Source organism: Thamnophis elegans, chromosome 15, assembly GCF_009769535.1.
Source record: "Thamnophis elegans isolate rThaEle1 chromosome 15, rThaEle1.pri, whole genome shotgun sequence".
NCBI lineage: Eukaryota > Metazoa > Chordata > Lepidosauria > Squamata > Colubridae > Thamnophis > Thamnophis elegans.
The window spans coordinates 26,924,533-26,996,621 of NC_045555.1; positions in this window are offsets into that span (position 1 = coordinate 26,924,533).

Here is a 72,089-nt window from a genome sequence, read left to right on the forward strand (position 1 = left end):
AATTATTTTTCCTTGCTATGACTTGTAAACATGATCAGATCATTTGATTGAAAGTATCAGATGGCAGCTGAAGCTTTTGGATGGTGATAGTGGAACTGCTTTGCCATTAGAGCTTCCATGCCCAACCTTTGGGAAGAGCCATGGTTTAATTGTGTGACCTTTTTCCTGACCCACATAGACACAAAGGCTGCTGTCCATCAAGGGATACACAGTAGAATTGGACTCACTTTGATCTGGTCCCACTTCCAATTGTATTTGGGTCACCAAGCAGATGTTTGCAATGTCTACCAGTCTGGAGCTCCCATTGTCCTTTTAGATACAGTAATTAAGCCTCATGTTGCAGACACAAACAATGCAAATCTGGGATGAAATGGGTCTGTTTATTCTTGAAAGATAGCTTATCCTGTGTGGTTTTATAAGCAGTTTAATGGATTAGATTTAGAAGTCCCTTATTTATTTCTTCACTAAGCTTCATAGCTGTATTTTAATAGAAACCCATGAGGGAAGATGAATCTTATTAACAAAATGCGTCCATGGTGAAGCAACTAAATTTTCATTTTATCTCTGTGGCTATTGATAAATATTCATAACTCTGTTGGTTTGGGAATATTGGAGCTCTCATAATTCACATTTTTAATCTCATCTTCAGACATCCCATTATGAATCTGCGCTTCATCAGAGCTTCAACTTTTCCAAGCACCATTATTATTATTATTATTATTGTACAATTGTATCACAGCGGCCAGTTGTTTCGCCGGATTTGGCATTGGTTACTAGTCGGGCCCCACCCAGGGGCCTAGGACGTCATAACGTATTTTCGTAATATGCGTGCAGATCCAAGCAGTGCGCATACCTGCACGCATATTACGAAAATTATTATTATTATTATTATTATTATTATTATTATTATTATTATTGTACAATTGTATCACAGCGGCCAGTTGTTTCGCCGGATTTGGCATTGGTTACTAGTCGGGCCCCACCCAGGGGCCTAGGACGTCATAACGTATTTTCGTAATATGCGTGCAGATCCAAGCAGTGCGGCTTTTTGCATTTGACTGATGGTGATTTTGTCAATTTTTAACTGTTTTAAATGTAATTCCAGTGCTTTTGGAATAGCACCCAGTGTGCCAATTACCACTGGAATTACCACTGCTGGTTTGTGCCATAGTCGTTGAATTTCGATTTTTAAGTCCTGGTATCTTGCGATTTTTTCATGTTCCTTCTCGGCGACCCTGCTATCACCTGGTATTGCGATGTCTATGATTGTGACCTTATTTTTCTCAACCAGTGTGATGTCTGGTGTATTATGCGCCAGTATTTTGTCGGTTTGTATACGGAAATCCCACAAGATCTTGACCATCTGATTTTCGGTGACTTTTTCAGGCTGATGTTCCCACCAGTTTGTTGCTGTTTTAATATTATAATTTTTGCACAAATTCCAATGGATCATTTGTGCTACTGAATTGTGCCGCAATTTATAATCAGTCTGCACGATTTTTTTACAGCAGCTGAGTATGTGATCAACAGTTTCGTCAGCTTCTTTGCAAAGTCTGCATTTGGCATCATCAGAGGATTTTTCGATTTTGGCCTTAATGGCATTTGTGCGGATAGCTTGTTCTTGCGCAGCCAGGATTAGTGACTCTGTTTCTTTCTTTAATGTACCTGTTTTTAACCATAACCAAGTTTGTTCCCTGTCCACTTTATCTTTTATTTTTTCCAGAAATTGACCATGCAGTGCTTTGTTCTGCCAAATCTCCATTCTTGATTTTATCACATCTTTTCTATATTCTTGTTTTGTCTGTTGGGCCTTCAGTAGATTTTTGTTCTTTACTTCGATTAATAGATGTTCTTGACTTTCTTTTAAATAATCAGCCAGTGCATGTTTTTCTTCTTCAACTGTTTGCTTCACTTGTAATAATCCTCTGCCACCTGATTTTCGGGGCAGGTAGAGTCTATCAGTATCACCACGTGGATGTAAACTGTAGTGCATTGTCATTAGTTTCCTGGTTTTTCGGTCCAAAAGGTCCAAATCAGCTTGTGTCCAGTTAACTATGCCAGCTGTGTATCTTATAACTGGTATTGCCCAGGTATTTATGGCCTTGATTGTATTTCCACCATTCAATTTAGATTTCAAAATTTTCCTAACTCTGTTGGTGTACTCTCGTCTGACAATAGTTTTTACTTCTCCATGCTTGATGTTATCCAACTGCAGAATGCCTAAGTATTTGTAGGCTTCATTTTCTTTGCATTTAATTAGTTGGCCATTGGGCATTTCAATTCCCTCAGATGCAGTGATTTTGCCCCTTTTTATGGATACAGTGGCGCATTTTTCCATGCCAAACTGCATTGAAATATCGGTGCTGAATACTCGGACTGTATTTGTCAATGATTGGATTTCTATTTCTGACTTTCCATAGAGTTTCAAATCATCCATATATAGTAAATGCGAAATTTTTTCAGCTTTTTTGGCTGTTTGGTAGCCTAATTTCATTTTTTTTAAGATTACTGATAGTGGGATCATTGCGATGATGAAGAGAAGAGGTGAAAGTGAATCACCCTGGAAAATTCCTCGCTTGATATTAACCATTCCGTAGCTCTCATTCCCTACTGCCAACTCAGTTCTCCATTGTTTCATTGCCTTTTCAGTAAAGGATGTAATATTTTTGCTAATGCCAGTTGTTTCTAAGGATTTTATGATCCAACTATGTGGCAGTGAGTCAAATGCCTTTTTGTAATCAATCCAGACCATATTCAAGTTCGTTTTTCTGTTCTTACAATTTTCTAATATCATTTTATCAATTAGAAGCTGATCTTTTGTGCCCCTGCTCCTTCTTTTGTTGCCTTTTTGCTCTACTGGCAAGATGTTGTTTGTTTCCAAATAATCCATCATGTTATCTGCAATAATGCCTGTGAGTAATTTGAAGGTTGTTGGCAAGCATGTTATTGGTCTATAGTTTTCAGGTGTTGTTCCTTTAGTTGGATCTTTCTGAATCAAGTATGTTTTTCCAGTTGTCAACCATTCATCAATTTGGCCCTTTTGTAAAATTTCATTCAGTTGCCTGGCCAATATTGCATGTAAACTGGTCAGATATTTGAGCCAGAAACCATGTAATTGGTCCTTTCCAGGTGATGTCCAATTCTTTACCTTTTTAACTCGATTTTTGACCATCTCAGTTGTTATTTCTAATACTTGCATTTGTTTGTTGCCAATGCTTTTCTCAAAGTCATGTATCCACTTTGCTTCCTTGTTGTAGTCCTTTGCATTTTCCCACAATTCTTTCCAGAATTCAACTGTGGCCTGTTTTTCTGGTTTTTCACTTTTGGTGTCACCATTCACATTAAGACTTTGATAAAAACGCCGTTGGTCTGATAGAAATTGCTGATTTTGTTTATATTGGATGATTCGTGCCTCATATCTTTCAATTTTTCTAGCTGTTGCTGTTATCTGCTGTTTTACAATCTCTACAGCTTCATTGATGTTTCTTGTATCCAATCTATATCTCCTGATTAGCAGATCTATGATTTTGTTGTTTTTAAGCCGTTGCTCATGCATGTTCTTTAAGTTACTAGCATCTGCCCTTAATTTTTTTATTTTTTGTTCTAACGGATTTTTCCACTTTGGCTTTGATGCTTTTTCTGTTGTATGACTAGGTACTTTAATTTTAATGCCTAGTTCATTAGTGACTATTACAGCTGCGCTGTACATTAACTGGTTTGTTTCCAAGATGGATCCCGGTTCAATTGTTGAAAACACTGCATTAACCATTTTCATGATAGGGGCCAAAATTTTCTTAGGCACAGTTTTTAGTGATGGTAAACGTTGCCTTTCCTCATTAAGCAGAAAATGCTCCATGATCTTATCCTTCAATTCTTTTTGTTTTTGAGTTAGTTCATCAGTTGGTTCAGTGATAACTGGTTCTAGTGGTGGTGATGTTATTTCCTCCCCGAGAGCTTCTTCTGGGAGTTCTACTATAATGTCTTTAGTTGTGTCTTGAATATCAGTTATATTATAACTATAATTATTATTATTATTATTATTATTATTATTATTATTATTATTATTATTATTATTATTGTACAATTGTATCACAGCGGCCAGTTGTTTCGCCGGATTTGGCATTGGTTACTAGTCGGGCCCCACCCAGGGGCCTAGGACGTCGTAACGTATTTTCGTAATATGCGTGCAGATCCAAGCAGTGCGGCTTTTTGCATTTGACTGATGGTGATTTTGTCAATTTTTAACTGTTTTAAATGTAATTCCAGTGCTTTTGGAATAGCACCCAGTGTGCCAATTACCACTGGAATTACCACTGCTGGTTTGTGCCATAGTCATTGAATTTCGATTTTTAAGTCCTGGTATCTTGCGATTTTTTCATGTTCCTTCTCGGCGACCCTGCTATCACCTGGTATTGTGATGTCTATGATTGTGACCTTATTTTTCTCAACCAGTGTGATGTCTGGTGTATTATGCGCCAGTATTTTGTCGGTTTGTATACGGAAATCCCACAAGATCTTGACCATCTGATTTTCGGTGACTTTTTCAGGCTGATGTTCCCACCAGTTTGTTGCTGTTTTAATATTATAATTTTTGCACAAATTCCAATGGATCATTTGTGCTACTGAATTGTGCCGCAATTTATAATCAGTCTGCGCGATTTTTTTTACAGCAGCTGAGTATGTGATCAACAGTTTCATCAGCTTCTTTGCAAAGTCTGCATTTGGCATCATCAGAGGATTTTTTCGATTTGGCCTTAATGGCATTTGTGCGGATAGCTTGTTCTTGCGCAGCCAGGATTAGTGACTCTGTTTCTTTCTTTAATGTACCTGTTGTTAGCCATAACCAAGTTTGTTCACTGTCCACTTTATCTTTTATTTTTTCCAGAAATTGGCCATGCAGTGCTTTGTTCTGCCAACTCTCCATTCTTGATTTATCACATCTTTTCTGTATTCTTGTTTCGTCTGTTGGGCCTTCAGTAGATTTTTGTTCTTTACTTCGATTAATAGATGTTCTTGACTTTCTTTTAAATAATCAGCCAGTGCATGTTTTTCTTCTTCAACTGTTTGCTTCACTTGTAATAATCCTCTGCCACCTGATTTTCGGGGCAGGTAGAGTCTATCAGTATCACCACGTGGATGTAAACTGTAGTGCATTGTCATTAGTTTCCTGGTTTTTCGGTCCAAAAGGTCTAAATCAGCTTGTGTCCAGTTAACTATGCCAGCTGTGTATCTTATAACTGGTATTGCCCAGGTATTTATGGCCTTGATTGTATTTCCACCATTCAATTTAGATTTCAAAATTTTCCTAACTCTGTTGGTGTACTCTCGTCTGACAATAGTTTTTACTTCTCCATGCTTGATGTTATCCAACTGCAGAATGCCTAAGTATTTGTAGGCTTCATTTTCTTTGCATTTAATTAGTTGGCCATTGGGCATTTCAATTCCCTCAGATGCAGTGATTTTGCCCCTTTTTATGGATACAGTGGCGCATTTTTCCATGCCAAACTGCATTGAAATATCGGTGTTGAATACTCGGACTGTATTTGTCAATGATTGGATTTCTATTTCTGACTTTCCATAGAGTTTCAAATCATCCATATATAGTAAATGCGAAATTTTTTCAGCTTTTTGGCTGTTTGGTAGCCTAATTTCATTTTTTTTAAGATTACTGATAGTGGGATCATTGCGATGATGAAGAGAAGAGGTGAAAGTGAATCACCCTGGAAAATTCCTCGCTTGATATTAACCATTCCGTAGATCTCATTCCCTACTGCCAACTCAGTTCTCCATTGTTTCATCGCCTTTTCAGTAAAGGATGTAATATTTTTGCTAATGCCAGTTGTTTCTAAGCATTTTATGATCCAACTATGTGGCAGTGAGTCAAATGCCTTTTTGTAATCAATCCAGACCATATTCAAGTTCGTTTTTCTGTTCTTACAATTTTCTAATATCATTTATCAATTAGAAGCTGATCTTTTGTGCCCCTGCTCCTTCTTTTGTTGCCTTTTTGCTCTACTGGCAAGATGTTGTTTGTTTCCAAATAATCCATCATGTTATCTGCAATAATGCCTGTGAGTAATTTGAAGGTTGTTGGCAAGCATGTTATTGGTCTATAGTTTTCAGGTGTTGTTCCTTTAGTTGGATCTTTCTGAATCAAGTATGTTTTTCCAGTTGTCAACCATTCATCAATTTGGCCCTTTTGTAAAATTTCATTCAGTTGCCTGGCCAATATTGCATGTAAACTGGTCAGATATTTGAGCCAGAAACCATGTAATTGGTCCTTTCCAGGTGATGTCCAATTCTTTACCTTTTTAACTCGATTTTTGACCATCTCAGTTGTTATTTCTAATACTTGCATTTGTTTGTTGCCAATGCTTTTCTCAAAGTCATGTATCCAGTTTGTTTCCTTGTTGTAGTCCTTTGCATTTTCCCACAATTCTTTCCAGAATTCAACTGTGGCCTGTTTTTCTGGTTTTTTCACTTTTGGTGTCACCATTCACATTAAGACTTTGATAAAAACGCCGTTGGTCTGATCGAAATTGCTGATTTTGTTTATATTGGATGATTCGTGCCTCATATCTTTCAATTTTTCTAGCTGTTGCTGTTATCTGCTGTTTTACAATCTCTACAGCTTCATTGATGTTTCTTGTATCCAATCTATATCTTCTGATTAGCCGATTTATGATTTTGTTGTTTTTAAGCCGTTGCTCATTCATGCTCTTTAAGTTACTAGCATCTGCTCTTAATTTTTTGATTTTTTTGTTCTAAACAGATTTTCCCCTTTGGCTTTGATGCTTTTTCTGTTGTGTGACTAGGTACTTTAATTTTAATGCCTAGTTCATTAGTGACTATTACAGCTGCGCTGTACATTAACTGATTTGTTTCCAAGATGGATTCCGGTTCAATTGTTGAAAACACTGCATTAACCATTTTCATGATAGGGGCCAAAATTTTCTTAGGCACAGTTTTTAGTGATGGTAAACGTTGCCTTTCCTCATTAAGCAGAAAATGCTCCATGATCTTATCCTTCAATTCTTTTTGTTTTTGAGTTAGTTCATCAGTTGGTTCAGTGATAACTGGTTCTTGTGGTGGTGGTGTTATTTCCTCCCCGAGAGCTTCTTCTGGGAGTTCTACTATAATGTCTTTAGTTGTGTCTTGAATATCAGTTATATTATAACTATAATAATAATAATTATTATTATTATTATTATTATTATTATTATTATTATTATTATTATTGTACAATTGTATCACAGCGGCCAGTTGTTTCGCCGGATTTGGCATTGGTTACTAGTCGGGCCCCACCCAGGGGCCTAGGACGTCGTAACGTATTTTCGTAATATGCGTGCAGATCCAAGCAGTGCGGCTTTTTGCATTTGACTGATGGTGATTTTGTCAATTTTTAACTGTTTTAAATGTAATTCCAGTGCTTTTGGAATAGCACCCAGTGTGCCAATTACCACTGGAATTACCACTGCTGGTTTGTGCCATAGTCATTGAATTTCGATTTTTAAGTCCTGGTATCTTGCGATTTTTTCATGTTCCTTCTCGGCGACCCTGCTATCACCTGGTATTGTGATGTCTATGATTGTGACCTTATTTTTCTCAACCAGTGTGATGTCTGGTGTATTATGCGCCAGTATTTTGTCGGTTTGTATACGGAAATCCCACAAGATCTTGACCATCTGATTTTCGGTGACTTTTTCAGGCTGATGTTCCCACCAGTTTGTTGCTGTTTTAATATTATAATTTTTGCACAAATTCCAATGGATCATTTGTGCTACTGAATTGTGCCGCAATTTATAATCAGTCTGCGCGATTTTTTTACAGCAGCTGAGTATGTGATCAACAGTTTCATCAGCTTCTTTGCAAAGTCTGCATTTGGCATCATCAGAGGATTTTTCGATTTTGGCCTTAATGGCATTTGTGCGGATAGCTTGTTCTTGCGCAGCCAGGATTAGTGACTCTGTTTCTTTCTTTAATGTACCTGTTGTTAGCCATAACCAAGTTTGTTCACTGTCCACTTTATCTTTTATTTTTTCCAGAAATTGGCCATGCAGTGCTTTGTTCTGCCAACTCTCCATTCTTGATTTTATCACATCTTTTCTGTATTCTTGTTTCGTCTGTTGGGCCTTCAGTAGATTTTTGTTCTTTACTTCGATTAATAGATGTTCTTGACTTTCTTTTAAATAATCAGCCAGTGCATGTTTTTCTTCTTCAACTGTTTGCTTCACTTGTAATAATCCTCTGCCACCTGATTTTCGGGGCAGGTAGAGTCTATCAGTATCACCACGTGGATGTAAACTGTAGTGCATTGTCATTAGTTTCCTGGTTTTTTCGGTCCAAAAGGTCTAAATCAGCTTGTGTCCAGTTAACTATGCCAGCTGTGTATCTTATAACTGGTATTGCCCAGGTATTTATGGCCTTGATTGTATTTCCACCATTCAATTTAGATTTCAAAATTTTCCTAACTCTGTTGGTGTACTCTCGTCTGACAATAGTTTTTACTTCTCCATGCTTGATGTTATCCAACTGCAGAATGCCTAAGTATTTGTAGGCTTCATTTTCTTTGCATTTAATTAGTTGGCCATTGGGCATTTCAATTCCCTCAGATGCAGTGATTTTGCCCCTTTTTATGGATACAGTGGCGCATTTTTCCATGCCAAACTGCATTGAAATATCGGTGTTGAATACTCGGACTGTATTTGTCAATGATTGGATTTCTATTTCTGACTTTCCATAGAGTTTCAAATCATCCATATATAGTAAATGCGAAATTTTTTCAGCTTTTTTGGCTGTTTGGTAGCCTAATTTCATTTTTTTTAAGATTACTGATAGTGGGATCATTGCGATGATGAAGAGAAGAGGTGAAAGTGAATCACCCTGGAAAATTCCTCGCTTGATATTAACCATTCCGTAGATCTCATTCCATACTGCCAACTCAGTTCTCCATTGTTTCATCGCCTTTTCAGTAAAGGATGTAATATTTTTGCTAATGCCAGTTGTTTCTAAGCATTTTATGATCCAACTATGTGGCAGTGAGTCAAATGCCTTTTTGTAATCAATCCAGACCATATTCAAGTTCGTTTTTCTGTTCTTACAATTTTCTAATATCATTTTATCAATTAGAAGCTGATCTTTTGTGCCCCTGCTCCTTCTTTTGTTGCCTTTTTGCTCTACTGGCAAGATGTTGTTTGTTTCCAAATAATCCATCATGTTATCTGCAATAATGCCTGTGAGTAATTTGAAGGTTGTTGGCAAGCATGTTATTGGTCTATAGTTTTCAGGTGTTGTTCCTTTAGTTGGATCTTTCTGAATCAAGTATGTTTTTCCAGTTGTCAACCATTCATCAATTTGGCCCTTTTGTAAAATTTCATTCAGTTGCCTGGCCAATATTGCATGTAAACTGGTCAGATATTTGAGCCAGAAACCATGTAATTGGTCCTTTCCAGGTGATGTCCAATTCTTTACCTTTTTAACTCGATTTTTGACCATCTCAGTTGTTATTTCTAATACTTGCATTTGTTTGTTGCCAATGCTTTTCTCAAAGTCATGTATCCACTTTGCTTCCTTGTTGTAGTCCTTTGCATTTTCCCACAATTCTTTCCAGAATTCAACTGTGGCCTGTTTTTCTGGTTTTTCACTTTTGGTGTCACCATTCACATTAAGACTTTGATAAAAACGCCGTTGGTCTGATCGAAATTGCTGATTTTGTTTATATTGGATGATTCGTGCCTCATATCTTTCAATTTTTCTAGCTGTTGCTGTTATCTGCTGTTTTACAATCTCTACAGCTTCATTGATGTTTCTTGTATCCAATCTATATCTTCTGATTAGCCGATTTATGATTTTGTTGTTTTTAAGCCGTTGCTCATTCATGCTCTTTAAGTTACTAGCATCTGCTCTTAATTTTTTGATTTTTTGTTCTAAACAGATTTTCCCCTTTGGCTTTGATGCTTTTTCTGTTGTGTGACTAGGTACTTTAATTTTAATGCCTAGTTCATTAGTGACTATTACAGCTGCGCTGTACATTAACTGATTTGTTTCCAAGATGGATTCCGGTTCAATTGTTGAAAACACTGCATTAACCATTTTCATGATAGGGGCCAAAATTTTCTTAGGCACAGTTTTTAGTGATGGTAAACGTTGCCTTTCCTCATTAAGCAGAAAATGCTCCATGATCTTATCCTTCAATTCTTTTTGTTTTTGAGTTAGTTCATCAGTTGGTTCAGTGATAACTGGTTCTTGTGGTGGTGGTGTTATTTCCTCCCCGAGAGCTTCTTCTGGGAGTTCTACTATAATGTCTTTAGTTGTGTCTTGAATATCAGTTATATTATAACTATAATAATAATAATAATAATAATTATTATTATTATTATTATTATTATTATTATTATTATTATTATTATTGTACAATTGTATCACAGCGGCCAGTTGTTTCGCCGGATTTGGCATTGGTTACTAGTCGGGCCCCACCCAGGGGCCTAGGACGTCGTAACGTATTTTCGTAATATGCGTGCAGATCCAAGCAGTGCGGCTTTTTGCATTTGACTGATGGTGATTTTGTCAATTTTTAACTGTTTTAAATGTAATTCCAGTGCTTTTGGAATAGCACCCAGTGTGCCAATTACCACTGGAATTACCACTGCTGGTTTGTGCCATAGTCATTGAATTTCGATTTTTAAGTCCTGGTATCTTGCGATTTTTTCATGTTCCTTCTCGGTGACCCTGCTATCACCTGGTATTGTGATGTCTATGATTGTGACCTTATTTTTCTCAACCAGTGTGATGTCTGGTGTATTATGCGCCAGTATTTTGTCGGTTTGTATACGGAAATCCCACAAGATCTTGACCATCTGATTTTCGGTGACTTTTTCAGGCTGATGTTCCCACCAGTTTGTTGCTGTTTTAATATTATAATTTTTGCACAAATTCCAATGGATCATTTGTGCTACTGAATTGTGCCGCAATTTATAATCAGTCTGCGCGATTTTTTTTACAGCAGCTGAGTATGTGATCAACAGTTTCATCAGCTTCTTTGCAAAGTCTGCATTTGGCATCATCAGAGGATTTTTCGATTTTGGCCTTAATGGCATTTGTGCGGATAGCTTGTTCTTGCGCAGCCAGGATTAGTGACTCTGTTTCTTTCTTTAATGTACCTGTTGTTAGCCATAACCAAGTTTGTTCACTGTCCACTTTATCTTTTATTTTTTCCAGAAATTGGCCATGCAGTGCTTTGTTCTGCCAACTCTCCATTCTTGATTTTATCACATCTTTTCTGTATTCTTGTTTCGTCTGTTGGGCCTTCAGTAGATTTTTGTTCTTTACTTCGATTAATAGATGTTCTTGACTTTCTTTTAAATAATCAGCCAGTGCATGTTTTTCTTCTTCAACTGTTTGCTTCACTTGTAATAATCCTCTGCCACCTGATTTTCGGGGCAGGTAGAGTCTATCAGTATCACCACGTGGATGTAAACTGTAGTGCATTGTCATTAGTTTCCTGGTTTTTCGGTCCAAAAGGTCTAAATCAGCTTGTGTCCAGTTAACTATGCCAGCTGTGTATCTTATAACTGGTATTGCCCAGGTATTTATGGCCTTGATTGTATTTCCACCATTCAATTTAGATTTCAAAATTTTCCTAACTCTGTTGGTGTACTCTCGTCTGACAATAGTTTTTACTTCTCCATGCTTGATGTTATCCAACTGCAGAATGCCTAAGTATTTGTAGGCTTCATTTTCTTTGCATTTAATTAGTTGGCCATTGGGCATTTCAATTCCCTCAGATGCAGTGATTTTGCCCCTTTTTATGGATACAGTGGCGCATTTTTCCATGCCAAACTGCATTGAAATATCGGTGTTGAATACTCGGACTGTATTTGTCAATGATTGGATTTCTATTTCTGACTTTCCATAGAGTTTCAAATCATCCATATATAGTAAATGCGAAATTTTTTCAGCTTTTTTGGCTGTTTGGTAGCCTAATTTCATTTTTTTTAAGATTACTGATAGTGGGATCATTGCGATGATGAAGAGAAGAGGTGAAAGTGAATCACCCTGGAAAATTCCTCGCTTGATATTAACCATTCCGTAGATCTCATTCCCTACTGCCAACTCAGTTCTCCATTGTTTCATCGCCTTTTCAGTAAAGGATGTAATATTTTTGCTAATGCCAGTTGTTTCTAAGCATTTTATGATCCAACTATGTGGCAGTGAGTCAAATGCCTTTTTGTAATCAATCCAGACCATATTCAAGTTCGTTTTTCTGTTCTTACAATTTTCTAATATCATTTTATCAATTAGAAGCTGATCTTTTGTGCCCCTGCTCCTTCTTTTGTTGCCTTTTTGCTCTACTGGCAAGATGTTGTTTGTTTCCAAATAATCCATCATGTTATCTGCAATAATGCCTGTGAGTAATTTGAAGGTTGTTGGCAAGCATGTTATTGGTCTATAGTTTTCAGGTGTTGTTCCTTTAGTTGGATCTTTCTGAATCAAGTATGTTTTTCCAGTTGTCAACCATTCATCAATTTGGCCCTTTTGTAAAATTTCATTCAGTTGCCTGGCCAATATTGCATGTAAACTGGTCAGATATTTGAGCCAGAAACCATGTAATTGGTCCTTTCCAGGTGATGTCCAATTCTTTACCTTTTTAACTCGATTTTTGACCATCTCAGTTGTTATTTCTAATACTTGCATTTGTTTGTTGCCAATGCTTTTCTCAAAGTCATGTATCCACTTTGCTTCCTTGTTGTAGTCCTTTGCATTTTCCCACAATTCTTTCCAGAATTCAACTGTGGCCTGTTTTTCTGGTTTTTCACTTTTGGTGTCACCATTCACACTAAGACTTTGATAAAAACGCCGTTGGTCTGATCGAAATTGCTGATTTTGTTTATATTGGATGATTCGTGCCTCATATCTTTCAATTTTTCTAGCTGTTGCTGTTATCTGCTGTTTTACAATCTCTACAGCTTCATTGATGTTTCTTGTATCCAATCTATATCTTCTGATTAGCCGATTTATGATTTTGTTGTTTTTAAGCCGTTGCTCATTCATGCTCTTTAAGTTACTAGCATCTGCTCTTAATTTTTTGATTTTTTGTTCTAAACAGATTTTCCCCTTTGGCTTTGATGCTTTTTCTGTTGTGTGACTAGGTACTTTAATTTTAATGCCTAGTTCATTAGTGACTATTACAGCTGCGCTGTACATTAACTGATTTGTTTCCAAGATGGATTCCGGTTCAATTGTTGAAAACACTGCATTAACCATTTTCATGATAGGGGCCAAAATTTTCTTAGGCACAGTTTTTAGTGATGGTAAACGTTGCCTTTCCTCATTAAGCAGAAAATGCTCCATGATCTTATCCTTCAATTCTTTTTGTTTTTGAGTTAGTTCATCAGTTGGTTCAGTGATAACTGGTTCTTGTGGTGGTGGTGTTATTTCCTCCCCGAGAGCTTCTTCTGGGAGTTCTACTATAATGTCTTTAGTTGTGTCTTGAATATCAGTTATATTATAACTATAATAATAATAATTATTATTATTATTATTATTATTATTATTATTATTATTATTATTATTATTATTATTATTATTGTACAATTGTATCACAGCGGCCAGTTGTTTCGCCGGATTTGGCATTGGTTACTAGTCGGGCCCCACCCAGGGGCCTAGGACGTCGTAACGTATTTTCGTAATATGCGTGCAGATCCAAGCAGTGCGGCTTTTTGCATTTGACTGATGGTGATTTTGTCAATTTTTAACTGTTTTAAATGTAATTCCAGTGCTTTTGGAATAGCACCCAGTGTGCCAATTACCACTGGAATTACCACTGCTGGTTTGTGCCATAGTAATTGAATTTCGATTTTTAAGTCCTGGTATCTTGCGATTTTTTCATGTTCCTTCTCGGCGACCCTGCTATCACCTGGTATTGTGATGTCTATGATTGTGACCTTATTTTTCTCAACCAGTGTGATGTCTGGTGTATTATGCGCCAGTATTTTGTCGGTTTGTATACGGAAATCCCACAAGATCTTGACCATCTGATTTTCGGTGACTTTTTCAGGCTGATGTTCCCACCAGTTTGTTGCTGTTTTAATATTATAATTTTTGCACAAATTCCAATGGATCATTTGTGCTACTGAATTGTGCCGCAATTTATAATCAGTCTGCGCGATTTTTTTACAGCAGCTGAGTATGTGATCAACAGTTTCATCAGCTTCTTTGCAAAGTCTGCATTTGGCATCATCAGAGGATTTTTCGATTTTGGCCTTAATGGCATTTGTGCGGATAGCTTGTTCTTGCGCAGCCAGGATTAGTGACTCTGTTTCTTTCTTTAATGTACCTGTTGTTAGCCATAACCAAGTTTGTTCACTGTCCACTTTATCTTTTATTTTTTCCAGAAATTGGCCATGCAGTGCTTTGTTCTGCCAACTCTCCATTCTTGATTTTATCACATCTTTTCTGTATTCTTGTTTCGTCTGTTGGGCCTTCAGTAGATTTTTGTTCTTTACTTCGATTAATAGATGTTCTTGACTTTCTTTTAAATAATCAGCCAGTGCATGTTTTTCTTCTTCAACTGTTTGCTTCACTTGTAATAATCCTCTGCCACCTGATTTTCGGGGCAGGTAGAGTCTATCAGTATCACCACGTGGATGTAAACTGTAGTGCATTGTCATTAGTTTCCTGGTTTTTCGGTCCAAAAGGTCTAAATCAGCTTGTGTCCAGTTAACTATGCCAGCTGTGTATCTTATAACTGGTATTGCCCAGGTATTTATGGCCTTGATTGTATTTCCACCATTCAATTTAGATTTCAAAATTTTCCTAACTCTGTTGGTGTACTCTCGTCTGACAATAGTTTTTACTTCTCCATGCTTGATGTTATCCAACTGCAGAATGCCTAAGTATTTGTAGGCTTCATTTTCTTTGCATTTAATTAGTTGGCCATTGGGCATTTCAATTCCCTCAGATGCAGTGATTTTGCCCCTTTTTATGGATACAGTGGCGCATTTTTCCATGCCAAACTGCATTGAAATATCGGTGTTGAATACTCGGACTGTATTTGTCAATGATTGGATTTCTATTTCTGACTTTCCATAGAGTTTCAAATCATCCATATATAGTAAATGCGAAATTTTTTCAGCTTTTTTGGCTGTTTGGTAGCCTAATTTCATTTTTTTTAAGATTACTGATAGTGGGATCATTGCGATGATGAAGAGAAGAGGTGAAAGTGAATCACCCTGGAAAATTCCTCGCTTGATATTAACCATTCCGTAGATCTCATTCCATACTGCCAACTCAGTTCTCCATTGTTTCATCGCCTTTTCAGTAAAGGATGTAATATTTTTGCTAATGCCAGTTGTTTCTAAGCATTTTATGATCCAACTATGTGGCAGTGAGTCAAATGCCTTTTTGTAATCAATCCAGACCATATTCAAGTTCGTTTTTTCTGTTCTTACAATTTTCTAATATCATTTTATCAATTAGAAGCTGATCTTTTGTGCCCCTGCTCCTTCTTTTGTTGCCTTTTTGCTCTACTGGCAAGATGTTGTTTGTTTCCAAATAATCCATCATGTTATCTGCAATAATGCCTGTGAGTAATTTGAAGGTTGTTGGCAAGCATGTTATTGGTCTATAGTTTTCAGGTGTTGTTCCTTTAGTTGGATCTTTCTGAATCAAGTATGTTTTTCCAGTTGTCAACCATTCATCAATTTGGCCCTTTTGTAAAATTTCATTCAGTTGCCTGGCCAATATTGCATGTAAACTGGTCAGATATTTGAGCCAGAAACCATGTAATTGGTCCTTTCCAGGTGATGTCCAATTCTTTACCTTTTTAACTCGATTTTTGACCATCTCAGTTGTTATTTCTAATACTTGCATTTGTTTGTTGCCAATGCTTTTCTCAAAGTCATGTATCCACTTTGCTTCCTTGTTGTAGTCCTTTGCATTTTCCCACAATTCTTTCCAGAATTCAACTGTGGCCTGTTTTTCTGGTTTTTCACTTTTGGTGTCACCATTCACATTAAGACTTTGATAAAAACGCCGTTGGTCTGATCGAAATTGCTGATTTTGTTTATATTGGATGATTCGTGCCTCATATCTTTCAATTTTTCTAGCTGTTGCTGTTATCTGCTGTTTTACAATCTCTACAGCTTCATTGATGTTTCTTGTATCCAATCTATATCTTCTGATTAGCCGATTTATGATTTTGTTGTTTTTAAGCCGTTGCTCATTCATGCTCTTTAAGTTACTAGCATCTGCTCTTAATTTTTTGATTTTTTGTTCTAAACAGATTTTCCCCTTTGGCTTTGATGCTTTTTCTGTTGTGTGACTAGGTACTTTAATTTTAATGCCTAGTTCATTAGTGACTATTACAGCTGCGCTGTACATTAACTGATTTGTTTCCAAGATGGATTCCGGTTCAATTGTTGAAAACACTGCATTAACCATTTTCATGATAGGGGCCAAAATTTTCTTAGGCACAGTTTTTAGTGATGGTAAACGTTGCCTTTCCTCATTAAGCAGAAAATGCTCCATGATCTTATCCTTCAATTCTTTTTGTTTTTGAGTTAGTTCATCAGTTGGTTCAGTGATAACTGGTTCTTGTGGTGGTGGTGTTATTTCCTCCCCGAGAGCTTCTTCTGGGAGTTCTACTATAATGTCTTTAGTTGTGTCTTGAATATCAGTTATATTATAACTATAATAATAATAATAATAATAATAATAATAATAATAATAATAATAATAATAATAATAATAATAATAATTATTATTATTATTATTATTATACAATTGTATCACAGCGGCCAGTTGTTTCGCCGGATTTGGCATTGGTTACTAGTCGGGCCCCACCCAGGGGCCTAGGACGTCGTAACGTATTTTCGTAATATGCGTGCAGATCCAAGCAATGCGGCTTTTTGCATTTGACTGATGGTGATTTTGTCAATTTTTAACTGTTTTAAATGTAATTCCAGTGCTTTTGGAATAGCACCCAGTGTGCCAATTACCACTGGAATTACCACTGCTGGTTTGTGCCATAGTCATTGAATTTCGATTTTTAAGTCCTGGTATCTTGCGATTTTTTCATGTTCCTTCTCGGCGACCCTGCTATCACCTGGTATTGTGATGTCTATGATTGTGACCTTATTTTTCTCAACCAGTGTGATGTCTGGTGTATTATGCGCCAGTATTTTGTCGGTTTGTATACGGAAATCCCACAAGATCTTGACCATCTGATTTTCGGTGACTTTTTCAGGCTGATGTTCCCACCAGTTTGTTGCTGTTTTAATATTATAATTTTTGCACAAATTCCAATGGATCATTTGTGCTACTGAATTGTGCCGCAATTTATAATCAGTCTGCGCGATTTTTTTACAGCAGCTGAGTATGTGATCAACAGTTTCATCAGCTTCTTTGCAAAGTCTGCATTTGGCATCATCAGAGGATTTTTCGATTTTGGCCTTAATGGCATTTGTGCGGATAGCTTGTTCTTGCGCAGCCAGGATTAGTGACTCTGTTTCTTTCTTTAATGTACCTGTTGTTAGCCATAACCAAGTTTGTTCACTGTCCACTTTATCTTTTATTTTTTCCAGAAATTGGCCATGCAGTGCTTTGTTCTGCCAACTCTCCATTCTTGATTTTATCACATCTTTTCTGTATTCTTGTTTCGTCTGTTGGGCCTTCAGTAGATTTTTGTTCTTTACTTCGATTAATAGATGTTCTTGACTTTCTTTTAAATAATCAGCCAGTGCATGTTTTTCTTCTTCAACTGTTTGCTTCACTTGTAATAATCCTCTGCCACCTGATTTTCGGGGCAGGTAGAGTCTATCAGTATCACCACGTGGATGTAAACTGTAGTGCATTGTCATTAGTTTCCTGGTTTTTCGGTCCAAAAGGTCTAAATCAGCTTGTGTCCAGTTAACTATGCCAGCTGTGTATCTTATAACTGGTATTGCCCAGGTATTTATGGCCTTGATTGTATTTCCACCATTCAATTTAGATTTCAAAATTTTCCTAACTCTGTTGGTGTACTCTCGTCTGACAATAGTTTTTACTTCTCCATGCTTGATGTTATCCAACTGCAGAATGCCTAAGTATTTGTAGGCTTCATTTTCTTTGCATTTAATTAGTTGGCCATTGGGCATTTCAATTCCCTCAGATGCAGTGATTTTGCCCCTTTTTATGGATACAGTGGCGCATTTTTCCATGCCAAACTGCATTGAAATATCGGTGTTGAATACTCGGACTGTATTTGTCAATGATTGGATTTCTATTTCTGACTTTCCATAGAGTTTCAAATCATCCATATATAGTAAATGCGAAATTTTTTCAGCTTTTTTGGCTGTTTGGTAGCCTAATTTCATTTTTTTTTAAGATTACTGATAGTGGGATCATTGCGATGATGAAGAGAAGAGGTGAAAGTGAATCACCCTGGAAAATTCCTCGCTTGATATTAACCATTCCGTAGATCTCATTCCCTACTGCCAACTCAGTTCTCCATTGTTTCATCGCCTTTTCAGTAAAGGATGTAATATTTTTGCTAATGCCAGTTGTTTCTAAGCATTTTATGATCCAACTATGTGGCAGTGAGTCAAATGCCTTTTTGTAATCAATCCAGACCATATTCAAGTTCGTTTTTCTGTTCTTACAATTTTCTAATATCATTTTATCAATTAGAAGCTGATCTTTTGTGCCCCTGCTCCTTCTTTTGTTGCCTTTTTGCTCTACTGGCAAGATGTTGTTTGTTTCCAAATAATCCATCATGTTATCTGCAATAATGCCTGTGAGTAATTTGAAGGTTGTTGGCAAGCATGTTATTGGTCTATAGTTTTCAGGTGTTGTTCCTTTAGTTGGATCTTTCTGAATCAAGTATGTTTTTCCAGTTGTCAACCATTCATCAATTTGGCCCTTTTGTAAAATTTCATTCAGTTGCCTGGCCAATATTGCATGTAAACTGGTCAGATATTTGAGCCAGAAACCATGTAATTGGTCCTTTCCAGGTGATGTCCAATTCTTTACCTTTTTAACTCGATTTTTGACCATCTCAGTTGTTATTTCTAATACTTGCATTTGTTTGTTGCCAATGCTTTTCTCAAAGTCATGTATCCACTTTGCTTCCTTGTTGTAGTCCTTTGCATTTTCCCACAATTCTTTCCAGAATTCAACTGTGGCCTGTTTTTCTGGTTTTTCACTTTTGGTGTCACCATTCACATTAAGACTTTGATAAAAACGCCGTTGGTCTGATCGAAATTGCTGATTTTGTTTATATTGGATGATTCGTGCCTCATATCTTTCAATTTTTCTAGCTGGTGCTGTTATCTGCTGTTTTACAATCTCTACAGCTTCATTGATGTTTCTTGTATCCAATCTATATCTTCTGATTAGCCGATTTATGATTTTGTTGTTTTTAAGCCGTTGCTCATTCATGCTCTTTAAGTTACTAGCATCTGCTCTTAATTTTTGATTTTTTGTTCTAAACAGATTTTCCCCTTTGGCTTTGATGCTTTTTCTGTTGTGTGACTAGGTACTTTAATTTTAATGCCTAGTTCATTAGTGACTATTACAGCTGCGCTGTACATTAACTGATTTGTTTCCAAGATGGATTCCGGTTCAATTGTTGAAAACACTGCATTAACCATTTTCATGATAGGGGCCAAAATTTTCTTAGGCACAGTTTTTAGTGATGGTAAACGTTGCCTTTCCTCATTAAGCAGAAAATGCTCCATGATCTTATCCTTCAATTCTTTTTGTTTTTGAGTTAGTTCATCAGTTGGTTCAGTGATAACTGGTTCTTGTGGTGGTGGTGTTATTTCCTCCCCGAGAGCTTCTTCTGGGAGTTCTACTATAATGTCTTTAGTTGTGTCTTGAATATCAGTTATATTATAACTATAATAATAATAATAATAATAATAATAATTATTATTATTATTATTATTATTATTATTATTGTACAATTGTATCACAGCGGCCAGTTGTTTCGCCGGATTTGGCATTGGTTACTAGTCGGGCCCCACCCAGGGGCCTAGGACGTCGTAACGTATTTTCGTAATATGCGTGCAGATCCAAGCAGTGCGGCTTTTTGCATTTGACTGATGGTGATTTTGTCAATTTTTAACTGTTTTAAATGTAATTCCAGTGCTTTTGGAATAGCACCCAGTGTGCCAATTACCACTGGAATTACCACTGCTGGTTTGTGCCATAGTCATTGAATTTCGATTTTTAAGTCCTGGTATCTTGCGATTTTTTCATGTTCCTTCTCGGCGACCCTGCTATCACCTGGTATTGTGATGTCTATGATTGTGACCTTATTTTTCTCAACCAGTGTGATGTCTGGTGTATTATGCGCCAGTATTTTGTCGGTTTGTATACGGAAATCCCACAAGATCTTGACCATCTGATTTTCGGTGACTTTTTCAGGCTGATGTTCCCACCAGTTTGTTGCTGTTTTAATATTATAATTTTTGCACAAATTCCAATGGATCATTTGTGCTACTGAATTGTGCCGCAATTTATAATCAGTCTGCGCGATTTTTTTACAGCAGCTGAGTATGTGATCAACAGTTTCATCAGCTTCTTTGCAAAGTCTGCATTTGGCATCATCAGAGGATTTTTCGATTTTGGCCTTAATGGCATTTGTGCGGATAGCTTGTTCTTGCGCAGCCAGGATTAGTGACTCTGTTTCTTTCTTTAATGTACCTGTTGTTAGCCATAACCAAGTTTGTTCACTGTCCACTTTATCTTTTATTTTTTCCAGAAATTGGCCATGCAGTGCTTTGTTCTGCCAACTCTCCATTCTTGATTTTATCACATCTTTTCTGTATTCTTGTTTCGTCTGTTGGGCCTTCAGTAGATTTTTGTTCTTTACTTCGATTAATAGATGTTCTTGACTTTCTTTTAAATAATCAGCCAGTGCATGTTTTTCTTCTTCAACTGTTTGCTTCACTTGTAATAATCCTCTGCCACCTGATTTTCGGGGCAGGTAGAGTCTATCAGTATCACCACGTGGATGTAAACTGTAGTGCATTGTCATTAGTTTCCTGGTTTTTCGGTCCAAAAGGTCTAAATCAGCTTGTGTCCAGTTAACTATGCCAGCTGTGTATCTTATAACTGGTATTGCCCAGGTATTTATGGCCTTGATTGTATTTCCACCATTCAATTTAGATTTCAAAATTTTCCTAACTCTGTTGGTGTACTCTCGTCTGACAATAGTTTTTACTTCTCCATGCTTGATGTTATCCAACTGCAGAATGCCTAAGTATTTGTAGGCTTCATTTTCTTTGCATTTAATTAGTTGGCCATTGGGCATTTCAATTCCCTCAGATGCAGTGATTTTGCCCCTTTTTATGGATACAGTGGCGCATTTTTCCATGCCAAACTGCATTGAAATATCGGTGTTGAATACTCGGACTGTATTTGTCAATGATTGGATTTCTATTTCTGACTTTCCATAGAGTTTCAAATCATCCATATATAGTAAATGCGAAATTTTTTCAGCTTTTTTGGCTGTTTGGTAGCCTAATTTCATTTTTTTTAAGATTACTGATAGTGGGATCATTGCGATGATGAAGAGAAGAGGTGAAAGTGAATCACCCTGGAAAATTCCTCGCTTGATATTAACCATTCCGTAGATCTCATTCCATACTGCCAACTCAGTTCTCCATTGTTTCATCGCCTTTTCAGTAAAGGATGTAATATTTTTGCTAATGCCAGTTGTTTCTAAGCATTTTATGATCCAACTATGTGGCAGTGAGTCAAATGCCTTTTTGTAATCAATCCAGACCATATTCAAGTTCGTTTTTCTGTTCTTACAATTTTCTAATATCATTTTATCAATTAGAAGCTGATCTTTTGTGCCCCTGCTCCTTCTTTTGTTGCCTTTTTGCTCTACTGGCAAGATGTTGTTTGTTTCCAAATAATCCATCATGTTATCTGCAATAATGCCTGTGAGTAATTTGAAGGTTGTTGGCAAGCATGTTATTGGTCTATAGTTTTCAGGTGTTGTTCCTTTAGTTGGATCTTTCTGAATCAAGTATGTTTTTCCAGTTGTCAACCATTCATCAATTTGGCCCTTTTGTAAAATTTCATTCAGTTGCCTGGCCAATATTGCATGTAAACTGGTCAGATATTGAGCCAGAAACCATGTAATTGGTCCTTTCCAGGTGATGTCCAATTCTTTACCTTTTTAACTCGATTTTTGACCATCTCAGTTGTTATTTCTAATACTTGCATTTGCTTGTTGCCAATGCTTTTCTCAAAGTCATGTATCCACTTTGCTTCCTTGTTGTAGTCCTTTGCATTTTCCCACAATTCTTTCCAGAATTCAACTGTGGCCTGTTTTTCTGGTTTTTCACTTTTGGTGTCACCATTTACATTAAGACTTTGATAAAAACGCCGTTGGTCTGATCGAAATTGCTGATTTTGTTTATATTGGATGATTCGTGCCTCATATCTTTCAATTTTTCTAGCTGGTGCTGTTATCTGCTGTTTTACAATCTCTACAGCTTCATTGATGTTTCTTGTATCCAATCTATATCTTCTGATTAGCCGATTTATGATTTTGTTGTTTTTAAGCCGTTGCTCATTCATGCTCTTTAAGTTACTAGCATCTGCTCTTAATTTTTTGATTTTTTGTTCTAAACAGATTTTCCCCTTTGGCTTTGATGCTTTTTCTGTTGTGTGACTAGGTACTTTAATTTTAATGCCTAGTTCATTAGTGACTATTACAGCTGCGCTGTACATTAACTGATTTGTTTCCAAGATGGATTCCGGTTCAATTGTTGAAAACACTGCATTAACCATTTTCATGATAGGGGCCAAAATTTTCTTAGGCACAGTTTTTAGTGATGGTAAACGTTGCCTTTCCTCATTAAGCAGAAAATGCTCCATGATCTTATCCTTCAATTCTTTTTGTTTTTGAGTTAGTTCATCAGTTGGTTCAGTGATAACTGGTTCTTGTGGTGGTGGTGTTATTTCCTCCCCGAGAGCTTCTTCTGGGAGTTCTACTATAATGTCTTTAGTTGTGTCTTGAATATCAGTTATATTATAACTATAATAATAATAATAATAATAATAATAATAATAATAATAATTATTATTATTATTATTATTATTATTATTATTATTATTATTATTATTATTATTATTATTATTATTATTGTACAATTGTATCACAGCGGCCAGTTGTTTCGCCGGATTTGGCATTGGTTACTAGTCGGGCCCCACCCAGGGGCCTAGGACGTCGTAACGTATTTTCGTAATATGCGTGCAGATCCAAGCAGTGCGGCTTTTTGCATTTGACTGATGGTGATTTTGTCAATTTTTAACTGTTTTAAATGTAATTCCAGTGCTTTTGGAATAGCACCCAGTGTGCCAATTACCACTGGAATTACCACTGCTGGTTTTGTGCCATAGTCATTGAATTTCGATTTTTAAGTCCTGGTATCTTGCGATTTTTTCATGTTCCTTCTCGGCGACCCTGCTATCACCTGGTATTGTGATGTCTATGATTGTGACCTTATTTTTCTCAACCAGTGTGATGTCTGGTGTATTATGCGCCAGTATTTTGTCGGTTTGTATACGGAAATCCCACAAGATCTTGACCATCTGATTTTCGGTGACTTTTTCAGGCTGATGTTCCCACCAGTTTGTTGCTGTTTTAATATTATAATTTTTGCACAAATTCCAATGGATCATTTGTGCTACTGAATTGTGCCGCAATTTATAATCAGTCTGCGCGATTTTTTTTACAGCAGCTGAGTATGTGATCAACAGTTTCATCAGCTTCTTTGCAAAGTCTGCATTTGGCATCATCAGAGGATTTTTCGATTTTGGCCTTAATGGCATTTGTGCGGATAGCTTGTTCTTGCGCAGCCAGGATTAGTGACTCTGTTTCTTTCTTTAATGTACCTGTTGTTAGCCATAACCAAGTTTGTTCACTGTCCACTTTATCTTTTATTTTTTCCAGAAATTGGCCATGCAGTGCTTTGTTCTGCCAACTCTCCATTCTTGATTTTATCACATCTTTTCTGTATTCTTGTTTCGTCTGTTGGGCCTTCAGTAGATTTTTGTTCTTTACTTCGATTAATAGATGTTCTTGACTTTCTTTTAAATAATCAGCCAGTGCATGTTTTTCTTCTTCAACTGTTTGCTTCACTTGTAATAATCCTCTGCCACCTGATTTTCGGGGCAGGTAGAGTCTATCAGTATCACCACGTGGATGTAAACTGTAGTGCATTGTCATTAGTTTCCTGGTTTTTCGGTCCAAAAGGTCTAAATCAGCTTGTGTCCAGTTAACTATGCCAGCTGTGTATCTTATAACTGGTATTGCCCAGGTATTTATGGCCTTGATTGTATTTCCACCATTCAATTTAGATTTCAAAATTTTCCTAACTCTGTTGGTGTACTCTCGTCTGACAATAGTTTTTACTTCTCCATGCTTGATGTTATCCAACTGCAGAATGCCTAAGTATTTGTAGGCTTCATTTTCTTTGCATTTAATTAGTTGGCCATTGGGCATTTCAATTCCCTCAGATGCAGTGATTTTGCCCCTTTTTATGGATACAGTGGCGCATTTTTCCATGCCAAACTGCATTGAAATATTGGTGTTGAATACTCGGACTGTATTTGTCAATGATTGGATTTCTATTTCTGACTTTCCATAGAGTTTCAAATCATCCATATATAGTAAATGCGAAATTTTTTCAGCTTTTTTGGCTGTTTGGTAGCCTAATTTCATTTTTTTTTAAGATTACTGATAGTGGGATCATTGCGATGATGAAGAGAAGAGGTGAAAGTGAATCACCCTGGAAAATTCCTCGCTTGATATTAACCATTCCGTAGATCTCATTCCATACTGCCAACTCAGTTCTCCATTGTTTCATCGCCTTTTCAGTAAAGGATGTAATATTTTTGCTAATGCCAGTTGTTTCTAAGCATTTTATGATCCAACTATGTGGCAGTGAGTCAAATGCCTTTTTGTAATCAATCCAGACCATATTCAAGTTCGTTTTTCTGTTCTTACAATTTTCTAATATCATTTTATCAATTAGAAGCTGATCTTTTGTGCCCCTGCTCCTTCTTTTGTTGCCTTTTTGCTCTACTGGCAAGATGTTGTTTGTTTCCAAATAATCCATCATGTTATCTGCAATAATGCCTGTGAGTAATTTGAAGGTTGTTGGCAAGCATGTTATTGGTCTATAGTTTTCAGGTGTTGTTCCTTTAGTTGGATCTTTCTGAATCAAGTATGTTTTTCCAGTTGTCAACCATTCATCAATTTGGCCCTTTTGTAAAATTTCATTCAGTTGCCTGGCCAATATTGCATGTAAACTGGTCAGATATTTGAGCCAGAAACCATGTAATTGGTCCTTTCCAGGTGATGTCCAATTCTTTACCTTTTTAACTCGATTTTTGACCATCTCAGTTGTTATTTCTAATACTTGCATTTGTTTGTTGCCAATGCTTTTCTCAAAGTCATGTATCCACTTTGCTTCCTTGTTGTAGTCCTTTGCATTTTCCCACAATTCTTTCCAGAATTCAACTGTGGCCTGTTTTTCTGGTTTTTCACTTTTGGTGTCACCATTCACATTAAGACTTTGATAAAAACGCCGTTGGTCTGATCGAAATTGCTGATTTTGTTTATATTGGATGATTCGTGCCTCATATCTTTCAATTTTTCTAGCTGGTGCTGTTATCTGCTGTTTTACAATCTCTACAGCTTCATTGATGTTTCTTGTATCCAATCTATATCTTCTGATTAGCCGATTTATGATTTTGTTGTTTTTAAGCCGTTGCTCATTCATGCTCTTTAAGTTACTAGCATCTGCTCTTAATTTTTGATTTTTTGTTCTAAACAGATTTTCCCCTTTGGCTTTGATGCTTTTTCTGTTGTGTGACTAGGTACTTTAATTTTAATGCCTAGTTCATTAGTGACTATTACAGCTGCGCTGTACATTAACTGATTTGTTTCCAAGATGGATTCCGGTTCAATTGTTGAAAACACTGCATTAACCATTTTCATGATAGGGGCCAAAATTTTCTTAGGCACAGTTTTTAGTGATGGTAAACGTTGCCTTTCCTCATTAAGCAGAAAATGCTCCATGATCTTATCCTTCAATTCTTTTTGTTTTTGAGTTAGTTCATCAGTTGGTTCAGTGATAACTGGTTCTTGTGGTGGTGGTGTTATTTCCTCCCCGAGAGCTTCTTCTGGGAGTTCTACTATAATGTCTTTAGTTGTGTCTTGAATATCAGTTATATTATAACTATAATAATAATAATAATTATTATTATTATTATTATTATTATTATTATTATTATTATTATTATTATTATTATTATTATTGTACAATTGTATCACAGCGGCCAGTTGTTTCGCCGGATTTGGCATTGGTTACTAGTCGGGCCCCACCCAGGGGCCTAGGACGTCGTAACGTATTTTCGTAATATGCGTGCAGATCCAAGCAGTGCGGCTTTTTGCATTTGACTGATGGTGATTTTGTCAATTTTTAACTGTTTTAAATGTAATTCCAGTGCTTTTGGAATAGCACCCAGTGTGCCAATTACCACTGGAATTACCACTGCTGGTTTGTGCCATAGTAATTGAATTTCGATTTTTAAGTCCTGGTATCTTGCGATTTTTTCATGTTCCTTCTCGGCGACCCTGCTATCACCTGGTATTGTGATGTCTATGATTGTGACCTTATTTTTCTCAACCAGTGTGATGTCTGGTGTATTATGCGCCAGTATTTTGTCGGTTTGTATACGGAAATCCCACAAGATCTTGACCATCTGATTTTCGGTGACTTTTTCAGGCTGATGTTCCCACCAGTTTGTTGCTGTTTTAATATTATAATTTTTGCACAAATTCCAATGGATCATTTGTGCTACTGAATTGTGCCGCAATTTATAATCAGTCTGCGCGATTTTTTTACAGCAGCTGAGTATGTGATCAACAGTTTCATCAGCTTCTTTGCAAAGTCTGCATTTGGCATCATCAGAGGATTTTTCGATTTTGGCCTTAATGGCATTTGTGCGGATAGCTTGTTCTTGCGCAGCCAGGATTAGTGACTCTGTTTCTTTCTTTAATGTACCTGTTGTTAGCCATAACCAAGTTTGTTCACTGTCCACTTTATCTTTTATTTTTTCCAGAAATTGGCCATGCAGTGCTTTGTTCTGCCAACTCTCCATTCTTGATTTTATCACATCTTTTCTGTATTCTTGTTTCGTCTGTTGGGCCTTCAGTAGATTTTTGTTCTTTACTTCGATTAATAGATGTTCTTGACTTTCTTTTAAATAATCAGCCAGTGCATGTTTTTCTTCTTCAACTGTTTGCTTCACTTGTAATAATCCTCTGCCACCTGATTTTCGGGGCAGGTAGAGTCTATCAGTATCACCACGTGGATGTAAACTGTAGTGCATTGTCATTAGTTTCCTGGTTTTTCGGTCCAAAAGGTCTAAATCAGCTTGTGTCCAGTTAACTATGCCAGCTGTGTATCTTATAACTGGTATTGCCCAGGTATTTATGGCCTTGATTGTATTTCCACCATTCAATTTAGATTTCAAAATTTTCCTAACTCTGTTGGTGTACTCTCGTCTGACAATAGTTTTTACTTCTCCATGCTTGATGTTATCCAACTGCAGAATGCCTAAGTATTTGTAGGCTTCATTTTCTTTGCATTTAATTAGTTGGCCATTGGGCATTTCAATTCCCTCAGATGCAGTGATTTTGCCCCTTTTTATGGATACAGTGGCGCATTTTTCCATGCCAAACTGCATTGAAATATTGGTGTTGAATACTCGGACTGTATTTGTCAATGATTGGATTTCTATTTCTGACTTTCCATAGAGTTTCAAATCATCCATATATAGTAAATGCGAAATTTTTTTCAGCTTTTTGGCTGTTTGGTAGCCTAATTTCATTTTTTTTAAGATTACTGATAGTGGGATCATTGCGATGATGAAGAGAAGAGGTGAAAGTGAATCACCCTGGAAAATTCCTCGCTTGATATTAACCATTCCGTAGATCTCATTCCATACTGCCAACTCAGTTCTCCATTGTTTCATCGCCTTTTCAGTAAAGGATGTAATATTTTTGCTAATGCCAGTTGTTTCTAAGCATTTTATGATCCAACTATGTGGCAGTGAGTCAAATGCCTTTTTGTAATCAATCCAGACCATATTCAAGTTCGTTTTTCTGTTCTTACAATTTTCTAATATCATTTTATCAATTAGAAGCTGATCTTTTGTGCCCCTGCTCCTTCTTTTGTTGCCTTTTTGCTCTACTGGCAAGATGTTGTTTGTTTCCAAATAATCCATCATGTTATCTGCAATAATGCCTGTGAGTAATTTGAAGGTTGTTGGCAAGCATGTTATTGGTCTATAGTTTTCAGGTGTTGTTCCTTTAGTTGGATCTTTCTGAATCAAGTATGTTTTTCCAGTTGTCAACCATTCATCAATTTGGCCCTTTTGTAAAATTTCATTCAGTTGCCTGGCCAATATTGCATGTAAACTGGTCAGATATTTGAGCCAGAAACCATGTAATTGGTCCTTTCCAGGTGATGTCCAATTCTTTACCTTTTTAACTCGATTTTTGACCATCTCAGTTGTTATTTCTAATACTTGCATTTGTTTGTTGCCAATGCTTTTCTCAAAGTCATGTATCCACTTTGCTTCCTTGTTGTAGTCCTTTGCATTTTCCCACAATTCTTTCCAGAATTCAACTGTGGCCTGTTTTTCTGGTTTTTCACTTTTGGTGTCACCATTCACATTAAGACTTTGATAAAAACGCCGTTGGTCTGATCGAAATTGCTGATTTTGTTTATATTGGATGATTCGTGCCTCATATCTTTCAATTTTTCTAGCTGGTGCTGTTATCTGCTGTTTTACAATCTCTACAGCTTCATTGATGTTTCTTGTATCCAATCTATATCTTCTGATTAGCCGATTTATGATTTTGTTGTTTTTAAGCCGTTGCTCATTCATGCTCTTTAAGTTACTAGCATCTGCTCTTAATTTTTTGATTTTTTGTTCTAAACAGATTTTCCCCTTTGGCTTTGATGCTTTTTCTGTTGTGTGACTAGGTACTTTAATTTTAATGCCTAGTTCATTAGTGACTATTACAGCTGCGCTGTACATTAACTGATTTGTTTCCAAGATGGATTCCGGTTCAATTGTTGAAAACACTGCATTAACCATTTTCATGATAGGGGCCAAAATTTTCTTAGGCACAGTTTTTAGTGATGGTAAACGTTGCCTTTCCTCATTAAGCAGAAAATGCTCCATGATCTTATCCTTCAATTCTTTTTGTTTTTGAGTTAGTTCATCAGTTGGTTCAGTGATAACTGGTTCTTGTGGTGGTGGTGTTATTTCCTCCCCGAGAGCTTCTTCTGGGAGTTCTACTATAATGTCTTTAGTTGTGTCTTGAATATCAGTTATATTATAACTATAATAATAATAATAATAATAATAATAATAATAATAATAATAATAATAATTATTATTATTATTATTATTATTATTATTATTATTATTATTATTATTATTATTATTATTATTATTGTACAATTGTATCACAGCGGCCAGTTGTTTCGCCGGATTTGGCATTGGTTACTAGTCGGGCCCCACCCAGGGGCCTAGGACGTCGTAACGTATTTTCGTAATATGCGTGCAGATCCAAGCAGTGCGGCTTTTTGCATTTGACTGATGGTGATTTTGTCAATTTTTAACTGTTTTAAATGTAATTCCAGTGCTTTTGGAATAGCACCCAGTGTGCCAATTACCACTGGAATTACCACTGCTGGTTTGTGCCATAGTCATTGAATTTCGATTTTTAAGTCCTGGTATCTTGCGATTTTTTCATGTTCCTTCTCGGCGACCCTGCTATCACCTGGTATTGTGATGTCTATGATTGTGACCTTATTTTTCTCAACCAGTGTGATGTCTGGTGTATTATGCGCCAGTATTTTGTCGGTTTGTATACGGAAATCCCACAAGATCTTGACCATCTGATTTTCGGTGACTTTTTCAGGCTGATGTTCCCACCAGTTTGTTGCTGTTTTAATATTATAATTTTTGCACAAATTCCAATGGATCATTTGTGCTACTGAATTGTGCCGCAATTTATAATCAGTCTGCGCGATTTTTTTACAGCAGCTGAGTATGTGATCAACAGTTTCATCAGCTTCTTTGCAAAGTCTGCATTTGGCATCATCAGAGGATTTTTCGATTTTGGCCTTAATGGCATTTGTGCGGATAGCTTGTTCTTGCGCAGCCAGGATTAGTGACTCTGTTTCTTTCTTTAATGTACCTGTTGTTAGCCATAACCAAGTTTGTTCACTGTCCACTTTATCTTTTATTTTTTCCAGAAATTGGCCATGCAGTGCTTTGTTCTGCCAACTCTCCATTCTTGATTTTATCACATCTTTTCTGTATTCTTGTTTCGTCTGTTGGGCCTTCAGTAGATTTTTGTTCTTTACTTCGATTAATAGATGTTCTTGACTTTCTTTTAAATAATCAGCCAGTGCATGTTTTTCTTCTTCAACTGTTTGCTTCACTTGTAATAATCCTCTGCCACCTGATTTTCGGGGCAGGTAGAGTCTATCAGTATCACCACGTGGATGTAAACTGTAGTGCATTGTCATTAGTTTCCTGGTTTTTCGGTCCAAAAGGTCTAAATCAGCTTGTGTCCAGTTAACTATGCCAGCTGTGTATCTTATAACTGGTATTGCCCAGGTATTTATGGCCTTGATTGTATTTCCACCATTCAATTTAGATTTCAAAATTTTCCTAACTCTGTTGGTGTACTCTCGTCTGACAATAGTTTTTACTTCTCCATGCTTGATGTTATCCAACTGCAGAATGCCTAAGTATTTGTAGGCTTCATTTTCTTTGCATTTAATTAGTTGGCCATTGGGCATTTCAATTCCCTCAGATGCAGTGATTTTGCCCCTTTTTATGGATACAGTGGCGCATTTTTCCATGCCAAACTGCATTGAAATATCGGTGTTGAATACTCGGACTGTATTTGTCAATGATTGGATTTCTATTTCTGACTTTCCATAGAGTTTCAAATCATCCATATATAGTAAATGCGAAATTTTTTCAGCTTTTTTGGCTGTTTGGTAGCCTAATTTCATTTTTTTTAAGATTACTGATAGTGGGATCATTGCGATGATGAAGAGAAGAGGTGAAAGTGAATCACCCTGGAAAATTCCTCGCTTGATATTAACCATTCCGTAGATCTCATTCCATACTGCCAACTCAGTTCTCCATTGTTTCATCGCCTTTTCAGTAAAGGATGTAATATTTTTGCTAATGCCAGTTGTTTCTAAGCATTTTATGATCCAACTATGTGGCAGTGAGTCAAATGCCTTTTTGTAATCAATCCAGACCATATTCAAGTTCGTTTTTCTGTTCTTACAATTTTCTAATATCATTTTATCAATTAGAAGCTGATCTTTTGTGCCCCTGCTCCTTCTTTTGTTGCCTTTTTGCTCTACTGGCAAGATGTTGTTTGTTTCCAAATAATCCATCATGTTATCTGCAATAATGCCTGTGAGTAATTTGAAGGTTGTTGGCAAGCATGTTATTGGTCTATAGTTTTCAGGTGTTGTTCCTTTAGTTGGATCTTTCTGAATCAAGTATGTTTTTCCAGTTGTCAACCATTCATCAATTTGGCCCTTTTGTAAAATTTCATTCAGTTGCCTGGCCAATATTGCATGTAAACTGGTCAGATATTTGAGCCAGAAACCATGTAATTGGTCCTTTCCAGGTGATGTCCAATTCTTTACCTTTTTAACTCGATTTTTGACCATCTCAGTTGTTATTTCTAATACTTGCATTTGTTTGTTGCCAATGCTTTTCTCAAAGTCATGTATCCACTTTGCTTCCTTGTTGTAGTCCTTTGCATTTTCCCACAATTCTTTCCAGAATTCAACTGTGGCCTGTTTTTCTGGTTTTTCACTTTTGGTGTCACCATTCACATTAAGACTTTGATAAAAACGCCGTTGGTCTGATCGAAATTGCTGATTTTGTTTATATTGGATGATTCGTGCCTCATATCTTTCAATTTTTCTAGCTGTTGCTGTTATCTGCTGTTTTACAATCTCTACAGCTTCATTGATGTTTCTTGTATCCAATCTATATCTTCTGATTAGCCGATTTATGATTTTGTTGTTTTTAAGCCGTTGCTCATTCATGCTCTTTAAGTTACTAGCATCTGCTCTTAATTTTTGATTTTTTGTTCTAAACAGATTTTCCCCTTTGGCTTTGATGCTTTTTCTGTTGTGTGACTAGGTACTTTAATTTTAATGCCTAGTTCATTAGTGACTATTACAGCTGCGCTGTACATTAACTGATTTGTTTCCAAGATGGATTCCGGTTCAATTGTTGAAAACACTGCATTAACCATTTTCATGATAGGGGCCAAAATTTTCTTAGGCACAGTTTTAGTGATGGTAAACGTTGCCTTTCCTCATTAAGCAGAAAATGCTCCATGATCTTATCCTTCAATTCTTTTTGTTTTTGAGTTAGTTCATCAGTTGGTTCAGTGATAACTGGTTCTTGTGGTGGTGGTGTTATTTCCTCCCCGAGAGCTTCTTCTGGGAGTTCTACTATAATGTCTTTAGTTGTGTCTTGAATATCAGTTATATTATAACTACAATAATAATAATAATAATAATAATAATAATTATTATTATTATTATTATTATTATTATTATTATTATTATTATTATTATTATTATTATTATTATTATTATTGTACAATTGTATCACAGCGGCCAGTTGTTTCGCCGGATTTGGCATTGGTTACTAGTCGGGCCCCACCCAGGGGCCTAGGACGTCGTAACGTATTTTCGTAATATGCGTGCAGATCCAAGCAGTGCGGCTTTTTGCATTTGACTGATGGTGATTTTGTCAATTTTTAACTGTTTTAAATGTAATTCCAGTGCTTTTGGAATAGCACCCAGTGTGCCAATTACCACTGGAATTACCACTGCTGGTTTGTGCCATAGTCATTGAATTTCGATTTTTAAGTCCTGGTATCTTGCGATTTTTTCATGTTCCTTCTCGGCGACCCTGCTATCACCTGGTATTGTGATGTCTATGATTGTGACCTTATTTTTCTCAACCAGTGTGATGTCTGGTGTATTATGCGCCAGTATTTTGTCGGTTTGTATACGGAAATCCCACAAGATCTTGACCATCTGATTTTCGGTGACTTTTTCAGGCTGATGTTCCCACCAGTTTGTTGCTGTTTTAATATTATAATTTTTGCACAAATTCCAATGGATCATTTGTGCTACTGAATTGTGCCGCAATTTATAATCAGTCTGCGCGATTTTTTTACAGCAGCTGAGTATGTGATCAACAGTTTCATCAGCTTCTTTGCAAAGTCTGCATTTGGCATCATCAGAGGATTTTTCGATTTTGGCCTTAATGGCATTTGTGCGGATAGCTTGTTCTTGCGCAGCCAGGATTAGTGACTCTGTTTCTTTCTTTAATGTACCTGTTGTTAGCCATAACCAAGTTTGTTCACTGTCCACTTTATCTTTTATTTTTTCCAGAAATTGGCCATGCAGTGCTTTGTTCTGCCAACTCTCCATTCTTGATTTTATCACATCTTTTCTGTATTCTTGTTTCGTCTGTTGGGCCTTCAGTAGATTTTTGTTCTTTACTTCGATTAATAGATGTTCTTGACTTTCTTTTAAATAATCAGCCAGTGCATGTTTTTCTTCTTCAACTGTTTGCTTCACTTGTAATAATCCTCTGCCACCTGATTTTCGGGGCAGGTAGAGTCTATCAGTATCACCACGTGGATGTAAACTGTAGTGCATTGTCATTAGTTTCCTGGTTTTTCGGTCCAAAAGGTCTAAATCAGCTTGTGTCCAGTTAACTATGCCAGCTGTGTATCTTATAACTGGTATTGCCCAGGTATTTATGGCCTTGATTGTATTTCCACCATTCAATTTAGATTTCAAAATTTTCCTAACTCTGTTGGTGTACTCTCGTCTGACAATAGTTTTTACTTCTCCATGCTTGATGTTATCCAACTGCAGAATGCCTAAGTATTTGTAGGCTTCATTTTCTTTGCATTTAATTAGTTGGCCATTGGGCATTTCAATTCCCTCAGATGCAGTGATTTTGCCCCTTTTTATGGATACAGTGGCGCATTTTTCCATGCCAAACTGCATTGAAATATCGGTGTTGAATACTCGGACTGTATTTGTCAATGATTGGATTTCTATTTCTGACTTTCCATAGAGTTTCAAATCATCCATATATAGTAAATGCGAAATTTTTTCAGCTTTTTTGGCTGTTTGGTAGCCTAATTTCATTTTTTTTAAGATTACTGATAGTGGGATCATTGCGATGATGAAGAGAAGAGGTGAAAGTGAATCACCCTGGAAAATTCCTCGCTTGATATTAACCATTCCGTAGATCTCATTCCCTACTGCCAACTCAGTTCTCCATTGTTTCATCGCCTTTTCAGTAAAGGATGTAATATTTTTGCTAATGCCAGTTGTTTCTAAGCATTTTATGATCCAACTATGTGGCAGTGAGTCAAATGCCTTTTTGTAATCAATCCAGACCATATTCAAGTTCGTTTTTCTGTTCTTACAATTTTCTAATATCATTTTATCAATTAGAAGCTGATCTTTTGTGCCCCTGCTCCTTCTTTTGTTGCCTTTTTGCTCTACTGGCAAGATGTTGTTTGTTTCCAAATAATCCATCATGTTATCTGCAATAATGCCTGTGAGTAATTTGAAGGTTGTTGGCAAGCATGTTATTGGTCTATAGTTTTCAGGTGTTGTTCCTTTAGTTGGATCTTTCTGAATCAAGTATGTTTTTCCAGTTGTCAACCATTCATCAATTTGGCCCTTTTGTAAAATTTCATTCAGTTGCCTGGCCAATATTGCATGTAAACTGGTCAGATATTTGAGCCAGAAACCATGTAATTGGTCCTTTCCAGGTGATGTCCAATTCTTTACCTTTTTAACTCGATTTTTGACCATCTCAGTTGTTATTTCTAATACTTGCATTTGTTTGTTGCCAATGCTTTTCTCAAAGTCATGTATCCACTTTGCTTCCTTGTTGTAGTCCTTTGCATTTTCCCACAATTCTTTCCAGAATTCAACTGTGGCCTGTTTTTCTGGTTTTTCACTTTTGGTGTCACCATTCACATTAAGACTTTGATAAAAACGCCGTTGGTCTGATCGAAATTGCTGATTTTGTTTATATTGGATGATTCGTGCCTCATATCTTTCAATTTTTCTAGCTGTTGCTGTTATCTGCTGTTTTACAATCTCTACAGCTTCATTGATGTTTCTTGTATCCAATCTATATCTTCTGATTAGCCGATTTATGATTTTGTTGTTTTTAAGCCGTTGCTCATTCATGCTCTTTAAGTTACTAGCATCTGCTCTTAATTTTTTGATTTTTTGTTCTAAACAGATTTTCCCCTTTGGCTTTGATGCTTTTTCTGTTGTGTGACTAGGTACTTTAATTTTAATGCCTAGTTCATTAGTGACTATTACAGCTGCGCTGTACATTAACTGATTTGTTTCCAAGATGGATTCCGGTTCAATTGTTGAAAACACTGCATTAACCATTTTCATGATAGGGGCCAAAATTTTCTTAGGCACAGTTTTTAGTGATGGTAAACGTTGCCTTTCCTCATTAAGCAGAAAATGCTCCATGATCTTATCCTTCAATTCTTTTTGTTTTTGAGTTAGTTCATCAGTTGGTTCAGTGATAACTGGTTCTTGTGGTGGTGGTGTTATTTCCTCCCCGAGAGCTTCTTCTGGGAATTCTACTATAATGTCTTTAGTTGTGTCTTGAATATCAGTTATTTCCGCTTGTGATATTGTTTTTTGGGTTTTGCAATTTGCTTAAATTTCCTCATGTTCAACTTCACTAAACACTTTATTCCGTATAATAAATCACCTTTGATCTGCTAGTCGTTGTTCACCAACATTTGAGTCTGGATATTGTTGTTTCCATAATTCATACATTCGCTTTAAATAGCCTCTTTTTTCTGGCTCTGAGTTGTAGTAACAGGCCATTATGGCACGGTTTTCATCTGCACTATATTTTTGTCATTTTGTTGGCTGGTCCACTTGTAGCCCACTTGTCGACGGATGTCCAGGGACCCCAACATCCGCTGCGGCCCTTGTTAACCCGCATGAGGACCGATGCGGTATGGAATTCTTATTTGTTTTTTTCACCATATTGTATGGGTTTTTTTTACGGGACCAGATGCCAACCTGACCCCAACCCACCTCCTTTCTCATCCGGGCTTGGGACCGGCAACGGCGGAGTTGTTGTTGTTGTTGTTGTTGTTGTTGTTGTTATTATTATTATTATTATTATTATTATTATTATTATATTTTATCCTGATTTTTTGTTTGTTTGATGTGGTCAACCAAAGGCAGCAAATATGTTTATTCCCCTGCTTCCTCCCTGCCCATGCACACACAGCCAGCTTGTGAGGCAGGTCAGGATGAGGTGGAGACCCTGCCCAAACTTACTTGCTAAGACAGGCCTAGAGCTCACCATCGCATCGAGCACCATCCACCACGCTACTAAGCTGACTCCACAGTTTATTAATTTAATTATTATATATATTAGGAGCTGCCTAGACTCTTAAAATCATTTATGACCATCATGTAGAGATTAAAATTACAAGGTGGAGAAAATGTGGCTGTCTTAGAACATGTAAATGCACTCCCACCAATAGATTTCCTTCCTTCCTTGAGGAAGGAAAAATCACAGGGTCTCTTGAAACGTTTCCAAAGGTTACATTGGTGCTTCTAACAGAAGATTTGGCTCAAGTGTAATGGAATACCCTTAGGTTATGATGAGGCAGGGGTGTCAAACTTGATTTCATTGAGGGCTGCATCAGAGTTGTGTTTGACTTCGGGGGGAGGGCAGGGGGGCATGGCCAGCTCGATGTCACTCCTGTTGGGGGCACCTGTGGTGGCCCGAGAATTCTGCTAGTGAAAACGGGCTCCCGAGCTCCGTTTTCAGCTGCAACAGCCTCCTGCAAACCTTTGCCAGAGAAAACAGAGCTTTGTTTTCACTGGCAGAGGGTTTCAGGAGGCCATTGCAGCTGAAACCAGAACTTGGGAGCCCATTTTCTCTTGCAGAAGCACCGTGGCCTGGTTCTTCACTGTTTGTAGGGTGGCTCTGTGGGCCAAATCTAAGTACCTTGCAAGACAGATCTGGCCCCTGGGCCTTGAGTTTGACACCCTTGTACTAAGGTTTAAACACAACTGTAGCATTCATAGAATAGAGATTACATTTAGCTGGGAGTTGGGCAGCTTAAAGATTTAATTAATTATTCTTAAAGTTATTTCTGTTCAAGTGACCTACCCCGGAATCCAGTATTCCTTCAGATTCAATTTTTTTTGTAGATTTCTTTTTTTGCTATTTGGAAAGTTCTAAGCTTTAATCTGAACAATCTAATCTCAGCTTTTTCCTTCTCTCTGCCCCAGCACACAACGTCTTATCTACTTTCTCTAAAAAGACAAAGCCTTATCTTGGGGGATTTTGGCTGTGTATGTGACTAAGACCATGACAAGCTCGGAGTCGCCATTAACTGAAACTCAATCAATACAGGGCTTTCATTTAGATTGATTGGCTGCCAATTCTGCTTTCATAATGTATTGTTTATGAACACTTGTGATGTATTAATATTTTAGATTGTTTTAATATCATTGATTCTTAATCTTTATTCAATATTTACCCGATTGGGATCTCTTTTACTTTTCTTTACATTTGGAATTTATTTATATCTCATATGTGAAATGACCATTTTCCATCCTTTCATATTTTACTGGCAATTCTGTCGACTATTAAGACCATGCAGAGCTGTGTCAGGAAGATTTAATTTTAAAAGGATTCAATTAAATCACCTTGTCCAAGTGGGAAATAGTTGTTGACGTGTCTCTTAAACCTCAGTGCTAAAAGATGGATCAATACACTTTCCTATCGGGGTGAATACCAATGATATCAGTCTGTAGTATTTAACGTCCCATTTGAGTACTTGCCTAGGCAAATATATCATTAAAATTAGGGCAGCAATGCTCCCCAGAAGTGTTTCTCAACCTTGGCAGCTTTAAGATGTGTAGACTTCAACTCCCAAAATTCCCCAACCAGCACGGCAAAGTAAAAAGTGTTGAGAAAGAGAGAGAGGGAGGGAGGGAGGGAGGGAGGGGGAGAGAGAGAGAGAGAGAGAGAGAGAGAGAGAGAGAGAGAGAGAGAGAGAGAGAGAGAGAGAGACTTTGTTGAAGTGAAATCCTAGAGACACTTGAGGGAGTGACAATAATGTAAGCAATCTTTATAAGTTTTCCAAAGCCTTTTCACTCAGGTTGCATCCCAAATGATGCCAATAGCTGACATCAGAAAGTCTGCTGAAGTTTTCCTTCCTTCACGGTATATATACCGTGTATATTTCTTATCTATGAGGCTCTTAAAGAAAGTTTCTTGTTCATCTGAGGAATTAAACAACTCTAAGGGAATGATCACACAGCCAGCAAGGACCTGTGAGTTCATCTCATTTGCAATCAGGCTCAAGAAAAAGAAAATGAAAATACTTTGAAGCTGAATCCACCTAGAATTGAGGCTACGGTGTTAATTTCAAGCATTGTATCAATCTTGCTTAACTTTGAAAAGCTTTTTTCAAAGCTCGGGAGGCTTTCAGCTCTCTTGTCCAACAGCTCCTCTTAAGCATCAGCTGCTGTTAACTCCAGTAGCCTTAAAAAAACACTTTCCAGTGTAATATATAGATAACTTCAGAATCACATTTAAATACCCTTTAAAATTTAAAAGAATACAGATGGGTAAATCAGAGGTACATATACATCTGAAAGTTACATGTTGAAAGAGCTAGTAATGTTTAAGAATGATGGTAATAAAATGCATCATGGTGGGACATTTTTTCCAATTATATAAATTAATTTATGTTTCATTGTCCCTCCTGCCCCTCAGAGACAAAGTCAGTATTTTTCTTTGGATTCGTCTTTTGCACAACTATGTACATTCATATGCTGCTAGTTGTACTATTTAACCTAAGCCCATATTCTGAGCATGTCTTTTACCTTGTCATTTCATTCACCACCCAGTTAAATACTGCTGTTTATTAATTTGACGTAAGACATCCCATGTTATATTTATGCTGCTTTGCTATTATATACCAGCGTTTCTGAGGTTGATTTGGATCCTGCTTATTTCCTGAAGCAAACAAAATTTATTTGCATTGTTCCTTGGAGGCCCCCATTGTCTGTTCCTTTTCTTTCTCTTCTGATGTGATATGTCATTCTTTCCCAGGCAAGCATGTATCTACAGCCTTACATTCTTTTCACTTGTACAAGTGTTTGCATCAGAGTCTTCCCTGAGTTGGCTGGCAGGATTTCCAGTAGCCTGGTCCTCTAGAGAGAAGAGCTTAGTTACAATTACAACTGGCTCATGCATGAAAATTCAGGCATGTACAATAGAAACAGTAAAAAAAAATATTGTCTTCTGTTCCACTGGTTATAAAATAGGTTATAGCAAAAACCAGCCACAAGTAAGTTGGTTGCTAGAGAATCTAGGTCTGATCAAAGCATATATTGTGTGCTCAGCCTTTTATCCCTGCAATCTCAGATTGTAGTGTTCTGACCTAGGCTTCCCCAAAAAGCATGAGGCAGACTCCTGGTCCCGACAAAACCCCTTTTATTAAATAAATGTGTAATTCCTCTCATTCACATTCAGCAAAGGCTTGGCAAACAGTCTTTAGAAGGAATATTTATGACTACAGACCTTATCTATCTATTTGTTGCAACTAAACAGAATGTTTTTCCCCCCTTGGATAAATCAGAGGTACATATACATCTGAAAATTACATCTTGAAAGAGCTAGTAATGTTTAAGAATGATGGTTTAGGTTTAGGTTTAGGTTTATTAACATTTATAGGCCGCCCTTTTCCCTGAGGGGACTCAGGGCGGCTTACATAGGATCAGGGGAGGGAAATACAAACAGTGACGTAGACAAACATAGAGTAAAATAATGAGCAACATTCATTCATCATTCGGGAGGGGCGATTATCTTTGTCCCCAGGCCTGACGGGCTAGCCAGGTCTTAAGGGCTATGCGGAAGGCCTGGACGGTGGTGAGGGTACGAATCTCCACGGGGAGCTCGTTCCAAAGGGTCGGAGCTACTACTGAAAAGGCTCTCCTCCTTGTAGTTGCCAGCCGGCACTGGCTGTCAGATGGAATTCGGAGGAGGCCCAATCTATGAGATCTAATTGGTTGCAGGGAGGTAATTGGCAGAAGGCGGTCTCTCAAGTACGCAGATCCACTACCATGAAGGGCTTTATGGGTGACTAGTAGCACCTTGAAGCGCACCCGGAGATCGACAGGTAGCCAGCGCAGCTCGCGGAGGATAGGTGTTATGTGGGTGAACCGAGGTGCACCCACGATCGCTCACGCGGCCGCGTTCTGGACTAGCTGAAGTCGCCGGATGCTCTTCAAGGGCAGCCCCATGTAGAGCACATTGCAGTATTCCAGCCTAGAGGTCACAAGGGCCCGAGTGACTGTTGTGAGAGCCTCCCGATTCAGGTAGGGTCGCAACTGGCGCACCAGGCAAACCTGGGCAAATGCCCCCCTGGTCACAGCCGTCAGGTGGTGATCAAAGGATAGCTGTGGATCCAGGAGGACTCCCATGGTAATAAAATGCATCATGGTGGGACATTTTTTCCATATATAAAGACTACATGTGCCCTATGCAGTGACCAGGAGCTTAATCTTGGTAATTGAATATGTTAGAGCAGGGGTGTCAAACTCAAGGCCCGGAGGCTGGATCAGGCCCATAGGGTGCTTAGATCTGGCCCACAGGGCTGCCCTGAAAACAGTGAAGGACCTGTTGTGCTTCTGCCAGAGAAAATGGGCTCCCAAGCTCTGTTTCAGCTGTGATGGCTTCCTGCAACCCTCTGCCAGTGAAAATGGAGCTCAGGAGCCCATTTTCGCTGGCAGACCACTCAGGCCACCATAGGCGCCCCCCAACACAAGTGAGGTTGAGCTGGCCACACCCACCCTGCCACCCTGAGATTAAACACAGCCCTGATGCAGCCCTCAATGAAATTGAGTTTGACATCCCTGTGTTAGAGAGGACTGAGTTTATGTATGAGCACAATACATTTGAATAGATCAGAAAAACCACAGTTTCAAAATGTTTGGGAAGTAGCATTTAAAAAAAATGTGCAAAGATACTGCATGTAAGCAAAAATTATGTATGCAAAAGTATAAAAATCAACACAGTGTTTTGGATATTCTAGAGAAAAACGCAACCCTCTTTTCCAAATGGTGCCACTAAAGTAGCATTACACAAAAGAAATAATTATGGTGTATGAAGAACCAGTAGAGGCAAAGAACATTGTCAGGAATCAAGCCAAAGGAAAATTATATTGCAGAAAGAAAAGGAAAATAAGGTGGTTCGATATTAAATTTTGGGGAAAAAATCCTATAGGGATGTTTAAATACACTTTAGTCCTATTGACTTTCATTTGCATTGTTTTCTGATGGGGATCTTTACTGTAAGCAAGGGGGAAATTACAAATTTGAAACTTACATTTTATGAACACAAATGGGTCTGTGGGTTTAGAGGTCTTTGGATCTTAGGAAATAAAAGTACAAGCAGTAATTTTTCTGCTGGAGTAAGTAGAGTGCTGTCTTTAAGTTTAGCATGGTGGCACTTGGTCTTTACTCCTAGTTAAAAACTCACAGGCAGGATGGGCAATCATAACCTTGGCTCTTCTGAAATTTTCTCTGAAATAAGATGATTTTTTTCCAATGTTCCTTGATCCACCAAATGCCTGGGCTTACTGCAAAGGGAGTTTTAAAGAAACCATAAAGGTAGTCTTCTATTTGAATAAAACTTAATTTATGTTCCAATTTCTTAACAAAACTTGGCTGTACCAACTGCTACTTAGACATTTGGGGCTTAGTGACAGCATAATGATGGACAATTTTAATGCAACAATAGCAAAATCCTAGATATTGTTCTGTTAGCACATCAGTCCAGTGTAAGATAATTGGGGTGGGAGCATTATGTTTCCTAAAGCTAAAAAAAAATGTCAGCAGAAGCCTGGTGAGCTTCCAGAGAGATATTTTGACTGTTTCTAGTTCTACCACACAAACATTCTTTTACCCACAGTCACTGGTGGGATTGCATGAACATAATTGGTAGAGTAAAAATAAAGAAAACTCAATTGTTGTAAGTCACTGTATAACTGAATCTCTTGAGTTTTTGCTGAAAGAAGTTAAGGATGGATAGGCAGTTGGCAAAGTGGAACTGACTTTTCTATTTTACCTGTTCTACTCATGTTAAAATCAAACTTTCCAAATCTCCTGCAATAATTAAACTCACTGAATGAGTAAATCAGTTTATTAGACTTGGGTAAAGCGGGTTTAAATCATTTCCATATTTCTTCCATGAATGTACTAACAGAAACATAGAAAACTGATGGCAGCAAAAGACTTGGTGGTCCATCAAATCTGACTTTTGAGTTTTGTTTGTTATAATAATAACAACAACAATAATAATAACAACAACAACAACAACAACTCTGCCGTTGCCGGTCCCAAGCCCGGATGAGAAAGGAGGAGGGTTGGGGTCAGGTTGGCAACCTGGCCCCATAAAAGAAACCCGGCAACCCATACAATATGGTGAAAGAAACGAATAAAAGTTTTATACCGCATCGGTTGCCGCGCGGGTTAACAAGGGCCGCGGAGGATGTTGGGGTCCCTGGACATCCGTCGACGAGTGGCTACAAGTGGACCAGCCAACAAAATGACAAAAATATAGTGCAGATGAAAACCGTGCCATAATGGCCAACTCAGAGCCAGAAAAAAGAGGCTATTTAAAGCGAATGTATGAATTATGGAAACAACAATATCCAGATTCAAATGTTAGTGAACAACGACTAGCAGATCAAAGGCGATTTATTATACGGAATAAAGTGTTTAGTGAAGTTGAACTTGAGGAAATTCAGGCAAATTGCAAAACCAAAAAAACAATATCGCAAGCGGAAATAACTGATATTCAAGACACAACTAAAGACATTTTAGTAGAACTCCCAGAAGAAGCTCTCGGGGAGGAAATAACACCACCACCACTAGAAACAGTTATCACTGAACCAACTGATGAACTAACTCAAAAACAAAAAGAATTGAAGGATAAGATCATGGAGCATTTTCTGCTTAATGAGGAAAGGCAACCTTTACCATCACTAAAAACTGTGCCTAAGAAAATTTTGGCCCCTATCATGAAAATGGTTAATGCAGTGTTTTCAACAATTGAATCGGGATCCATCTTGGAAACGAACCAGTTAATGTACAGCACAGCTGTAATAGTCACTAATGAACTAGGCATTAAAATCAAAGTACCTAGACACACAACAGAAAAAGCATCAAAGCCAAAGTGGAAAATCCGATTAGAACAAAAAGTCAAAAAATTAAGGGCAAGATGCTAGTAACTTAAAGAGCATGCATGAGCAACGGCTTAAAAACAACAAAATCATAAATCGGCTAATCAGAAGATATAGATTGGATACAAGAAACATCAATGAAGCTGTAGAGATTGTAAAACAGCAGATAACAGCAACAGCTAGAAAAATTGAAAGATATGAGGCACAAATCATCCAATATAAACAAAATCAGCAATTTCGATCAGACCAACGGCGTTTTTATCAAAGTTTTAATGTGAATGGTGACACCAAAAGTGAAAAACCAGAAAAACAGGCCACAGTTGAATTCTGGAAAGAATTGTGGGAAAATGCAAAGGACTACAATAAAGAAGCAAAGTGGATACATGACTTTGAGAAAAGCATTGGCAACAAACAAATGCAAGTATTAGAAATAACAACTGAGATGGTCAAAAATCGAGTTAAAAAGGTAAAGAATTGGACATCACCTGGAAAGGACCAATTACATGGTTCTGGCTCAACTATCTGACCAGTTTACATGCAATATTGGCCAGGCAACTGAATGAAATTTTACAAAAGGGCCAAATTGATGAATGGTTGACAACTGGAAAAACATACTTGATTCAGAAAGATGCAACTAAAGGAACAACACCTGAAAACTACAGACCAATAACATGCTTGCCAACAACCTTCAAATTACTCACAGGCATTATTGCAGATAACATGATGGATTATTTGGAAACAAACAACATCTTGCCAGTAGAGCAAAAAGGCAACAAAAGAAGGAGCAGGGGCACAAAAGATCAGCTTCTAATTGATAAAATGATATTAGAAAATTGTAAGAACAGAAAAACGAACTTGAATATGGTCTGGATTGATTACAAAAAGGCATTTGACTCACTGCCACATAGTTGGATCATAAAATGCTTAGAAACAACTGGCATTAGCAAAAATATTACATCCTTACTGAAAAGGCGATGAAACAATGGAGAACTGAGTTGGCAGTAGGGAATGAGATCTACGGAATGGTTAATATCAAGCGAGGAATTTTCCAGAGTGATTCACTTTCACCTCTTCTCTTCATCATCGCAATGATCCCACTATCAGTAATCTTAAAAAAAATGAAATTAGGCTACCAAACAGCCAAAGAAGCTGAAAAAATTTCGCATTTACTATATATGGATGATTTGAAACTCTATGGAAAGTCAGAAATATAAATCCAATCACTGACAAACGCAGTCCGAGTATTCAGCACCGATATTTCAATGCAGTTTCGCATGGAAAAATGCGCCACTGTATCCATAAAAAGGGGCAAAATCACTGCATGTGAGGGAATTGAAATGCCCAATGGCCAATTAATTAAATGCAAAGAAAATGAAGCCTACAAATACTTAGGCATTCTGCAGTTGGATAACATCAAGCATGGAGAAGTAAAAAATATTGTCAGGCGAGAGTACACCAACAGATTTAGGAAAATTTTGAAATCTAAATTGAATGGTAGAAATACAATCAAGGACATAAATACCTGGGCAATACCAGTTATAAGATACACAGCTGGTATAGTTAACTGGACACAAGCTGATTTGGACCTTTTGGACCAAAAAACCAGGAAACTAATGACAATGCACTACAGTTTACATCCACGTGGTGATACTGATAGACTATATCTGCCCCGAAAATCAGGTGGCAGAGGATTATTACAAGTGAAGCAACAGTTGAAGAAGAAAAACATGCACTGGCTGATTATTTAAAAGAAAGTCAAGAACATCTATTAATCGAAGTAAAGAACAAAAATCTACTGAAGGCCCAACAGACGAAACAAGAATACAGAAAAGATGTGATAAAATAAAGAATGGAGAGTTGGCAGAACAAAGCACTGCATGGACAATTTCTGGAAAAAATAAAAGATAAAGTGGACAGTGAACAAACTTGGTTATGGTTAACAACAGGTACATTAAAGAAAGAAACAGAGTCACTAATGCTGGCTGCACAAGAACAAGCTATCCGCACAAATGCCATTAAGGCCAAAATCGAAAAATCCTCTGATGATGCCAAATGCAGACTTTGCAAAGAAGCTGATGAAACTGTTGATCACATACTCAGCTGCTGTAAAAAATCACGCAGACTGATTATAAATTGCGGCACAATTCAGTAGCACAATGATCCATTGGAATTTGTGCAAAAATTATAATATTAAAACAGCAACAAACTGGTGGGAACATCAGCCTGAAAAAGTCACCAAAAATCAGATGGTCAAGATCTTGTGGGATTTCCATATACAAACAGACAAAATACTGGCGCATAATACACCAGACATCACACTGGTTGAGAAAAATAAGGTCACAATCATAGACATCGCAATACCAGGTGATAGCAGGGTCGCTGAGAAGGAACATGAAAAAATCGCAAGATACCAGGACTTAAAAATCGAAATTCAACGACTATGGCACAAACCAGCAGTGATAATTCCAGTGGTAATTGGCATACTGGGTGCTATTCCAAAAGCACTGGAATTACATTTAAAACAGTTAAAAATTGACAAAATCACCATCAGTCAAATGCAAAAAGCCGCACTGCTTGGATCTGCATGCATATTACGAAAATACGTTATGACGTCCTAGGCCCCTGGGTGGGGCCCAACTAGTAACCAATGCCAAATCCGGCGAAACAACTGGCCGCTGTGATACAATTGTATAATAATAATAATAACAACAACAACAACAACAATAATCATAATAATAATAAAGAACAAAAGTCTATTGAAGGTCCAACAACGAAACAAGAATACAGAAAAGATGTGATAAAATCAAGAATGGAGAGTTGCAGAACAAAGCATTGCGTGGCCAATTTCTGGAAAAAATAAAAGATAAAGTGGACAGTCAAAAAACTTGGTTATGGTTAACAGCAGGTACATTAAAGAAAGAAACAGAGTCACTAATGCTGGCTGCGCAAGAACAAGCTATCCACACAAATGCCATTAAGGCCAAAATCGAAAAATCAAATGCCAAATGCAGACTTTGCAAAGAAACTGATGAAACTGTTGAACTCAGCTGCTGTAAAAAAATCACACACACAAAAAATCACCATCAGTCAAATGCAAAAAGCCGCACTGCTTGGATCTGCACACATATTACGAAAATACGTTACGACGTCCTAGGCCCCTAGGTGGGGCCCAACTAGTAACCAATGCCAAATCCGGCGAAACAACTGGCCGCTGTGATACAATTGTATAATAATAATATACTTTATTCATTAACATGAAACTTAGTCAATTGAACATTCTAAAATGCATCACAAATACCATTGACTCGTCTAATAGTGGATATGGGTTGCTGCCAGCATCCTAAGTGTCAATCAAGTACCTTCTTAAGATATACGATGTTCTGAGTAGCACAGTTATTTGCAGTTCTGCTAGTGGTGCAATTTCTTGATATATTTTATAAAATTCTTGGTCATGGTACCAAGTTCCTCAATGACAACGGGTATCACTGTGTCACGTTTCATCCATAATTATGTAGTTTTCATGGGCAGGTTGCAATATATCATGATTTTTTCCAGTTCTTTTTTTTTTCGTGGAACAGATGTTTTTATTATTTCATTTTCATTTTCATTTTATACAATCACTTATATACTGTGCATAACAAAAAAGAAAATCCACCATAAAAAACCAACATAACACTTCAATCCCCCATACACCCTTTCTTCTCCCCCTCCAACTTTCATTTCTCCCCTCCAACATTCCCCTCTTCTACTTCCCTTCCCCCTCAGACATCTCCCCTTCCCTCCATCTCACCCTCCTTACATTCCCCTCTCACTCCCTCTTTACTTCTCCCTCTTCTTTCCCGCTACTCCTCACTTTGGTGTATCTCTACAATTCATTAATCTATTCAGTTTATATTTTACACTAAAATTAAGAAGAAAAAAAAAGAGAGAAAATAAAGAGAAAAAGAAAAAAAAAGAAAGAGAGCAACAGTATACAAGTGCATTCTTATTGTTCTGAGAATTGAAACTGTATTTCCACCCTCCCCCCCTCCCCCCTATAGTCCCCCTCCCTAACCCCCTTACGACTTCCCAGGTCCCATACCGCATAATTCTTTATCAAGCACTGGGTATAATAAAACCAACTAACTTTAAAGTTAAAAGATAAAAGATAAAGGAAAAACAAAAAAAAAGAGAAATAGTAAAAAGAAAAAAGAAAAAGAAAACAAGACGCACACACAAAAAAGTAAAACAGGAAAAAATCAATAAACCCACTACATTAACACAGCTTCCCATCATCTTTAAATCTTAACAATGTACCTCATTCCTAATTTCAGTTATTTTATTACTTGCAGGGTTTCAAACTATATTGGAACCAGGTAAGTTAGTCAAATGGAATTCTCCAACTAAGGGCCTCATTACTTTATCTATATATTCAAACCTTTAATTTATCTCTTTTTTATCCAAATATCCAAACCTTTCTATAAAGCCATTAAACTCAAGTACTTCTTTCATTTTTCATTTCCAACACCTCCCATCCTGCCCTTACCCACATCCACATATAAATTTTATACCTTCCACCCTGCCTTTACCCGTGTCCACATATATATTTTATCCGCATCCATTGCTCCTCTCATATTTACTCCACCTTCCTGGAGACTCTCCGACTAATCTTTCTTAACCTTATATTCAAATAGCAATTCATACAAACATCAGCTTACATTCTGACCCCGAGTAATCTAATTGAACTTTCGCTACCCTTCCATCTCCCTCACACCTCCCAACTCCGTTCGTCCAAACCACAACTCAAGAAAATCACGATCTCCGCTCTCCTCGCCTGGAAAAATAATTCATGCGCAATTTAAATTAGAGTTCAAACAAATCTATATGTCCAAAATCAGCAGCGCTTCTTTCAGCCTCCATGTCTCATCATCGATATACAACTTTGCCATTTTATACCAGGCAGAATTCATGAAATTTTATTCGAACTAAAAATTTGAAGAGTATTTTAAAAGCATCGCTGAATCTTTATTCTTTACTCTTCTGCCCTTCCGGAAGAGGAAAGCAACGCCCTCCGCCTTGTAGCCACGTGTCCCGCTGCTTGTCTTCTCCTTCTCCTTGTCTCTCTCCAGGTCCGGATGAATCAGGAAGTCCCGCCTTCAGAATCTTGTAATAAAAATCTCGGGCTTCACAAACAGAATTAAGACGATGTTTTTGATTCTCAAATGTAACTGTAATGCCAGCTGGGACTTCCCATTTGTATGGAATCTGAGAATTTCTGAGTTCTTCAGTTAAGAAAGTGTAGTCTCTCCTTGCTCTTAATATTTGAGATGGATTTCTTTAAAAACAATCAAGTCCTGTCCATCAATTATCAGCCTCTTATTGTAAAGCTTCTGTATTATCACATTTCTGGATTCCCTTGTGGTGAAATATATAATTATATCCCTCGGAAGCTGTCGCTGTTTTGCTACACACGAGTTCTGGCGGTAAATTTTTGAATCTGCCAGTCAAAGTTAAGTCCCAGACTTCCCACCGAACGACTAAGAGCCTCAAAAAAGATCTGTTTCAAATTCTCCTGTTCCTTTTCACGCAGTCCTCTAACTCTTATTGCAAACGCAGTCTTATTATAATTTATCATGACAAGTTGTTTTTGAGCATTTTCAATTTCCTGTTGTAACGTTTGGATTTTTGGATGTCAAATTAGAGTTGGTTTCTTCCAAAAGTTTCCAATTTATCCTCCATTTCGGCAATATAGTCTGTCATAACTGTCATAATTCCGATCATATCCTCCTTTGTTTGAGCAATTTTAGCATCAAATTTATCATATAAATCCGATATAAGTTGATTGATTTCCTGTCTGAAATTATTAAGGGTTTTGAAAAGAAATTCTTGCGTTAACAAATCTCCAGTAGAGGGCGTAGGAGGCAAGGGCAGCGACTTTATAGCAATTTCTGAGATGTGTTATTAAGGAAGCGCTTCTGCTTCAATTTGGGAGCCATTCCAAAAAATAAAAAAAAAATAAAAAAAACGAGCAATCAAACAAGCCAACAATCAAAGTCTCTGCTCCCCTCAGTTTTAAATGGGATACTATTTGTAATCTTTTAACAGTTGATACGGAGAAGTCTTCAGGAGGGTAGGGCTGATTGAGTACGTCACATCAAACACAAAAGCTATAAGATCGCCATCTTGTGATGCAGCTAGACAAAGAAGCCTTTTACAAAGTTGAAGCTGGTATTTTGAATAATATAGAAGAGATTTCTCAGGAATGGTCCCCGCCCGGATTAATTTTTAAATAGCTTAGCTTTGTCCTGGGGGGGGGGCAACCTGCCTAGCGCTGCAAAAAAAAAAGGCAGCTGAGAAGAACTGGCTGGAGTAAAAGCTCAGCTATTGTTGAACCTCTTCTCCATTCACAGCGAAGAAAAAAGCTGTGAATTACAAAGAGATCCTAACGACTGACCTTCTCCCTGCCCCTTTCTGCCAGAAAGGGGAGATATCTATAGATCTTATAAGATATACAGACCAGAACTCTGAGAGGAGCTCCGTTGAGCTCCCGTCAGCGACAGCTCCTCCCCCAGAAGTCGATTTTTTCCAGTTCTTTTTCTCAGACTCTGGCGTCTCCTGTACCATGATATCAATAAATTGTACATTTCAGTTTTCGACAACTGTGATATCTGGCATGTTGTGTTTCAAATGACAATCCATCTGTATTCAAAAGTCCCACAAAATCTTCCCCTTTTCATTATTATTATCATTATTAACATTTTTAATAATTTTTTATTTTCATTTTTTATTTTTGTGGGGTGTGCTGATGTGTAGAATTGTATGCCATTTCCACTTAAGATTCTAGGCAGCTTATAATAAATATAATTAAAAAATGAAAAAGAGATTACATTTCTGTGTTAATATGCTTTCAAAAGGCACTCTTGTAATTTGGTTGAATTGTGTGTGTGTGTGTCTGTGTGTATCTAGAAAGAGATAGCAATTTCTCTACATTCAGTCATCTACAAGGTCTAGCAAGTGATTGGGTGGTTGGGTGGCTGATGAGTTGTTGGCTCACTCTAACTTACAAATATTATTTTTCCCACTTTGCCACTGAGCAATTCAGTTGGAGGAGAAAGATGAAATAATAATTATATCCTGCTGTTGATAAGGGCCAGTCTTTGTTTCTGTTCAACCTCAGCTTTCTATAGGAAAATGAATTAATATCTGTCCTGTCCAATATTGTATGAAGAAATGAACATTGAGTGCATTGAAGGCGCTATGTTGAAAAATTAATTAGGGCTGTGCAGCTTGTAAATTACAGATCATTCTGCAACTCTTTGCATAAAAAATTCAGCTGCTTTTAAAAGGAATTAAAATCTCGTGGGGATAATATTAGCAAAGAAAGTGCCTTCTGTGATTCAATATTACTCAACATTCTAGTGGAAGCCGGAAACAGAGAACTTAAACAAATTAATGTTACTTTTATTAAGAGCGCACATTCCACTGAGAAAAAATTGGAAATTGCATGAGTCATTTAAGATATTGTTACATAGCAACATAGGTAAAATACTATTCTGCAGAAAATTGAGCAAAAGATTAACTTTTACAGGTTGAATCTATTCTAGTCCTTGCTTTCAAACTCTTCCATCAGTGCTTTTCTTTTCTTTTTTTTTTACAGGCAAGTATTATTTCCACATACAACTTTCCTAAAGGAGAACTCTACAAATTTTCCATCCCATCTGGCTGCAGAACTGGAAGAGATAATTTTGTCCGGCTTCTCAGAAATATAGAAAAAATCTCCAATATTTTGTCTGACATTTTCCCTGTTGCATCATGGTAATGTAGTGTCAGATTGCTGTTAATAGCATAGGAACATGCCAGCAAAAATAAATGAATGGGTTTTGTAAAAAGGGGAGTGCTGAGACTTGCAATGTGCTACTTAGGCATCTGTCTTTTGAAAATTATGAGGCAATTTTAAGGCAATTCTTGACTCAGCTGGATAGCTAGAGACTTTTTTTGGAGGAGAAGCAATTGTTATGTATCTGATCTTTACAGGATGATGGCCACCTTAGGAGAATTAAAGGTATGATGGATGAGGAAAAACTGAGGGGGTTGGAGAGGAATTGAAATATGTTTCACTTGGCATTTCAATGGGTGGACAGAAATAAGGCAAATCTGAAAGGGAACCGGGTGCGGGATTCAGCCTGTCAAAAGGGTGACTTTGGCAAGTCGTATTTGTCCAGTGACTCACTTTTTAATGTCTCTCCTGAAGAGAATCACATATCTGTTAACTTTTGTACAATAGTTAGAGAGGAAAATGTTTGACATGGTTTATTAGTTGGACACACTGTTGACACAAAGTTACTCCAGATTAGAGGGAATTCCCTAAATGATGAAAAATAGTCAAAATATTCCAAGGATGACAACTATTACTCATCAAATTAAGCTTTTACCGAAGCAATTATTGATGCTAACAGCAAGAGAGATAGGAATGAACTGTGTAAAACAAAGACATTTTGAATCTTCAAAGAAACCAGGGAGATGGTTGACATACAAAATGAAAAGAATTAAAGTGATTAAAGTGATGAGAAATAAATACTGTAATAAGAGATAATGCCAATATATGAAATTATTTAATCCCTGTTATACTTTATTTGTATATTTATACAAGTTTTCTTGGGGAAAGTGGATGAATATTCATGTAAGCAGAATTTCCTGAAGATTTGAGAGTATTAGAGGAACATTTTGAATGGAATTATAATAATAAGGAAACTGGGTGAAGATGTCAAAAAAGATAGAACCTAAAACTAGGAGACATAGGAAGTCCAGATGAGTTATCAGCTTCTTGCAATAACATTTTTAAGATTATCTTTCATAGTTTTTACAAACAACAAGTAATATTCTATAGATGAAAAGATTCCCCCCCCGTTTATTTATTTTATTTACATAACATTCAATTTCCATCAAACAGTGTGTGATCTGAGTACAGTTGTTTTTAAACAATCCTAATCAACACATTTGGTTGTAGTATTCATTACAATAAATTAATAATATAATAATAATACTTAGCATCTTCTTTAACAACTCTCCACATTAATATTTCTTCTTTTTATGTCTCCTACTTTCTGACTTCTGTTCTGTTGTCTAGCCATTGATAAAATACATCCAATATAAAAAAATATTCGGTTTCTTCTTATCCTTAATAGCGAGTGTTAATCTGTGCATTCTAATATTTGTCTTAATTACTTTCTCATCTGATGGAATCTCATCGTTTTTCCATCTGCTGTGCAAATACAATTCTGGCTGAAGTTAGTATAATATATATATTACATACTACATATATATTACATATTACATACATACATACATACATACATACATACATACATACATACATACAGTCTTTTTATCATATTTTTCCAGTCGGGATGACCAACAGAAATATCTCTGATTTCAAGTCTATGTGATTTTTTCCCAACCAAGTATTTATTTTTCATCCAATATTTTTTAGCTTTTGGGCATGTCCACCACATATGGCAGTATGAACCAGATGATGGATGGCACTTTCAGCATTTAGCAGATCTAGCTTATACATTTTTGCCAGTCTTGCCAGTGCAAAAGGCCATATACAAAACATTTTATACAGATTTTCTTTATGTACAGTTGACACAGTCAGTTTAATATTTCTAACCCAGAGTTTCTGCCATTTATCCAATTCTATTGCATATCCAAAATTTTAGCCCAGGCAATTGTTGTCTCTTTTACCTGTCACTTTCAAACTTAATGCTTAATAACTAACAATATAATTTCTTTATCAGGTTTTCACCTGTTCCAGTTAATATTTGGTCTAATTCTGTTAGCTCTTTATTAAAACAGATGTCTTGCATCTTTCTCATAACAAGATTATATCTGCATATATGGCCACCATGCAATGTCCAAGGGGAAACAACAAGATGAAAATACAATTGCCTCTTCACAAAGCACTTTTGGGATAACCATGAGCTGAATAATTGATGAATGAATGAATGAATGAATGAATGAATGAATGAATGAATATTAGGGAGCTGGAGGCTAAAACATATGATAAACAGTTGCCAGAACTGGGCATGGCTAGTCTGGTGAAGAGACGGACCAGGGGAGACATGCTAGCAGGCTTCCAATATTTGAGGGGCTGCCACAGAGAGGAAGGGGGTCAAGCTATTTTCCAAGGCACCTGAAGGTTAGACAAGGAATAATGGATGGAAAACTGAACAAGGAGAGATTCAACCTAGAAACAAGGAGGAGTAAAAATTTTGACAGTAAGACCAACCAACCCATGGAACAGAAGTTGCCTTCAGAAGATGTGGGAGCTTCATTACTGGAAGCTTTCAAGAAGAGATTGGACTACCCTCTATCAGAAATGGTATAGGGTCTCCTGCTTGGGCAGGGTGTTGGACTAGATGACTTACAAGGTCCCTTCCAACTCTTTTAATCAATCTATCTAGAATGATTGAGAATCTCCATAGATGACCCATCTTTTGGAATCTAGTTTTATTCTTATGGTAAAGCTTATAGTACGCTAACCTGAAAGCCCATTTGTTCTTGCAATAGTTTACAGTATAGCAATAGCACAGACTTATATACTGTTTCATACTGTTTTTACAGCCCTCTCTAAGCAGGTTACAGAGTCAGCCTCTTGCCCCAACAATGTGTGTCCTCATTTACCCACCTCAGAAGGATGGAAGGCTGAGTCAACTTTGAGCCTGGTGAGATTTGATCTGCCAAACTGCTGGCAGCCGTTGATCAGCAGAAGTAGCCTGCAATACTGCACTCTAACCACATCACAGCTCTCTATATTGTATAGCCTACAGATACGTATCGGGTGAGCAAATTTTGGCATCGGAGATGTATTTAGAATGCGTTTGGTATGTGCTTTTCACAGCCTTTTGCCTATAAATATCAGGATCTCATTCCAAGAATGTCAAACACAAGAAATAGTCTGATTGTGAATGATTTGACCTTAATGCATCAAAGGTGTGTTTCATCCTACAAGATACCATCTCTGTCAAAAAAAAAGTGATACATTCTGTTTGGGGACTTAGAGCTCCAGCACAATGTTGTGTTTTTTCTGATAGCCATATGTTATATTTGTGAAAAAGAAACCTTTAAAAAATAATAGTCTTTGCTTTTCTTTTTCCTGTCCTCCCCTTTTTTTCTTCCTTTCTGAAAGAGCACTTCAGTCTGATGTGAAGGCTATAAGAAGAATCTCTTTGTATAAAAATGCTGTGCTGGTGCATACGAACACGGAGGACAGCTGTGGCATTAGGAAAAAGAAAACCTGCAGAATGGTTACGAGACAATGAATCAAAACAAAACTTCCCTTTGATACCCAACCTTGAGTAGACTTATGAATATCTCAAGCAGAAAGTTGCTCAAAGCATTTGGCATTTGGCATACCCAGGAGGAGCTGAAAGGAGAATATCACTGCAATTTATTTATTTTTAATCACACTTTTATTATAATGCACAACCTTATACATGTGTACATGGCTAAAATTGAAGCAATTCATAGCCATTGCAATAGACTTAATTAGAACACAAGCATGCAGTTAAAATTGTCTAACCAAGAAACAATATAATGCAATGAAACTGATAAATTGCTATAGCAATAGCACTTAGAATTATATACCATCTCACAGTGCTTTACAGCCTTCTCTAAGTGGTTTACAGAGTTGATATATTGCCCACAACATTCTGGGTTCTCAATTTATCGCCCGCGGAAGGATGGAAGGCTGAATCAACCTTGAGCCCATCCAGATAGAACTCCAGGCTGTGGGCAGAGTTTGCCTACAATACGGCATCTCTATCACAGGCAAGATCATAAATCAGTGATGCCAAAAACTTTTTGGCACCAAGTGCCCAAACTGAAATGTGCATGCATGTACATGCAGGTCCGCACACCGGAACACCAGAAAGTTGAAGACGATCTGGCCAGCGTGCACATGCCTAGTTTTTGGCTGGTTTTTGGCTGTTTTCAGGCTGCTTTTTCCAGCCTTTTCAGCCGCTTTCCAGGTGCTCTGGCACCACCCAAAGACCAGCTGGGCCAGAACCAAAAGAGCCTCTGGTGAGTGGCCACGTGCCCACGAAGAGAGGGCTCGGGTTGCCACCGTCTGTGCATGCATATGCCAATAGGCAAGCACCAGCATGGGAATAAAATCCTCTGGAAGATTATAATCAAACTCTGAAAGCCTTGTGGAAGAATTAGATCTTAGGCAGTCTTCTGGAGGCGGAGCAGGTTGACAAAAATCAAACCTTAGTAGACTCCAGTAGAAAGCGGATTCAGAAAGTAGGGGTAGAAATCACTGTTGATGCCCCCTAATGGTTATTTTATTTTAAATTACAATCTTTCAATATTAGCCTGTTTAGCCTGGATTTTGCTGTAATGCTTCTTAACCCGGACTTGAAGTTGGTGTTTCTCTAATGCCACAAAAAGATATAGGGGGCGCGATGGTCAAGTTGCTAAGTCGCTGAGAACTTGTACGATCAGAAAGTCAGCAGTTCAGCGGTTCCCTAGTACTGTTGTAACAGAGTGAGCTCCCGTTACTTGTCCTCGGCTTCTGCCAAGCTAGCAGTTCGAAAACATGTAAAAATGCAAGTTAAAAAAATAGGAACCACCTTTGGTGGGAAGGTAACAGCATTCCGTGCACTTTTGGCATTTAGTCATGCCAGGCACATGACCACGGAGATGTCTTTGGACAGTGCTGGCTCTTCGGCTTTGAAACGGGGATGAGCACCACCTCCTAGAGTCAGGAACTACTAGCACATATATGGTTAGGGAACCTTTACCTTTACCTTATGTCACTTAAATAGTTCAGAAGACTGTGCTACATCAGAGTCCCTACATCAGCTACAGGTAAGTCCTCAAGGTAGGATCATAACTGAGCCCAAATTTCTATTGCTAAGTGAGACACTTGCTAAGGGAGTTCTGCCCCATTTATGACCTTTCCTGCCACAGATGTTTAAGTGAATCCCTGGAGTTGTTAAGTTGTAATATGGCTGTTAAGTGAATCGGGCTTTCCCCATTGATTTTGCTTGTCAGGAGATCAGAAAAGGGTGATCAGTGGACCTCCTCCCCACCACCAGAATGCTGCAACCAGCATAAATAGGAACCATTTCCAACTGCCAGAATTTGATCACACAACCAAGGCGATGCAGGAATGGTCCTAATTTTGGGAAAAAAATGGTCATAAGTCACTTTTTTCAGTGCCGTTGTACCTCAAAGGTCACTAAATGAATGGCTCACGAGTCAAGGGAACACCACCTGTATAATACCCAGCCTCTCCCATGGTTTGTCATGTTGAACATTTGTAGCCGTAACCTTCCTCTGTGCGTGCAGTAATCCAATTTAATGGCGAAATGATGGTTTTAGAGGAAGAAGCTGAGAAGCATCGAGTGACTCAGACACTCCAATAAACTCTGGATAGCACATAATGCAACCACACAAAGAGAGGGGCAATTTTATGAATTGACTAAAAATGCTTGCCTGAAAGGAACTTAATAAAAAAAAGAGAGAGAGGAAATGTTTGCTGTTGTTTTGCTGTTTGATAATAGCATTACTTGTACAAGGATTGTGGGATGGGCTGCAGTTTTTCAGCCCCTGCTGTAACACCAGATGGTTGCACCCACCACTGTCCACAAATGTGATATGTTTATAAACAGGGCCTGAATCAGTGGTGGGTTCTGGATGGTACGGTCCAGTACGGCGTACCAGCAGTTGATAGCATACTGGAGGTTGGCTCATTTGGCCACCTATCCGCCTGCGTTCTTTATCAGTTTTTAAAGCACCAGCCAATTGTGCATGTGCGCAAAGCGTGTGGTGTCTGCGCAAATGCAGACATGCAGCTGGGTGTCGCAGGGGCAGTGGAGTGTGCATGCATGTGCAGCACATGTGCATGAAAGGACGCAAGGCCACGTGAGCAACGTACCGGTAGCAACAGGGAGAGGAAACCCACTACTGGCCTGAATGTGCATATCAAAAAAACTCTCAAAGATCTATCTGTCAACCCAGGAGCCATATTTGAGCATCTTCAGGGTTGCCACAGCGAGACTAGTTGCAGCGGTGGGAAAGGGAGGGGGGAGTAGAGATAACTGGGGGGGAATATGTAGCCAAAATGACATTCTTTCTTCTGGGAACTAGGACACTCTCACCAGCCCCTGGAGTGGCGTGGATGGGAGGCATCCAGGATGGAGAGAGAGAGAGACCTGATTGGGGCATGTGATCATTGTGTGTGATGGGGGGGAAAGAGCTTGGATTTTGAACTGGGTGGGGGAAACCCAGTGTCAGGCCTGCAATTATATTCCTTTAATTGTTTTTTGGCCTGCCACACTTTCTCTTATTTCATTATGCTGTTTCATTAGTATAGTCGATGGGAGGGGGAATAGAAGGAGTAGGATTGTGGAATGTATTGTTTTCATTCTTTACTGGAAGCAAGGTCATCCTTTGTCTCCGTACTTTACCACCTGACTGGAAGTAGCTGGATGTGGATGCCAGCATGGAAGAAGAAGATTGGACCATGTGATGGATTGTGGGTGTGGGGACAAGATCATGAACGTTGGGTAGAATTCTGATGTCATTTCCAGTATTGGGATTCCATAGCATGATGCCAACATGTCTGTCTTATTAAATTGGAACTTTAAGGATAGCTTTGCCTTGGACTCTGATTTAATTCTGCATGATATTTGGAATGCTGACACCCAGGGGGACTTCAGAATTGGGTTTTCACCAGCTGTGCCAATAGGACATGTCTAATAATCTATATTTTGAGGAACCCTGCCTTGGAGTTTTGATTTTTTTATGGGCTGTTATTTAGAACCCTGACACTACTGTGATGAATCAGAAGCTTCTTTGCTATGTGGGAGTGTATGGACAGATATCTCAAAGGTTGTCTTTTACCCCAACTGGACTTTTTTGAAAACATCATCATCTTGCTGCCTGATAAAGGAAGATGCATAGTTATCCTGAACACAGATGACTACAATGCTAAGGTGAATGGTTTTGTGAAGAGACCCTGAAAAGAGATCACAGAATAACAGAATTGGAAGGACCTTTGGATATCTTCTAGTCCAACCCTCTGCTCAAGGGGACCTATAACATTTCTGACAAATAACTAATCTTCCTACTTCAGGGAAATTGTCATGGATGTGTTTATTCAGCACATGAGGATGTGTTTGTGACGTGAGTGAAACATTTAGCAGTTTTTTGGGTTGGCACCTGAATTGTTCATCATCTAAGCCATTCAGGATCTGAGGTCTCACTGCAAGTTGCTTCTCTCCTTGACTAATTTCCATTCATTGCTTCTTGTCCTGCCTTCAGGTACTTTGGAGAATAGCTTGACCCCCTCCTCTTTGTGGCAGCCCTCAAATATTGGAACACTGATCCTACCAGCAGTTATAAGAAAAAGATCATCTGCAACAACTACTGAAGGACAATGCCACTGACTATCCCTGTTATCCAGGAGAAGTAACTCCATGCAGATATGGACTCCCCAAAATCCACAAAGAGGAAATTCCACTCAGATCCATAAGCAGCAATTCAATCACTTATACCATTGCAAAATAACTAACCACAAGAAAATCCAGTTGTCTTTTGGAAAAAAAAACCAACATCTTTGTGACAACCATGGATGATTGCAAATCTCCATAGACACCTGTTCTGACCCCCTCCTCTGTCCAGTAACAAAAGCCGAGAGAAGTTTAACTGGAATGTACTTTAATAGCAAGAAGCCAAAATCTTGGTGGCTGAAAGCCAAGCATAACAAACAGATAAGGACCTTGGCAGCAACTCAGACAAACCTTGGCAGCAATCCAGCCTGCCAAGTTAGTTACAAAAGATCTCTTTAGTTGATGTGTTGACTTCTGCAAGAGGGGCGTGTGCACAACAGTCTTTTTATAGTCTGGAGAGGAGCCTAATGACCACCAGCTGAGTGCAATTACCTCCTGTACTTGAGTAACTGTTCCTGACACCTATTAGCTCTTCAATTCTGGGCATCCAGGAACAACTCACTGCTGGCTTCTGGATCACTCTCCCTTGTCTCCTCCCCACTGGTCCAAGGCTCAGGCACCACTTGGTCACCAACCAGTCTCTCTGCACCCTGCTCAGAGTCAGAACCCTGTCCAGGGTCCTTCACATCCTCCAGAGCCAACTCATAGGGCCCCTCGCTGTCGGAGTCTGGTGGCAGCTCCAACGGCTCCTGCTGGGCCACAACAGACACCTATGAACATATATTGCTAATTACCTTTTTAAAATGTCAGTGTTTATATAGACAGTTGGATCTGCCAGTTATTATTTTGGTGATGATGAAAAGGAAAGGAAGAACTGGTGCTTTTTGTAATGTCTTCCACTTTGTGTGACCCTGAACAAGACTCACTTCTTGTGATTCTTTCTGAGCTACAGAACTATATTGTTCCACCCTCTGGTTAGATGGCTGGAAAGGGTTAATGTGAAGTTTGGAAAGACTGACAATTGCAAAATGCTGCAAACTGATTATTAACCAAGATCTCCCTGATGCTTCTGGATCCAGTTCAAGGTATTGGTGGCTCTCATTAAAATATAAGTGGCGGGGATACAAGTCCTGAGAGACATGTCTTGAAGAGTTTCATTATGCAAGGTCTAAGGGAGCAGCCACTATTACTGATTTTTCCCCTAGAGACTCTGCCTGACACTTATTTTACTATCTGCCTGAATGAGAGGGTTATTTTACCCTACAAGAAATCTGAAATTTGCCTGCATATCTTACATGAATACCCCTTTTATTAGAGCAAGTGAAACTGCCACATGTATAATGTAGATTTCATCAGTGAAGGATATTGTTGTGTTTCTCTATGTTATCAAGACAGAGAGAGACATACATATTCTAGTTGCTTGCAAGATATTTTCCATCTCAAGTTCAGAGGAAAAAGAAGTTAAGTCAATTGCACATATAGAAAAAACCAACATGCCTAATGTTAATAGCATCCTAAATTATAAAGAAGGGACATGGTGGCTCAGTGGCTAAGATGCTGAGCTTCTCAATCAGAAAGGTTGGAAGTTTGATGGTTCAAATCCTTAGCACCGCGTAACAGAGTGAGCTCCCATTACTTGTCCCAGATTCTGCCAACCTAGCAGTTCAAAAGCATGTAAAAATGCAAGTAGAAAAATAGGAACCACCTTTGGTCGGAAGGTAACAATGTTCCACGCACTTTCGGCATTTAATCATGCCAGCTACATGACCATGGAGACATTGTTGGAAAGGCTAGCTCTTTGGCTTTGAAATGGAGATGAGTACTGCCCCCTAGAGTCAGGAACGACTAGCTCCTATGTGCGAGGGGAACCTTTACCTTTAAATTATAAAGGAAACAATTTTCTCTCTCTCTTTCTTTTTTTAACATTTATAGTAGTGCATGGAACTACATAGTAACATTTAAAGTAGCATGGAGGTCTCCAACCTTGTTGATTCTAAGGTTTGTGGACTTCAACTCCAAGAATTTCTCAGCCAGCATAGAATTCTGGGAGTCTTAAAGTTGGAGACATCTGAATTTGCTGGATTGACTTTGTTTTCAGGAGGGGAAATAAAGGAAGAAGGGAGATAGATCATAGAATATCAGAGTTGGAAGGGGCCTTGGAAGTCTTATGGTCCAACCCCTCCTTAATCAGGAGGCCCTATACCAATTCAGACAAGTAGCTGTCCAATCTCTTCTTGAAAACCTGCAATGTTGGAGCACCCACAACTTCTGAAGGCAAGCTATTCCACCAATTGATTGTCCTCACTGTCAGGAAAATGTATCTTCATTCTAGATAGAACCTCTGACTTTGGGAGCAGATTTTGCCTGCTCCTGCCCCTATTGTAGACACAGCATTGGTTTTAGGTAATGGAATGTGTAGGTATGTGTTTCATGTTGAATGTATTGCTCTGCTTAGAACACAATAAGTGCCACAAGGCCCATTGTTGAGTTATTGGAGTGGGTGCTCAACTCAAAGGCAGAATTTAATCTGCAGTTAGACAGAAGGATATCTTAGTCTGAATTCTACTCATGTCTATCTCATGTACTGAATCTCTTTCAAGTGCTTAAAACAACAAAAATCCTCCTTTTTTCCAGAGTCCATCTTGCTGTGAATGTCAGCCACCCTCATTGCTTTCCTTGATTTGTGGAGATGTTCAGCCCCACACTGACATGTCTTCTCCTATCTCCTGCTTGCTTTTTGTGTCGATGATATGCCATCTTCAGTGCTGCAGCCCAAGGTTGTTATTCCTGATTACTCCTGACAGAGATGATTAGGGGACTGGAAGCTAAAACATATGAGGAACGGTTGCAGGAATTGTCTATGTCTAGTCTAATGAAAAGAAAGACCAGGGATGACATGATAGTAGTCTTCCAAGAGTTGATAGGCTTCCATAAGGAAAAGGGGGTCAACCTATTTTCCAAAGCACCTGAAGACGATGGATGCAAACTGTTCAAAGAGAGAACCAACTTAGAACTAAGGAGAGATTTCCAAAGAGTGAGAACAATTAATTTATGGAATAGTTTGCCTCCAAAAGTTGTGAATGCTCAATCACTTGAAGTTTTTAAGAAGAGACTGGACATCCACTTGTTGGAAATGGTATAAGGTCTCCTTCTTTGAGCAGGAAATTGGACATCTTCTGATTTTCTATCTGAGCATTAAAGCTAAGCAGAAAATTCCAGCCTAAAACTCATCCTGTTGTCCATTTTTATCTTTGGGTTGACATAGAACTTAATAGAATGTAAAATATTATAATGAAATATACTTGGTTAAGGGATAGAAAGAACAGTTTTCCATTTCAGAATAGAACTTGTTCTCAAAGTATGGGAAATTGAAATTTGTGTGTACAAAGAGGAGTCAAGTAAGAAACCTGACTGGTTGAGTTTTTCAGGTGGCTCCTTTCTTTTTCATCCCATGAAAGATTGATGTCACCTCCCACCCCATCCCATGAAGGCTACCCGGAGGACTGATTGGCCTCCACCAAGAAGCAGACCTCAACCCTTGAAGCTGTTTTCTAGGATAAATCCAGAAGATTGACCTAACCTCAGATGACACTCCAGGACTTGAATTGACCTCCAAATGAGCCTGTAAGATTGACTTGACCCAAAAATGACCCTGGAAGACTGATTTGGCATCCAAAGTGCCCTAGATACTAACCCCAAATAAACCATTCAACCTAGTGCTCAGACCAGGATCACTTCAGAAAGATATGTTGACCTCAAATGATCTACTAGAAGAAAATTCCTGTGGGAAGGTTAGGAACATGGGTGGCGGAATTAAAATGTTCCTATTTCGGCCAGTTGGCTTTCTTCAATGCAATTTGAAGCCAATCTACAAATGGACAGTGGGATGAGGTTATGGGTGGAATTTTAGGCCAAAAACTTGTCTTATATTCTTCTTCTTCTTCTTCTTCTTCATCATCATCATCATCATCATTACCACCACCATTTTAGCTTTGTCTATTAGCTATCTAGTCATTCACTGCAGGATAAAGGTCTCTTCCTCATGTTTCCAACCTATAAGGTCCTGAGGGTGGTTGATTTTTTGGCCACTTGGGCCCACAATATTTGCTGATGTCATTGATCCAGCTTGTTTTAGGTCTCTTTTGTGAATGGTTTTTATCAAGTGGGATCCATTCTACACCGTAACACAGTGATGGTTAATTTTTTCAGCACCGAGTGGTGAAACTGGAGCGCATGTGTGAGTAGTGAGTTGCTAATTTATTTACTACCAGTTCTGGCGTGTGTAGAAGCTTCTGCACATGCGCAGAAGCATCTGGGTGGGTGGGCGGAGCCTCCCACTGCCACTACTAATGATCTGCCTAATCCAGGCCAAACCAGGAGCAACCCACCCCTGGCATGTGCAGACACGCACATGCTGGAGAGCTGGAACACAGAAAAAAACAGCTGGCTGGTGTGCATGCATGCTGGAGCAGCTGGCTGGTGCATGTGTGTGATGGAACCCGTAAGTGCAGCTGGTGACAGAGAGGGCTTTGCATGCCACCTCTGGCATGCATGCCATAGTGGTTTGCCATCAAAGCCCTAACACACCCATCATTGTTCGGCTGTGACCAGGGGGGCGTTTGCCCAGGTTCGCCTGGTGCGCCAGTTGCGACCCTACCTGAACCGGGAGGCCCTCACAACAGTCACTCGAGCCCTTGTGATCTCTAGGCTGGAATACTGCAATGTGCTCTACATGGGGCTGCCCTTGAAGAGCATCCGGCGACTTCAGCTAGTCCAGAATGCGGCCGCGCGAGTGATTGTGGGTGCACCGCGGTTTGCCCACATAACACCTATCCTCCGCGAGCTGCGCTGGCTACCTGTTGATCTCCGGGTGCGCTTCAAGGTGCTACTTACCATCCATAAATCTCTCCATGGTAGTGGATCTGAGTACTTGAGAGACCGCCTCCTGCTGATTACCTCCCTTCGACCAATTAGATTGCACAGATTAGGCCTCCTCCGAGTTCCATCCGCCAGTCAGTGCCGACTGGCGACTACGCGGAGGAGAGCCTTCTCAGTAGCAGCTCCGACCCTTTGGAACAATCTCCCCATGGAGATTCGCACCCTCACCACCGTCCAGACCTTCCCGCACAGCCCTTAAGAACTGGCTATCCCGTCAGGCCTGGGGATAAGATTCTAATCCGCCCCACCCGAATGCTGAATGAAAGTTGTGTTTTATTGTTTATTTCTTATTTACGCACTGTCTTATGTTTTATCTTGCACCCCCCTTCCCATGAACTGTAAGCCGCCCTGAGTCCCCTCAGGGAAAAGGGCGGCCTATAAATAACAAATAATTCAAATTCAAATTCAAATATGCAGGACTTGTATGACTTTTGTAAAAAGTTTTGGATGTCCAGCTAATGAAATTCCTGAAGCCAACAGTGGATGCTCCTGCAAGTGATTTGAAACCAAATTTCAACCTTAATTGCAAATCGGATGGCTGAATGAGGTTCAGGATCAATTTTTTGTTTACAACTGGTCTTGTACCGTATTTTTCGGAGTATAAGATGCACTGGAGTATAAGGCGCACCAAGATTTTGGAGAGGCAATTTTTTTAAAAGGTTTTGGACTCTGCAGACCTCCCAAAAATGGCTTGTTTTTTGCTAAAAAAGACCCATTTTTGTCAAAAAGGGCATCCCCAGCCTTTAGGAGACTTATAGAGTGCTCCTGGGGGCTGGTGGGAGCGTTTTTTTGCTCATTTCTGCCCTCCGCAGGTCCCCAGGAACACTCCGGAAGCCTCTTAAAGGCTATACATGACCATTTTTGCAAAGGGGGTAGGGTTTTGGGAGGCCAAAAATGCTGTATTCAATGTATATGACACACCCAGATTTTCACCCTCTTTTTTGAGAGGAAAAGCTGCATCTTATACTCCAAAGGATATGGTAGTTTTCCATTGGAAATTTCCTCCATTTCTGCTGCCTGGGCAGAAAATTAATGAATGGCCAGCAATTGTAGTTTGAGCCAGGGTGTCCAAATAAAGCACAGGAGATTATTACTGAGGAGCAGGTTTTATTGAGGCTTCATAAGATTTGTGGTCCCATTGATGATCAGTCTTTGAACTCTTAAAATTTTAAACAACCAGACTTGAAAACTGGCATTTAGAAATAGTTGGGAATGGCAATCTTCCCTCTGATTTCTCTATTTGATGCTTATTTCCAGATCAACATTTGTCTAATCTCACATTGATCTTAGATGCTGTTTATAGGGCAGCGCAATTGAGGTCCTACTCTTGGCTAACAGTCTCTTTTTCTGCAAGTATCAGTTTAATAAAGTGTTTCATCTCAAATAATGATGTTATAATTAATACAGAACTGACAGTGCTCACTATAAACAGTTGCAGTTAAGCATTGTTCAGCTAATGGGTCTTATGGGTAGATTTGCATAAAATACATGTTTCTTAACATATCTTTTAGCTAGATATGAAATTTTGGTTGTATCAGGAACAATTCTGTACTCTTCTGAGTGTAAAACGCACCAATTATGCTTTACATACATATCCAGCACCATATGAGTGCCCTTTGTGTACCTTGTTGTTTGTAAAATACTCATTATTGGCTTGTAATAATATGGAATTGTTGTTCATATATTCAGTGCAGAAGAGGGTGAAACACTTTAACAGTGCTATATAAGTTACACTTTAAGTCGATGTTGCTTACATACTTCTACACAACTGTGAAAGGCATAGTGGCCATCTGTGTTGGGACACCATGCTATGAGCTTCATACTCTTTGGGATTCTTCAGATGCAGGTAGTCAGAAGTTATTTTATGGAACTCAAACTCTCTACAAGGAATTGAACTCATGGCCCATGTGAAACCTGGCTCAATACCAGTAACTGCATGAGGGATCTTGGAGCCCTAGTGGACAGCCATCAAGGTTGATTCAGCCTTCCATTCTTCCAAGTTCGGAAAAATGAGGGCCCAGATTGTTGGGGGTGATATGTTGACTCTGTAAACCACAGCTACAGGCAGAGAAGGCTGCAAAGCACTATGAAGTATATAAGTCTAAGTGCTGCTATTGCTATCTGAAAGCAGAAACCAGATATTCTTTCATTGATTTATAAACCCACTTCCCAAATCAATTTGCCAGAGTCCTTTACTGTTTTATTTTGCCTTTTGCCTATGGACATTCTCAATGATGCAGGTCATGGTTGTCCCAAGGGATTTTGGAAAGGCAACTAGACTTTCTTTGTTTGTCCTTGACAACATTTTGTTTCTCATCCAAGAATCCTCTTCAGTTCTGACGGAATGGTGGGGAATAGGAAGGATTTATATTTCTTGCAGTATCTGGTTGTTAGCTCTCTCACTAAGAGATGTTGAAGCCACTTGAAGGTTTATCTGTCCTTCAGGGTCACTTGACTAATGCAAATGGATGTGGAGCCTTCTTGGAACTGCTGAAAGGACTGTGTTGTAAACAGGAGGTAGGTGGTGTCATATTCTCCTCCCCCCTCTGTTGAGAGAGGGCAGTTCAATCTTAATGTCAATGGCCTAGTTGACCCCTCTTTCAAACTAGTGGTCTTCTCTGTCCAGAATGTGGACTTTGCTGTCTTCAAAAGAGTAACCTTTGTTTTTCAAATGCAGATGGGCTACTGAAACTTGTCCTGATGAATTTGTTCTCCTATGTTGTGCCACGTACTTGTGAAATGGTTGTTTTGTTTCTCCAATGCACTTGTCCGTACATGTCTTACTGAATTGTACTGCATATATCACATTGCTCAGTTTTGCCTTTTGTATATAGACAGGCCCATGGGTTGAATAGGAGCTGGTTTATAACTTCCTCTCTTTGTTTTAAGGAAGGATTCTGTGCCTGTCTCTCTGGGGGTCATCCAGGTTCCCTTCTTGTTCAGGAATGAGTAACATCCTGCATCATTAGATTAGGTGGATGTGATGAAATTACTGTATTGATTGGTAGAGGAACATCAGCTATTAAGAAAGATCTATGTCAGGATGAGTTCAGGATGCTGAAGACTTCTTTAATTTTCTGACTGTTCCTCGTCAGCTCTATACAAAAGGCAGGATTGTGTGTGAAATGACTGGTAGGACATTCATGTTTCATAGATGCTCCAGCCTTTGATCAAAAGTTGCCTCTAATTCTTTATTATGTAATTTCTTCTCCAGATGATGATCTAGACCAGAAGTCCACTTCCAAGTCTCAGGAGTACCCTCAACCTTGAAACCAGCTTTTCTTGGTCTCTTGTGCCTAATAGACTATGAGCAGCACTTCCAATTTCAGCTCAGGATTAAAAGAGTTGTCTTGATGCTGTCTTGGTGAAGAGAAAAGATTGACTTCACCCGCAGGTTTCAGCAATGCATTAGGGAGTAGATCACCTCCTCACCATCTTATTGATTTCCTGAAATGTTCCCATTCTCTCATATGCACTCAATGTCACAGGAAATCTCTTTAAGTGACTTTATTGAAATAACAAAATTAAGCTCAACAGCAATATCAAAGTCCAAATGAAAAAATAGGAGGTTAAATAAAATCTTAGTAAGAAATGCCCAAATAAAAGAGCATAAATGAAGTTTTCCATCACTTGAAAAGGTCCCAAGAGGAGCAACTGGTGAGAGAGAATTATTTGAGTAGGGTGTGACATTTTTCTGGTCATGAGAAAAGTCCATTGGGTGTGATCTCCACAGCAGATGCAACAAAGCATGATGTCTCCTTGGTTTATCCTAAATAAGGACTGTGTAGAGAGTCATGCAACCAGAGTATGAAAAGTACTAGAAGTATAGATATTACAAAAATGAGTAGGAGACTCTAGGCTAAAACATATGAAGAATGGTTGCAGGAATTGGATATGTTCCAATCTAGTGGGGGGAAAGGAGCAGGGATGACATGATAGCAGTGTTCCAATATTTAAGGGGCTACCACAAAGAAGAGAGGGTCAAGGTATTCTCCAAAGCACTTGAAGGCAGTACAAAAAGTAATGGATAGAAACTAATAAATTAGAGAAGCAATCTAGAACTAAGGTAAAAATTTCTGACAGTGAGAACAATTAACCAGTGGAACAGCTTGCCTTCAGAAGTTGTGAGTGCTCCACCACAATCAAGAGATTGACAGCCATTTGTCTAAAATGGTATCGGCTCTTCTTCATGATCAGGGGGTTGGATTAGAAGAACATCAAGATTCCTTCCAACTCTGTTATTCAGCTCACTTATCACTTAAGAACACAATCAAAGCTAAAGGAGTTGATACAATCCTTCTGGATTTTGTCCCAGTCGACACTGGGATCCCATTTGTATCAACAGGAAGCCCTGGAGGCAGTCCCCATCTTGATTCAGGCTTGCTGTAAAATCTCTCCCAGAAGTTGGGGAGGTAGAGGTGTTTTACTTGCTCTGTTATTTTCTTCTTTTTTTCCTGAATCTGTAATTTTAGCTAAGAGAACCCTGGTAGCAATGATCCATGCTTTGATGTGCTGGTAAAAGTTCACATTTGGAAGCTAGTACTCAATGGGGAGCTCCAGGTTTCCTGGTATGCTGCTAAATTATGCTCCTGAAATGTAAATGATCATCGTCTCAGCTAAATAATAAATAAAAGCACATTATGAAATAAGCTCTCATTATGTGTTAACCATAGAAAAGTCAACATCTTACTGATCTTCCTGCCTTTTACATCATTTTCTCAGCAAGAGGAGGTGGTGGAAGGTGATGGAAAACAACCTTCCTACAGTTTTCCCATTTCATTTCTTGAGCATCTCTGGGTGGCGAGGAGAGGTCAGACAGGCATTACCAATCCACGCAGGGAAGACAGGTTTGAAGAAAAAGTTCAAAGTTCTTTTATATATTAGATTTCTGAAAGCTGTTCTCAGCTGATTGCAATCTTTAATTTACAATAATCAGATGGAACGGGGCTCCAGATTGCAACTTCTCCTGCAAACCATTTTTTTTTAAAAAGTCACACGAGTTCCATGTTACACTCAAAACCCGTTTTGCAAGATGTGTGTGTGGTTCTTAGCCTCTCTAGTTTTCCTATCTTTAGTGTCAAGGTCTGGGCTGGGATTGAAAATTTTTAGCAGCTGGTTCTCTACCTGGTTGTGCATGGCCATGGAGGGAGGGTGTTGGCCTTCTTGGCCTTCTGCACCATAGCAGGGGGGGGGGTTTCTCCCTCCCCGGGCTCTGGAGGTTTTGCTCGAGCCTCCCGGAGGGTGAAAACAGCTCCGGAGGCTGGAAATAGGCCTGTTTCTGGACTTCTGGAGCTTTTTTCCCATTTTTCGCCCTCCTGGAGCCTCTGCATTGGCCCTGCACTTACCTGGCATCCAAAATGAGACATATGGAGTATGGACACTCCTGGGAAGGGCCAGCCACTCCTTGCAACTACCAGTTCAGTGAACTAGATGCAAAATTAGCATCCAGTTCATCCAAAATGGTCCAAACCAGCTCAATCCCGCCCCTGGTCAAGATCCACAATATAGTCTCCTAGTAGCTTCAATCTCACCCTAACATGGTTACCTGTAGGAGAAGAGCAGGCAGAGCTGGGTGTGAGGAGTTAAACATGTCATCAGCTAGAGTCCATTTGTTGTTACAAAAGATCTAAGCCTCCTTGAATTCGGTTGACTCTTACCTGGTGCTGGTTAAGATTTGAATGCTAGTTGACTAGATTCTTATGTATAGGCTTGAAAGTATTTGTTTAGGCTACCATTAGCCTGTTATTTTATTTTTATTTTCCCATCTAACTTGATTAATAATAATGTTCGAAACATTGCTAAGTAAACCTGGAAGGCAGGTAAATCTAAGAGGAAAAAGCATCATTCATTTTTAAATGCTGCAAACTCTTTCATCAAGCAAACAAAAATCCCTGTTCTTTCCAATCCAAATTGCAACCTAAGTTACCTAAAGATGAGGTGAAATTAAGCAATTCTTTAAAATGGGACATCTATCTAATCTTCACATTGGCAGTGATTGACAAATTAATAACAAATCCCACTCCTACTCACCCTGCAGCCTCCCGCCCCATCTTTTACTTTGTATTGAGTATTACAATCAGAATAGAGCTGGAAGAGACCTTGGAGGTCTTCTAATCCAACCCCTGACTCAAGCAGGAGACCCTATACCAGTGTTGGCAAACCATTTCGGCACTCAGTGCTGAAATGGGAGTAGACATGCATGCGTGTGCTGAAAACCAGAAAAGCAGCCGGCCAGTGCGCATGTGCACACCGGGAATATGATCTCCTGGTCTCCGGTGCATGCATGCACACTGGCTAGCTGGTCTTCTTGTGCGCATATGTGCCAGAAACCAGAAGATAATCTTCCCAGCATGTGCATGCGCATGGGGCAGTTGCTCTTCTGTTTTCCGGTGCTCCCACATGTGTGAAGACCAGCTGGCCAGTGCCCTGAAACCCGGAAGAACAATGGACGATGCTCACATGCCCGGAGAGATGGCTTTGGGTGCCACTTCTGGCACACGTGCCATAGGTTCACCATCACAAACCATTTCATAGAGGGGGTTGACTAATCTTTTCTTAAAAACCTCCAGTGATGAAGGCCCGATAACTCCTGAAGGCAAGCTGTTCCACTGGTTAATTCTCTCCTTTGGTTAGTTCCCATCCATTGTTTCTTGTTCTGCCCTCTGGTACTTTGGGAAATAAGTTGATCTCTTCTTCTTTGTGACATTCCCTACTGGAATACTGCTATCCTGTGCCCTCTAGTCCTTCCCTCTAGACTAGCCATAACCAATTCCAGCAAACATTCTTCATATGTTTTAGTGTCCAGGCCTTTAATCATCTTTGTTGTTCTTCTTTGCACTTTTTCAAAAGTCTCAACATCTTTTTTTGTAATGTGGTGACCAAAACTGAATGCTTTATTCCAGGCGTGGTCTTGCTAAGGTTTTATAAAAGGTACTAATACTGCATGTGATTTGATTCTATGCCTCTGTTTATATGACCAAGTATTGTATTAGCTTTTTTTGGATGCTGCTCTCACACTCTCACAGTTACTGTTTTTGGGCCAAGTTTCATACTTGTGCTTTTAGTTTTTCCTGCTGAGGTGTAAAACCTTGCTTTTATGCACATTAAATTTCATGTTCATATCTTTTTATATAATCTAGCGAAGTAATGGCTAACCTTTTTGGTATTGGGTGCCCAAAACCTGCATGCGAAACCCCAAAATGCAATGTGAGTGCCCCCCGCATATGCACGCAAGCATCCCCTGCATGCACCCTACCCATGCATGGCAGAGACCCAAAGACCAGCTAGCCAGCGGGAGGCATGCAAGCATGCATGGGGGAGCTGGGCTGGGGTGATGGCTGGCATGCCTGCAGACAGGGTTCTGTGTGCCACCTGTGGCATGCGTGTCATAGGTTTGCTATCACGAATGTAGCACATACTGTATGTATGTATGTATGTATGTATGTATGTATGTATGTATGTATGTATGTATGTTTGTTTGATTGTTTGATTCATATGGCTTCCCACTCACTCTCAATGACCTGGGCATCTTACAAACAATAGGTTTGTAATAGGTTTTATAATATTTTAACTTTTTAATATTGTGAATTGCTCAGAGTTATCTTGTGGTAAGATGGGTGATTAATAAATTTAATAACTAAATAACTAACTAAACTGAAACATGGATTTCCTTCTATATCACTAAGATAGATCTGTTTTGGGGGGAAGGGCCCTATCACTCATAAAGACACTGAGCATTAATTTCTGTTTTATAGCATCAATCTCTCCAGGATATTGAAGATCACATATTAGTGTTTCTCTTGGTACCTTATTAAGGTAATTTTTAAGGACACAATGTTCAGCCAATCTTTTCTTTAATTGTGCAGCAAATTAGAAAATAAGTTAAAGGTGCTTCCATTTGTACAACCTCCTCTAAGCCTGAAAAGTTGGACCTACTAATAGCCTGAATAGATCAAGGGCATCATTTTGTTTCATAAGCTTCTCACTCTGGTGATGAAGATTGATTGATTCTAGCCTGCATTCATTTCTTTCCATAAATCAAGCCGTACTTCATATTCTGGTAAGGAGAATATCATTAATTTCTAACTACTGCTGTGATCCCCCTGTGAAGATATATCTATTTGTTTGTATGGAGCTTCCACAGCAAACCTTTTAAGATCGGTATGCAATGTTCTGAATTATAATCTTTGTTAATTCCATGTAACAAACCACTATGAAGTTCACCATTTATTGCACTAATTTATTTGAACCATCTTCCTGAGGCAGCT